This window comes from Podarcis liolepis (assembly GCF_965112155.1).
Source record: "Podarcis liolepis genome assembly, chromosome: 12".
Classification (NCBI taxonomy): Eukaryota; Metazoa; Chordata; class Lepidosauria; order Squamata; family Lacertidae; genus Podarcis; species Podarcis liolepis.
Window position 1 is genome coordinate 29,575,990 of NC_139563.1, and position 56,688 is coordinate 29,632,677.

Consider the following 56,688-nt stretch of genomic DNA (forward strand, 5'->3'; position numbering starts at 1 on the left):
ACGCATAGCACAAAAAGAAAATGGCTGTGAAGGTTTCAGTCATGTGAAGATTTAATTTCAAGAAGAGCTAAAAGGCCTGGTATTCACAGCTTATTACAGCATCTGGAGATGTGGGCGGTAGCTAAGAGAGAGAGGCTCAGATATCATCCTAGATGTAGGCAGCAGCTGCAGTACAGATGAAAAAGAGGACTTGGTTCAGCCACCAACTCCATTTAGTTTTATTTGTTACAGAGATAAAATAAATGCTTGAGATCAAAGATCCCATTTAGAAGCCTGTCTTCCTAAGTCACTCACCACATACACACAACTCATAGGACATTAAAAAGCTATTTACATGCAAACAGCAAAAACATGTGAGAAAAAATCTCACCAGAGAACATTCGCAGATTTCTTTCATAATAGTTTTCCTGTAAAGTATTCCATGCATTTGATTGTATATATAAGCCAAAATTGAACTTTAAAAAGATGCCTGAATGGTGTAACATCAAATCTGTCTTTGCTGAAAGCTATGTGTCCCCCTCCTTTCCTGCCTAGTTGTCCCCCAACCAGATTCAAGAAATAAATAAACTGAAGGACGGAGAAGTTAAAAGTAGGATGAGCAAGAGTGTGAGGGAATTCTACTTTTAAGAAGTGTGCAGCTCAAAGAAGACAGGGTTTCCCCCCTTACAATTGCCCCACACGAAATCATAGCAATTTGGCCACCTGGTTCATACAGGAAGTTGTTTATTGTAATGATAGTCTGGTGCAGCAATATTAATTCCTCTTTCTCAAAGATCTGTGAGATGGATTTGACATTATCAGTTCATTCCTTCCATCCATCATACTACTTGTTACGGATAGTTCTAAAACTTCGTAGGGAAGCCTTTTGTTAAACTCTGCCCCAATTCTTTGTTCGGTTAGCTTATTTTATTTTATCTCCTTAGTCATTTTTAGAAAATATTAAGCTCTTTTTTGTTGTTGGTTTTTAATCTTGATTAAATTGTGGAGCTTGGTACTTTCCAACAGAGTTGTATTGCAGATTTAAAATATGCCATCAGAAGAAAAATGCTGGATTTTTAATGCACCATGAATTTTCAGAAGAATTTGTGTATATTTTGCCAAAACCTGATGTCAGATACAGCCACATAATTAGGTCTAAAATCTTGGCAACTGTATTTAAACCTCCTGAAAGTTAAGACTGTCCTGCTGCTCACCAAGTTAATTTAGTATTATAATATTTAACTGGGAAGTGCCTGACTTTGCTTTTATGCATATGATTACAAGCTTTGCAACAATGATATTAGAAAATATTCTCCCAAGCACCAGAAGATTGAAAGGAAAATAAAGCAAGCAGAACAACAGTCTTGCTCAGAGGTTAAAAAGAGAATATTTAAATATCTTGCAATCATCTATATTTTAATGTGAGATGAATATATTGTTCTCTTGAAATCCTGTTTTTCCATTCTAAGTACAGATGCTGAATATGTTTTATACAGCACAATCAATACAACGTTATTAGAGCTGAGATTTTTCCATAAAAAACTCTACAAAATTAAGATGAGGCTGAATTTTAAATCTTTTTCTACCTTCACATATTTGATTAAAATATTCCATTAACTGAGCAAAGGCAGTCAGTTAATGGAATAGCAGGAGGTTGTTTTTGCTTTTTTTAATTTCCTTGGATATTCCATCTCACTATTTTCCTTTGATTAAATATGTGTTCCTACAGAACACCTTTTGATTCCACATTATTTTTACTTGCATTTCACATGTAAGGGGCATCTATTTGTGATTTGCAGCTTATGTCCTTACACATCATGCAGTACAATGGGACTTACTCTCTAGTAGGTATGGTTAGGATTGAACCCATTCTCATTCATCAAATTCACTCAGATCCTGTACAATGGTTTAGTCGTTTATTTTCCAAGCAAGGTCAAGATCCTTACTGTGTCTTGGTCAAGAAACTGAGATGAGGTGCTCTGCTGTGACATAATTTCTGAGTTATCTCTTGGTTTGTTTTCAAAGGCAAGGAGAAAAAGAAGGTGAGAAACAGGAGAGTGGGGAACGGAGGGGGTGGGAACAGAAGAAAGATAAGAGATGGAGGTTTGGACCAACCCAAAGTCTACTTCCAAGACTACTGATCTAAAGCTGGTTGTTAGGCTGGGTTTCATTTTGGTGCCTGTTAACCCAGTAATTATTCCTGCTGGACCAAACATGCCAGTAAAATGGCAAGGTATGAAACCAGGGGATGGAATGTTGTGTGGGATCTGTTCCCTTGGGCTTTCACTGACGGAACAGGCTTGCCTGCCCTGCCCAGATCTCCAGCAGCAACGAGAAAGGCGCCATTCAAACAGGTGAGTGCTCTCACAATGCCCTTGGGAACGTGTGTTCTCTGCGGTTCAGTAAAACGTTTGTGTCCGGCATTCAAAGACATCATAAAAGAATGGGAGTATTTTAGGTGTAGAATGCCCTGCGGGCTTTTTGGTATATTTAAATGGTTGCTAAAGAACAGAGAGGGTTTTATTCAGCCAAAGATAGATGAATTAATGGTTAACAGCCCAACTTGAAACATTGGAAGTGGTGGAACTGTCTTTGATTATTATCACATTTTTTTACTGGTGGGTATTTTATCATTATTACTACCCTGTGAGAGAAGTCTAAATCAAGGATGGGAAATCTCTGTTCTTCCTGAGACGTTGGACTCCAACTCCCATCAGCCCCGGCTACCATGACCAGTGGTCAGAAAAGATGGGAATTGTAGTCCCTGGAGTGCACCAATTTCCCACTCCAAGGGCTAAGTGGCAGGGTCTGATTGAAGCTTTGTGGCAAAATTTGATCCTGGGTTTCTCTGGTATTAGTCCAGTAGGTAACCACCACACCACACTCTGGACAGATCCACACTATATATTTACAGCTCATCTGGCGCACAATTAAAGCACATGACTTCCCCCAAAGAATCCCAGGAACTGTGGTTTGTTAAAGGTGCTGGAAATTGTACCACTGTGAGGGGGAAATTGCAGAATTCTTTCTTTTGAAATGTTTCTTGGGTGTACTTTAAATATATGGTGTGGATTTGCCTTGGCTTGCAAGGTTTATTCTGGCAGCCTTTGGAAGAAAGTCGCTTTTTACAATACAAAACCTGCAGGTAGGATGCAAAGAACTTTGGACAGTATTTCGAGGGAAATATTATGACCTCCAGGCTCTATTTTTCAAGTCTCTGCTTCTGACCTGCAGTATCTTTACTGGGATTATAATACTGGCCCACTTCACATGGTTGTTGTAATGATAATTGAACGAGGTACATGAAATTCTGTGAACACTTGAATGCACTTTATAAATCCTAAGGTTGTCAAGGCCAAGGGAGAGATGTTTTTGCTCGTCACAGCACTGTGCTCCATCTGAACTTTGATTTACAACAGAGGTTCTTGAACTGTCAGCCACGGAAAGGCTGTGGAATAGTTAAGCATATCTGTACTTGGCCCTCTGTTTTATTTGTTTGTTTGTTTGTTTGTTTGTTTATCTATCTATCTATCTATCTATCTATCTATCTATCTATCTATCTATCTATCCTGGCAAGAATGATCAGTTTTGCAGAACTTGGCTCCCCAAATCAGCACATTCACCGCATGAGAAAGCAAATGCTAAGGTTATTAAAATTTTGAATGAGTTGCTATAGATTTTTTTTTAAAAAAAAGAAGTTTGAGTGGTCCATCAAGTGGTCCCACCCCCAAGCAATGTTCAAATGATCCACAAAAAAGACAAATTTGAGAACCACAAATGTATAGCATTTTTACCTTACCCCTTTCTCCAAGATCTTCAGAGAGCCATACTTGATTTCCTTCCTATTCCCCATTTATTTTTTTATTTTTTGTTACCTAGGTAGACTTGCTTAAGGCCACCCAGTGAATTTGAGCCCCAGTCCTGGACTAAAACTGCAGACGTATGTGAGTTTCATAGGCAGATCAAACTGTTTCTGCGTTTTCCTTTGTCCTCTGCTGCCTGGATACCACAAGTGCTATTTGTACAGCAATTTTAAGTGTGTCACACCTTTGTTAATGAAAGTGTGTCTGTTCTCACTTGTTCTGCGTCAGGTGGACCAGAGCTTAGGTTCCAGCCCTCTGCAGAGAGTTTTCTGACATCTGATTTAAAGGAATGTGTAAATTGCCTCATGTGGTTAAGTCAGTAGGTAATCTATTTTATTGTACCTAGTTAATGCCTAATTCCAAACTGTAAAGGCAAAATGAAGTGTTTGAGGGAGAGAAATACTATAAAAGGAAATAGAAAACTTTAGAACCTTCTAGGCTTTAGTGTGCCAGCTAATGCATCCATCCACCTTGAGTGATTTTCCTGGCTGTTATGTGTCCTTGAACTGAAATAGCACTTACTGCCTTCCCTAAAGGAGGATGGAGTTGTGGGTAGCTAGATACCACTGTCCTTTGCATGGCTGGAATGTAGCCTACTGTGCACTGATAAGAGTCACATTCGTTGCTCCGCCCAGTTTTGCTTCTGGGCCCACCCACTGTTTTACATATGTCCCCACCCACCACTGGCTTGTAGCCCCCAGAGTTTTGCCCATAAGGCAATGTGGCCATACAGCTGGAAAATGGTATCCTACCCCTTTTTAAATATAAATCATAGGTGCAGCAATTATAGTTTCCGGATCCAAATGTTTGTTCATTTCAAATCTCTCAAAAACTTTAAGAACCTAAATTGCAGTTCCACAGCACTATCCCTGTTCAAAGTGCTTAATAACCACCTTTGCTATTGATCAACACCAGAGAAAAGATGCACTGGATTCAGAAGACTGGATGGCAGGATTCTACATTGTAGGACCATGGATTCTACATGCATAGAACTGTTTCCCGTGATTAAAGAGTTTAAATTAACATTTCCAGTCAAAATTAATTTATTTTAACTGCCGTTCTCTGGAATTTCTGACTTTTAAAGTGGGCGGTATTGATTATGCATTATTGCAACAAAGAACACTGAGCTCATTGAAGTGCATCAAAAAAGGAGGATGTTTTATGTAATGGTCAAGGATCTTGTTCCAAGCAAGAGACATAACTCATTTCAAGGCCAGTGTCTGCTTCTCTTTAAATACCATGACTAAGGCCAATGAACATCATGTAAATAACACCATCACTGCAAACTGGATCAGGTAATTACCTTGCTTTTCCACCATCAAGTATTTTTTTAAGATTTAAGGGTGTTTTGTTCTGTTTTTACAAAGTAGCCCTCAAAGAAGGGCGTTCAAATTTTCCGCATCTGTATCATGACATAATATTGGCTTGTATCTGCTCTTCCATTATTTTAAGATTTGTGTAGAAGAACATACAAGAAGCAGAGGGTCAAAAGATGGAAATCATCTAAGGACTGTAGGCAAGCAAAGGGGAAGCAACATGATAGAGGTGTATGACATAATGCATACTGTGGAGGAAAGGAAGTTTTCCTCCTTTTCTCATAATATTAGAACTTGGGGTCATCCAATGAAGCCGAGCGTGGGAAAATTCAGGGCAGACAAAAGAACTTCTTCACACTTTGCATAGTTGAACTTCAGTCTGCTGCCACAAGATGTAGTGATGGCCAACGTGGATGGTTTTAAAAGGCAAATTCATGGAGGATTCGACTATGAGCAGCTGTAAATCATGATGGCTGAATTACAGTATGCTTCTGTGCATCAGTTCCTGGAGATACGAGTGGGAGAGTACTGTTTGCTCAATGTCCTCCTTGCGGCCTTTTTCATTAGGCATCTGGTCTGCCACTGTGAAGACTGAATACTGTATTAGATAGACCTCTGGCACAGCTCTTGTTATGATCACATCTGATGCATATGTTCCCCTTATGTACTCTATGCAGCTGCACTATTATGCTTGGGCAGTCAGAACTTTCTTCTTAGAACAGGGATAGCCACTGTGGTGTCCTTCAGATGTTGGGAGCTACAACTCCTCCATCCTTGACTATTAGCCATGCTGCCTGGGGCTTATGGGAATTGTAGTCCCAAACACTTTGAGAGCAACATGTTGTCTCTAGGACTGACAAAATGGGAAGGGCTACCAGTCTTAACCCTTCAGGTCCTTGAAGAAGATGCTTCTAACATAAGCTACTGTTCAATAGCAAATGACACTTTATTATAGTGGAGTACGTATGATTAAAATGTGACTGCAATTTTTAAAATCTATAACTAGACAATAAAGAACTTGCAAACATGCATAACTTGAAAACTCCAGTTGGCAGATGTGTGCTATCTATGTGTGATTGTACAAAGGGTGCTCAAAGAACAGTTGCAGGTTAATTATGTGCATTGGCCTGCAGAAATTTATTAAATTAAACATATTCAAGGAAGATGGGTTTGGCAATGGCTAACAGCCATTAGCTAAATTTCATGTTGGCAATATAAATTCACCTTTAAATATTCCTTATGTATCTGCCAATCCATTGTAGTGTTAATCCATGTAATGTAATCAATCAAACTCTTTAAATTCTGATTCCCGATTACACTAGGCCTTAGTCCAAATGATGTTTCAAGGAACTGATGTGCTTCAGTGTGTTGCACATGAGAGAAGTGACATGGATCTATTAACTGAGATCACAACGAGGAAGTGATTTGGAAGGAAGGTTCCATAATGCCTTTTCTTACAAAGGATGCAGTTGAAAGAAGTGCCAAGATTCCTTAACCTGGTTCACTACCTCAGAACAAGTCTCCTCAGTGTAGTTCTAATATTTCCACACCAAATTTAGCTGCAAAAGCCTCACTTCAAGGGCTCTAGAGAAGGTGAAGCAAACTCTGAGGGGATGACATATATTAATTTTATGTAGAGATAGACAAACCTACTTGTTAAGATCAACTGATTCGTTTCCCCTGGGTCTAGAAGAGCAAATACTACTGAGAAGTGGCAGTCTAATCCTGTTAGTACTGTTCTATTTTAGGAGGCTCTCTGATGTATCCCGGGAACTTTGGAGTCTACTAGGCTCTTTATATAATTCTGTTTGATTAGAGCAAGAGAAGTAGTCCAAAAACGGAACCTGAAACAGTTCACTTACTCCCCGAGTGCTTATACTTCTACTCTAAAAATAAATAAATATTTTTTTTTGCCGTTTCTGTTCAAGTAGCCTTGTAATTCAGATGAATCCTGTTTGAGCTTTTATTGAGAGTTGGGTTGTTTATTTATAAGCATACATGGGAGGCAGGGTCTCCCCAGGGTGCCCTGTGATAGTCAGAACACTCTTAAGTGTGATTTTAATTTGCATGTCCACATATCCTGCATTCCCCTAGGCCTGCAGACAGGAAAATGCAAACACAACTCAGTGGTGGGGAGTGCGGTTTCAGCTTGTGACAATGAGCCCTGCGTCTCTATTGCCAACTTCACAATAATAATGGCAATCATGGCGGGGATCGTATACCATGACTGCAGAGTCTGGTTGTTAGGACAAGTTGTGAAGCTTTCTGACTATACACACAGAGGGAGGAATCATATTTCTGATTCCTACCCTATTTACTCCAAGTAAGTGTGAACTTGCAGACATCAGTCAAGGTGGCTTCAATTATATATAACTGTGTCACTTTGCAGCAATTGCACGTCAATAGATCTGCATGTACTTCCTCTACACAGGAATGCAAATAACTCTGAGCCTGAGGGTGTCAGCATGTTGCAGGCACTGGCGGAGGAAGAGGAGTGCGGGGAGAGCGCCCCGCCCCTGGCAGCGTGATCCCCAGGGTGCCATCGCAGCTGCCCCCCCCCCCGCCCGTGCTGGGCGCCCCACCCCCGCAGGCGCATGAAGCTCCGCCACTGGTTGCAGGGGTAGCCAATGTGGTACTCTCCCAGTTATACTGAACCACAGCTCCCCTCCTCCCTGACCTGTGGCTATGCTGGCTTGGGCTGTTGGAAGTCAAATGCCACCATTAAGTATGTGAAATGCTCAGCTGGGCAAGGTGGTAGTAGTGGGTGAAAAAACCCGTTCATGTTTCAGTTTGCAATCTTTCCAGAAAAGAGAAGTGGAAGAGCAGTTTGCGAGAGGAGTATACTGTATTATATTATTTTCTCATTTTCTTTGTGAGTTACTAATTGCTGCATTAAATGCACACAGTTGCTTCTGCCATTGAAAGCCCCATGATGTGAACATTATAAGCATCTTCCTTCCTGGGAGTGTTTGTACAATACCCATGCCACTTTTTTAAAAAAAAGAAATCAAGAACCTGTTTTCTGCACAGCTTTTACAAATAAAATGAAATGTTGAGTGCAACAATGCCTGAAGAAAAAGAAATATGCCTTTTCTCAGAGTTATTTCTATATGCACAGGTGTGTAGAGTGGTTATGAAAAGGAAGTGGGTGGTTTGATGACAAGTGCAATACAACAGCCTGTTCCGTATTTTGAATTCCCTTATGTAGCTTTTTTTGTTTGTTTAAATGCTGTTGAATTTCAGTCTTGTGTCATTTTGACTCTCCCCCATGATATTTGGAAATGTTACCAAGTAACAGAAGCTGTTATGCACAAGAGTGACGCTCTTGACATCCGTGGGGTTAGCAACAAAAGAACCTCTTATGATGTAAATAGGCTGGAGAAGGTCAGCCTTATAATGTTTCTCATGGAGACAGGTACTTTCAGCCAAACGGGAGGTAGTGAGATATAAGCCTCATCTGCTGGAGGTCTTGGAAACCAGCATAGATCTATTGTCAAGCCAAAATCACCATGGGAAATGGTTCTAGAATGTTTGGAGGGGTGGTTTTCTTTTTGTATGACAAAAGGGAGAAGTGACAGAGAGTGACAATACTAAGCAAGTTGTGGAGATCAATAGAAGGTCCCCCATATAATTCCCAGTAACTTGGGATCATACAGTGAAATAAACTGGCAAGAGATATAAGACAGGCAAAAGGGATGTGGGTGGCACTGTGGTCTAAACCACAGAGCCTAGGGCTTGCCGATCAGAAGGTCGGCAGTTCAAATCCCCGCGACGGGGTGAGCTCCCGTTGCTCAGTCCCAGCTCCTGCCAACCTAGCAGTTCGAAAGCACGTCAAAGTGCAAGTAGATAAATAGGTACCGCTCCAGCGGGAAGGTAAACGGCGTTTCCGTGCACTGCTCTGGTTTCACACAGAAGCGGCTTAGTCATGCCGGCCACATGACCTGGAAGCTGTACACTGGCTCCCTCGGCCAGTAAAGCGAGATGAGCGCCGCAACCCCAGAGTCGTTCGCAACTGGACTTAACTGCCAGGGGTCCTTTACCTTTATAAGATAGGCAAAGAACTTTACATTGTGCATAATTAATTTATGGAATCCACTGCCACAAGATGTGGTGAAGGCCATTATCTTAAAGCAGGATTAGGCCAGTGTTATTGGACCCCCAGATATTTTCCCATCATCCTTGACCACTGACTAAGATGGCTAGGGATGATGGCAATTGTAGTCCAACCAATTCTGGAGATTCTGAACTGTGGATTCACAGAGGAAAACTGTTCTATCAGTGATTGCCAGTCACAATGCAACCACTAGTTTCAGCAACAGCAAACAGAACAGGAGTATTCCCTTCATGTCCTAATGAGCTTTCCAGAGGCATTTGGTGGGCCATTATGAAGAACAAGTCATTGGTTAAGAATATACCGCTAAGTCTTCTCCAGTGTGGCTTCTCTTGTGTTTTCATGCATGCATGAGGCACACACATGGGGGCGCCATAGTGTTTAAAGAACTAGTTATTTCTCTTTGAGGGTCACCTTCAGATTCCACTTTTATGACCTAGAGAGCTCTTAGTCCCCACTTGGACTTGGCAAGCTATACTATTGCTGCTGCTGACATTCCTAAAAGAGAGACTGTCAAAAAAGGTAACAGTAGTTTAAGGGAAATATTATTGGAACATGTATAACACCCTCCAAAACACATCACTGGCCATATCAGGTAATTGCCTTGATCAAATGCTGAGGATCACAGTCTGGCCATGAAGAAGAAGTCTATTCTAATGAGTACTTTAGCCAAGGGTTAGAGGCTTTCCCATCATTCAGGAAATGTCTGTGAGGAAAAAAATGTGGGATGCAGGGGTAGCTAACTTTATTTAGTTAGCCTCCAGAGGCTGTATGCCAGTGGTGTTGGGTGCAATGTTCTCGACTTTTGCATGCTATTAGCAAAGAGGCAAAATGCCTAGATTGCTATATAGCAACATAAGCAGCTTGTCTTGTTTGTTAATAGGATATACAAGTGGAAAATGCACAGGATGGCTGTAGGACTCGTTAATAGCAATGTAAATGAGATAAATTAAAATGCAGGTATTGTGAAAAGTAACTGGCTAGGAATAAACAAACAAACTGGGTAACATGTTAATGGCTTTCCTGTAAAATTTCTATTGATAGGTGTTTGTCATAGTGACATTCTGTTTCTCACAATAAATAGTGTGGAAATAGATGAACATCTCACCAGAATTAAACTTGCATACTTTCAGCAAAAGCTTTGAACTCTGGAATAACTCTCACATTTATTCTTATAAGAAATTGTCTTCTAGCCTTCCTCTAAACACACGTATAAGTAAGATGAAAGAACGCCCCAACCCACAACTTTTTGATAGCTGCCTCCATATTAATCAGCTCCCACACAAATGCTGGGGAACACTTAAGTAAGCATCATGCCACTGCTCATATAGCTCAGAAGATTTCCTAATGACTAATCACTCCACCATCATTTTAAAAGATGGGGCAAGTTGAAAAGCTTTGTTCTGCTGTGATTCTATGATAGAGCCAAATAATTAATCTTACTGCTAACATCCAAATCTTCTCACAAGCAGAAAATCCCACCCTTAGAAAGGTGCATGCAGTCATTTTTGCAAATCTGTCTCCCTTCCTTGCATAAAAGAAAATGAGAGTCTGTTTGTTTTTCATTTTGGAAATTCCTTGTCCTACCACAGCTTCCTTTGTCAGATCTCTTATGATTTACCTTTGGCAACTTCTGAATTTTCAAAGCCAGACAGAATGTTTCTGTTCCATTCTGAGCTTTCTGTGTCCCTAATATTTAAGTTTATTAAATATTATATAGCTTTATCTGGAGGTTTTTATGGGGATAGTGGGAAGCTAGTGTTAAAGCTCAATCCTATACATGTTTACTTTGAGCTACACCCCGCTGTATCCATTCTGAAGGAAATCAGCCCTGAGTGCTCACTGGAAGGACAGATCGTGAAGCTGAGGCTCCAATACTTTGGCCACCTCATGAGAAGAGAAGACTCCTTGGAAAAGACCCTGATGCTGGGAAAGATGGAGGGCACAAGGAGAAGGGGACGACAGAGGACGAGATGGTTGGACAGTGTTCTTGAAGCTATAAACATGAGTCTGACCAAACTGCGGGAGGCAGTGGAAGACAGGAGAGCCTGGCGTGCTCTGGTCCATGGGGTCACGAAGAGTCGGACACGACTAAATGACTAAACAACACCCCCCGCTGTGTTCAATGGAGTTTGCTCCCGTGTAAGGATTGCAGCCTGTGTCACATACTGAAATCCAAATTTTAACATACTGAAGCCAACCCCATCACTACCTGCAAAATGTTATTGATAGATGAAGATGCAACATGGATCATTCTTACTTAATAGTGTTAGTTAGGCACCTCTTGATTGACCTGTCATATACATGCTGGTGCCCATAGTGACTTTCCGCTTGGGCAACAGTGTCATCAGCTAGTGTGTTTTCTTTCGCTGTTAGGTTCCTCTTCCTGCCTTATCTTCGTTCCTTCTGCAGTGTGTCATGGGTCTTCACTAGTTATTATTTAATTACAATGGTACCTCGGGTTAAGTACTTGATTCGTTCCGGAGGTCCATTCTTAACCTGAAACTGTTCTTAACCTGAAGCACCACTTTAGCTAATGGGGCCTCCTGCTGCTGCAGTGCCGCCGGACCACGATTTCTGTTCTCATCCTGAAGCAAAGTTCTTAACCCAAGGTAATATTTCTGGATTAGCGGAGTCTGTAACCTGAAGCGTATGTAACCCGAGGTACCACTGTATTTTATTTTATTCATAATAGTGATACACTGGCTTTCCTCATACAAGTTCCAGGCAACTCCCTGCAAACAACATAACACACAGTAAAACTAGAAATCGCAAAACTATAGGAGCATAGGAAGCTGCCTTATAATGAGTGAGACCATTGTATTCAGGAATGACTGGCAGTGGATCACCAGTATTTCAGGCAGAGTTCTCTTCTAGCCCTGCTTGAAAATGCTAGGGATTGAACCTGGGATGTTCTGCATGCAAAGTACAATGGCAGATCAGGAGGCAGAGGCAGGTTTTGGGGTTTTTTAAAGCAGCAATAAAATATCAAAAGCAGAGCAATGAAGACTAGTTGGTAAAGTCAAGCTTTTAAAAGCCTATTTAAACAGAACAAAAAAAAAAGTTTTAACACTAATTCAAGGGCAGTAAATGCCTTGGAATCATCAGCCTTGCAACAATTTTGTAAAATAAGTAATTATTCCTTTTTTCTTTTCTTTTTTTACAGATGATATACCTGAAAGACAGTTCTGTAGACAAGGCTGCTCAGTGGGCCTTGAATTAAAAGACACTGGTCTTCTATGTCTAAGTCTAGTACTTTATCTATGAAACAATACTCATTTTTTACATATTGGTCTTCTTGTTGTTGTTGGATATGATATGGGGACATAACCTTTGCAAACACAACTCACGTTATGCAACAAGAGATCAGATATATCACTCACTCTCTTTATATCCTTGCCCGTTGCACTGGGTGGCCAGATACTGAACAAGAACACAAGTCAGTGAAGGAGAAACATTTGTGGAAAAACAGCACGCATCATATAAACAACTTACCTTAAGGGTAGGATTAATTATATAACAGAGATCCATTACATTCTGTTGATGCAATTATAAACTATTATAGCTAATTAGTGATTATACTAAATCTGTAAAGAGGAATGTATGCAACACACAGTCAACAGTCATTATCACTTCCGCTTCTATACCACCTGTCATTTTGAATTTTTAGCAATTTTGAATATTCCTAAAGTGGTTTGCAAGCTATGCTGTGAAAGCCTTGGATTTTTGGCTCCATATAAAGGCGGAACGATCAGAAATGGGGATCATGTAGGATTTTCTTACCCCACTCCAATGAAATAAAAATACTAATTAAATGTTAAATGAAATGAACTTTCTATTTTCCTCTCCTCACACACTTGCTTGCAGTTGCCAACAAGTAAACTTCCTGCCTGTATTTAACAGTGTTTCAGATCAATGGGTTCCTCCCCCATCAAAGGATCTCAGCTAAGCTATGACTTTTTAGATTGAGCTATATATGCTACAGTATTGTTATTACCACCAAGAATGCAGTGCTTTTTGGTGTGCTTAAACATACTGATGCCAATGGCATCTTTGTAGGATAAGGCTTCTAAATTTCTGGTGTACAGCCATATATGCAGGATACATATCATACCAGTTTAATCTGCTGCATTTTCGTGATATTTTCGCAAGATCCTTCAATTTTAATAATGTTTTGTATATTTTTGACAACAGCCCTTTTACCTGCACTATCAAATCAATTCCACTATTCACATTTGATTAGTTCTCTATCAGAGGTAATCTGGCTTCTGAGCAAAATTAGCAGCCCAAATGGAAGTATGGAAACAAGACTGGAGTGTTAAGTGTGTGTGGAGGGGGGTTAAAACCGTGCATTTTACCAGTTGGTTCCACAAAAGGGAAGATTGCTGTGCACACTTAACCCAGGCACTGTTAAGTCTGCAACAAAATCTTGGTTTCTTTCCAAACCGTTCATGTCTCAGTTATGAAATCTCATTCTGCTACCCTTAAATGTTGATTCAGAGTTCCTAAATCTTGCAGTTCAGCATGATTTATTCTAATGTCTTCCGGCTTATAGCTAAACATTTAAAAGTTAAGAGTTAGGATAAAGAGAAGAACCATTTCCACAGAGGTAAAGCAGCAGGTAGAAACAGGGTTGCCAGAAAAAATACAAATGAAAGACGTTTTGTTGTGTTCGAAATAAGAAATACTACAATGTTCTATGGAGGTGTGAACTGTGAAGATAAGGGAACATCCATTCATTTCATGAGACTGTGGTTTTCTAGAATAATGGACAACCTTTAGACAAAGAATGCCATGGTACCCTAGCATCTGATAAAGAAGGCTATGAAAGCTCTTGCAACCATTACGCAATTTGTCCCTATGTCACAGTGTGCCCTGTGCCTATGTCACCTTCAGGTTTTCTACCAATACAGAACTTGTTCTCCAGGGGTCCTGCCAAGACATCCCCACCATTAGCAGTAGTTGTGAAAAGCAATATAGCTGGGCCAATATAACCAGCTGCTGACCAGTAAGAAGTTGGTGCGGGAAGTTAGTCCTTTTCTTAGCTAATGCAATTTGGTGGGGCTTGGGCTGGGGAAGAGCCCAGTATGATTAGAAGAAGTCCAGAAACTCAGCTATAAGGTAAGGCACTTAAGCATCTGAAATTTAGACAGAAAGCTCCCCTGCCTGAGAATCCATCTGCTCTTGTTTCATAAGCCCTTGAGCATGCCTCGTTTTACTCTGTGCCTTTTTCTAACTTATAGGGCTCAGGCACAGCAAAAAGGGTGGACTGACAGCTAGCTCCCTATTGGCCAGATGAGCAGATGAAGTGGTTAAGATCTTTCTTAAATGGGTAAAAAGAAGAAGAATAAATAAATATAAATCTGTAACTGCAACATGAGGGAATTGCATGATTGAATGGACCTCCATATAAAAGCTCTCAACAAAGGGCCTTTAGGTGGGACCCTCCTACATCAGTAGATCCCACCCTAAGGTGAGTGAGCCTTTGTGGGCTTACCTTGCAGCAGCAGTGCTCTGGTCATGCTAGGGGACTAGGAGAGCAATATAAATATTTCACAATGTACCCAGCATAGTGCTGCTGTAGGGCATCATGGGAAATTAAAAGGCATGCCTGATGCTGATCAGAGTGCTTTGTGTGTTGGGGGGGGGTGAATTTAAGGGGACCGTGGGACAGGCATCTGTGTAATGTCAGAGCTCTGGCAGCTGTCTGATGATGGGAAAGGACTGCAGCCCAGTGACAGGGCAGATGCCTTGCATGCAAAAGGTCTCAGGTTCTGTCTCCAGCTTCTCCAGATAGGGCTCAGAAAGACTCCTCTCTGAAACTGCAGAAAACCACGGCCAGTCCATGTTGTTACTGCTGAGCTAGATGGACCAATGGCCTTACTTAATATAGGGCAGCTTCCTACATGCTGCCATACAAAGTTTTTACAAATAGGCAGTGCTTTATTCTGGGGGTACGCAGGGCTACGCATACCCCAAGCTGTTATCTGGCTCTGCTCGATGACCCACCCCTGCATCATGGTGTTCACCTTCTGGTGCCGAATATATCGGTCTTTATGCCTCTGTGCTTTTATGTTTGTACATACTTTATGGGCTAATAGCCGTAAATAAATAAATAATACCCCTAAACATTTTGTGAATCTAAGTTTGGCCTCATTGAGGGGCAGTATTTCAATATGAGTAGGAAAACAAGAGTACCCCTAAACATTTTTTTTAGAAAAAGCACTGCATATAGATATATTAAACTTTTTTTTAAAAAAAACCCTGGCTGTACCTTTTTAGACAAAACTTTTTAAAAACGTTTTTGCAACTATGTTTAGCATGAAGATCTAATCTTTAATAAATATCCTATAGTGAGAGTCTGGGTGAGTTGGGTGGTGGGCTTCTGTGCAGCTAAGTTAGGCAAACTGGGATATACTCTACAAGAAAGATCAGTCCTTTTAATTCTCTGGCTATTATGCTGCACAGTTTTCTAGTTTAAACGTTGGATCCTGCTAATTTCTACTTGGGAGGAGACAGATGGAAATTAACAAGGCTAAATGAGTCACGTCCATTAATTTCAATGGGTCAACTCAAGAGTGTTGGATAGAGTACTAAACATCTGGACTGCTCCCATTTTAAGCATCACTGATGGGTTGATACAAATTAAGAGAAATTGTGTTCTGACTCAGGCACCTCCTGTACTCAGGTTGCCCCTCTTTGAAAAGTTATATACACATTTTCCTAAAGATCACGCTGCCTGGGATTGGCACTGGTATCTGCTTGCAATCTGCCAGTTCCGAATAAAAGCGGATGTAAATCAAAGAGAGAGAAAGCAAAGCCCAACAGGTATCAGAGCAATCCATTGTCACGTGTTCCCTGTAATATCAGCTTGGTCTTTGGACAGAGGGCCACCCATCCCAAAAGGATAACTTCCACTTTCCCACCTCGGACTCCCCCCCGCCCCCCACCACCTACAAACCTCCCTCCTCCGCACAAAGCGGCTCCGAACTACCAACCCCTTCCTTTTTCTTGCCCTTCCCCTCCTCCAGGTAGAGTAGAGGCCGGCGATTGGGCAGACGCGCCGCCCGTTCCCGGTCCGCGTCCAATCCGGCTCGAGCTAACGGAGGCACGGCGCCCAATGGGCGCGAGGCCTGACGCCCCTCGCCCGCCACAGACGGGGCGGCGGAGCCTGCGGAGTGCCATTCGGAGGGAGGGCGGCGGAGCAGGAGGGTAGGTTGGCAGGACTGGCTGGCTGCAGGTGCGGTAGCGCCGCCTCCCCCCCCCCGAAGCTCGCGGCTAGGTAGGAGCGCGAGCCTTAAGCAACCCCCCCGCTCCCACCACCGCCACCCCAGCTGTGCCTCCTCAGCGGCCGGCGCCGTGTGGACAATGTGAGCCGCGAGGAGCCGAGCTGCCGACGAGGGCAGCCATGGTCACAGCTGGGCGGTAGAACTTGCCTCACTCGGGATCCCCGGTCGCCTTCCCATCCCCCCTTTTTTTCCTTCCCAGGGGAAAGAGGCTCAAGGGGGAAAAAAAACCCGCCTCGTTCCTGTGGCCCTCGGAGCCTCCGCCATGTCCAGCTCCTCCTCGCAGACCCCTCCTCACCACCCGCCCGCGCAGAGGATGCGCCGCGGGGCCGCCGGGTCCCCCACCAGCGGCGGCGCCGGAGCCTCCTCAGTCGGTAGTAGCGGGGCCGGAGCAGCAGCAGGAGGAGGAAGCGGCGGTAGCGGCGCCCCCGGTGGCAGCTCGGGGACTAGCCGGCTGCTCCAACCTATCCGCGCCACCGTCCCTTACCAGCTCCTCAGGGGCAACCAGCACAGCCCCACTCGCTCTCCCTCAGCCTCGGTGGGGAGCAACACCGGCCCCGGGGGGCCTCGCGGAGCAGCAGGAGGAGGAGGCGGCAACAACGGCGGCGGCAGCAGCCCGCCCCCGCCCAGCTCGACCCCTCCGTTGTCCCTCGCGGCTGCCGCCTCCCCGCCAGGAGCAGGCGGCGCGGCGGAGCCCGGGAGGGTGAAGGTGAGGCAGAGGCGCTCGCCCGACAGCAGCGGCAGGCGGAGAAGCATCTCACCTGAGAGGAGGAGCCCCAGTTCGCCCATCTACAGAGGTAAGGGCACCTGTGGGGCTCTCACCTGGAATCCGTCTCTCTCCGCCCCCCCAAATCCCCATTTTCCACCTCAAACTCGCCACGCAGCACTGTGGAGAAGACCCTCCTTGAGCCACCCCTCTAAAAAATAAACGACCCCGCGGTTCATGTTTCGGATTATGGCACCACCTCCCCGATCTAGCAGCGCATTTCTGTCAAGGGTTTTCTCGGAAGTATCTTCCCGTCTTTTCGGTGGGGGCCTCATGCCCAGGTAAGTGTGAATACGATCGCCAGCCCTAAAGAAGGCGAAGTGACTCAGCCCTTAAAAAAAACAAAACACAAACACCCAACAATACACCACCCTAAATGTTAAGACTCAGGGTCTTAATTCAACTCGAGCTTGAAACAGGGCAGTCTTGCTTAGTGACCCTTTTTAACACCCTGCATCTACCATACTCTGCTATACTCCTCGAAGTTTAGGCTGCTGAAGGGCTATTAAATTCTACCTTGCAATCCTTTATCTATTGGTAAAGGGAACCTTGTTGCATATACTTAAAGGAGAGAGTGGAACTCCCAAGCTCTATTAATGCAGAGCTACTAAACTAGAAAGTAAGCTGCTGCGTTTTATGTGTGTGAATAGAATGCTTGGACTGGCTTGTGCCCTGAAGCAGAATTCTCAGTTTAATAAAGTATATTTTATCCACCTTTTTTAAAAGGGGTTAGAAGAGTGTTTTTCAACGCTTGCGTTGCAGCATGCTGTATCCATGCCTTGTATGGAAATTTTCATCTGGTTTAGTGCCTAAAGGCTGGGCTAATGTCTGATGGTTCCATATTGGCCAACTTACATTTAAATACTTCAGTAGGTTATTGAAGCGTAAGTTCTGAGATGTCTGCCTTCAGGGAAGCCGAAGCACAAAGATACTAGCATTCTTTACCAAGACCATAAGATTTGCAAAACAGCAGTGTTTGTAAAAGTATTCCTGTACCCTTTTACCAGGAAGGTATAAAAAACACCTGACCTAATGCTAGCAAAACTGCAGGTTCTAAATAGAATACAACAGCCATGCCGCTCCTGCAACATTTCCAAGATATAAGATGCACAAATCTATCCACAAAGCTTTCGAAAATCCCTCTCCCTCAAATGCATCCCTTTGTAGAGCTAAAATTAAACCTTGTTGAACCCCTGGAGGCAAGTAGAATGCACATTCTGTGGTATTCTTGTTAAAGAATATAATGTACTAGGAAAAGTTCCCTCCAAACATATTTGAAAAGGTTTCTTTAAAAGGTGGCTCTGTCCCCTCCCCTTAAGCAGTTGAATGAATCATATGAAATATACTGCTTATCCTTCTATAGATATTGGGTAACCTGTATCTTTAAGCACTTATTTAATCATGCCAAGACTGTGTTTTGTTTCAGAAGCAAATTAGATATCCCTCTTGATAATAGTATTGAATGCAGCAAGTTGGATGCATTATTGCCATGAATCCTTGCAACTTAGTTGTGCAGTTATGGTTATTTGGATTGTACTAAATTCGCTCCTCCAAAATGTTGCTTGTATTATATCAGCCTTAAAAACATTTACATCTAGATGAAATTTAATTCCCCCCCTTGCATTTCAAATTACATGTAAGTTATGCAACAGGCCTATGATATTGATTCATCCTTATGGAAACCCTTACGGAATTAGTGTTTCTAAACCAAGTATTTTGTAAAAATGGAGTTTAATCCATGTTATTGGGTCTAGAAAATGTAAGCTTTCTCCTTTTATGGGGACAAGACAAGTGCATACAATTCTAATTAAGCTAACTCAAACATTTCTGTTTGCTTGCTAAAATAAAACAAAATGGAAAACTGCTAACAAATACTGCATGTTTGAATCTGTATTTAAATGTGTTGTGTTTGTGAACAAATACTAAAAAGCTTATCATTCATTTGTCAAAGTATTTTAAAATAATACAATCTCTTTTAATAGATGAATTATGTTGCTGCCTTACTTTCAATGATTCAGTCCTCTTAAATTATAACTGAATGACTTCATTAAACTTGTTTGAGCCTGCCTTAAGCCATCATAGCAGCATCCACGGTTTAATAGAGGTGTGAGAATACAATATATAACTATGGATTGACCGCAGTAAACTGTTAACCTGCATGTACCATAAGGAAATCCTCATTAGTTGAGCTGGCATTTCAAAGCACCCTCCAGTAAATCCCGAACAAATGAAAATATGTGCCCACGTACTGAATATTTGAATTCATTCATTTCATAATATAATTTCTAGAAGGACAGCTATGTTAGCCTGTTGTGGCAAAAAACAAACAAACAAACCAAGCTATTGAGGCATCTAACTTTACTATGACGTAAGCTTTTATGGACCATAACCCACATTCGTATCTGATGTAGCAGGCAGTAGTCCACAAAAGATTTATGCCATGATCAGTTTCTTAGCCGTTAAAGTTCCACTAGATTTTGTTGCCTTTTAGGGTCTATGGCATCACTCATCTTAGATAGCAGAACAAGCCTTATTTAATTCTGCAAGCTAATAAATAAAATATTTAGTTTTACTTTCAAATTCTTAGCCTGCAGAATCTGCCCCGTGGACTAGTTTCACCAGTTCTTGTGACTCTGGCCCTTGTAGTATATTTAGCATGGCAACCTGCAGTATGGAATAACTTCAGAGAACTCGGTTGCTTTGTAAAAACTCCTTTGTAGCAGAATAAATCAATCTAGCTTCAATCATTAATTACTCTAATTATTCAGTTACTTATTTTAACTGTTTTCAAAGAGCATGAAAGAATAATAAATATGTTTCATAGATACCATACTTCAGAATGTTTTAAGTCACACATAAATGTATCTTGTTTTCTCTTTGCATTAGTGTTTGTACTGCAATGCATGGCTCTGGCTTTGCAAATGAGGTGCATTATTCAGTTTGTACTGGAGCCATTCTAGGATATATATATAAAGCAAATATATATATATATGTATACATAGGTATGTCTTTCACTTTCTTACAGTGTAGATGTTTAAAAGACATTGCTCAGATTTAAGTTCTTTAGTAAAAATGGAGCTGCCAGAGGTTCTTAAAAGAAATCTGCAAAAGTGCTCTGGGTTGGAAGCTTGTACAGGTCAGGCAGCTGCCACTGCAGACGCTGACATCACTACTGCATGAATGAAAACAGCTTCCTCTGGGTTTTTCCCCCTTCCATCATCCTTCCCCCTTTTGCAGCTTAAGGATGATCTAAAATGTTGGTTTTAAAAAACAAAACATTAATTCTGGTTTAAAATAGAATCAAGCCAGGCCAATCTTTAGAGCTTAAATTTGTAGAACAGGGTTGTTGTTTTTCTACAAAAATGCATTTTCTTTCTTTCTACATATTTATGATCTTCAGCAACCTACATTTTAAAACGTAATAGTCATTGCATGCTTTGGGTTTTGTGCATATTTATTTGGAGTACTACAGCATCTGATGTTTTACTAAAACTGACATTTTGCAGTTTTTCCCCTTTCTATTCCCTTTTCCCCCTTTTTTCCCTTTCCCTTTCTATTACATTTTAAAAAACTGTTTCCTTGTTGCATTTTTGAAGATAAAAACAGATGTCTTACAACCAACCTGGGATATATTTGCATGAAGAGTGGTTTATAAATACGCTAAATAAGCAAGCATTTGTTTTACTGAGTGCCATGGTTATACGAAAAATGAATAGTAATACATATGTGAATTCACCCAGTGCAAAAAGTTGTCCTGGAAAATAGTGGTGACTGAACAGCATTTGGTTACTTGAATGCCACTGTGTTAAGATATTAGCTAACCAAATAAAACAGTCATAGTGTTTTATTTGGGAGAAATGCTTGCTGCTTTGTAATAAAACTAATGCATTTCAATTACATAATCCACATTTTACATTCTAATCCGGCCCTTTTTAAACTAATATAAATGTGAATTCACTTGTTTAAAAAAATATTTAAGCTGTCCTTCTGTGAATGCATGACTTCTAAATTTACTCCTGGAGGTTTCCTTTTACCAAATCAAGATAAAAATACGATAAATTAAGCATAGAGAGTACAATTTAAAATGTATCATCTCTGGCAAATTATTTGGATGAGACATGGCTATTGTCTGTAATTTAAAATGGATGCAGATGTTTTCTTACAAGCCTCTAAAGGGTTATGGACAGTGAATTTAATCTTTAAATGCTTTTGTTAACAAGTTCAAGTAGCCTTTGAATATATTCTGAGGCCTAGAGCTTGCTCCTTCCTCCCCCTACTGCTGAGAATAAATTATCTTGGGCTACATTGGCATAAATACAAGATAAAGTTAACTAGACCTGTTTTCTTAAAGGTGAAGGGCAGTTGACCTATGTGATAAATCATTGTGAAAACATAGCTCAAGTTCATGGCTTTCATGTTTGGTTTGATTTATTTACTGGTTATACATATACAGTTGTTTCAAATAAGAGTACTAATGCATCAGGTGCTCCTGTTGGCATGCTCAGTGTACTTGTGCCTTGTACCATCACATACAAAGTTGTGTTTTTCTTCTATAGTGTGTAGAAAAATGTCATATGAGATCTCACTGCTCCCTAGAACTCCCCTTGGTGATGCCCTGGACACTTAGCTGAAAAGCTAACTATTTATGACTGCATTGTGATGGTGCACTAAACTAATATTGAGAATGAGATCTCACATGTTCAGAATGGTTCAGTGTGAAACAGGTTGCTTCTGGCCCAACCGTACGCATGTCCCCCCCAAAACATTTGCTCTCTGGCTCATCTTTGGTGGAAATTAGATACAAGAATCAGGACCTTCTTGATGGTGGCACTGCAATTACAGGACACTTTCTCAAAAGTTCAACAAGCTTCCTGTTTTAGACAGATATTGAAAAACCTTATTTAGGAAGACATTTTATTCTTGTGTTTTCACTACTGTTGTTGTGGATAATGTGCTCGTTTATCATCTTCTTTCTGAATGATATTGTTTGTATTTCATAAGTAACAATAGTATGTAGTTGCTTAGCAGATTGTAGCTCTCAGAATCCTGGCTTCTGTGAAAGCGTGGAACCAAAACAGACATTATGGTGGCTATGAGTAAAGTACTTTGTGAAAATTCCATGCGTCCACCAGCATATGTTACATGCTTCATGTCAACACATTTACATGTAGAATTTGTGCCTGTTCTGACATCAGATAGACAACATGTTGATGTATGCAAATGAACACTCCACATGTCGCATAAATGCTTATACAAATAAGCATTTTATCTGTGGCTAAAAGATGTCCTTTTCAGCATCTTAGTAAATTGTTAGAGTTGTCATCGTTCATTTAAGCTGTATCTTCTTTATGTAGAGCAACCTTTCTGAATTATTTTGGTCATGTTATTGGGTGTGTATGAAAGCAGAGATTAGCGCCACACCTCATAGTCAAATTTGACTGGACATAACTGTCCAGAGGTCCTTTACCTTTTTTACCTTTATGCTAAAAATATTTTGGATAAAAACTTTTAAAAGCTTATGTCTGAATTAGAATAATAAACTAAAAACCCTAAAGAGGACACAAAGCATGCTGAGCATATTCGATGTTCTCTAGGAGGTGGTGAATACAAGAAGCATCAAGGAAATGAGAAACTGGGACCTACTCAGACCAAAAGGCTTAAGCTCTCATAATTTATGTCCTCCCCTCTCTCCTCTCCACCCTGCCTCACTCCACCCAGAGCACTGCAAGTGTCAGCAAAATTTTTCAGTAGGGGGCCGGTCCACTGTCTCTCAGACCTTGCGGGGGGCTGGACTATATTTTGAAGAGAAAAAAAGTGAATGAATTCCTATGCCCCACAAATAACCCAGAGATGCATTTTAAATAAAAGCACACATTCTACTCATGTAAAAACACGCTGATTCCCTGACTGTCCGTGGGCCGGATTTAGAAGGCGATTGGGCTGGATCTGGCCCTCGGATCTTAGTTTGCCTACCCATAGCTTAAGGGATTTCTCTCCAATTATTCAGTGTGCCATGAGGTTCCTACCCTTGAGGCCAAATCTTCCCACACCCAGACTCTATATGTTAAGGCAGGGAGATGCAAACATTCTATCTATGCTATTATATAGCTCATGTTCAGGGATAGATTAGCAGTTTAAGTTCAGCTATTACTATTTCCTTGTATCAGAGTTATCAAGGCAGTTTTCTGTTCACTTCCCCCTCCTCAGGACAATTGCTAAACAGCTGAGGTTCAGCTTCAGTGACCAAGAAGCTACCATAAAGTACCAGGGTTTAGAAATCTTGTGCTGTTGCTGTTGTGGTGGAATTTCCCAGTTGCTTATTCCATCCCTTTAATTCATTGAAGGTCTTCAACTGGTATTCTGATTTGCCAGTGTGCAAAATAAAATAAAATGTGCGATTGCTACTTAGGGTGCGGCTTAAATCTTTATTTGTAATTTATCTAGATAAACACCTATATAAAACATTTATTTCATAAGTAACAATGATATGTAGTTGCTTAGCAGAGTGGACAAAATACTTTCCATCTTCTTAAAATGACAGGCAAGTTTAGTCATAACTCACTTTTGCAAATAATTTAACTTGGATTTTTGAAGTTTAAAACTTTCAAGTTGTTACATATCTGTGTACAACTGTAAAATACTGTCAGGAACCCAGACTAGTACAGTTTACTAAGTTCCTCCTATAACTGAGATGAAGCTTACTTTTCTTTTTTAACTTCAGATGAGTGGTTTTAAGCTATTAAGGTTCTGAAGTCTATTTTAGCTCCAGAGAGAAAATACATTAAATAAGAGTTGAACTTAACTGTGTATTCTACAAAAAGTGTAATGTTCTTGAATATGATCTGGTTTGGGCTGTAATCCAAGCATTCATTAGCAGTCATGGGGTCATGTAATCTTATCTTCACCAATAGTTGCTCAGTAGTCGAAATCTTTCCTAGTTTTGTTTGCTCTTTTTTTAAAAAAAGGCAAGAGTGCCAGCTACATGACCCCAGTAAAGTCTGGAAAACTCATGTGTTCAGTACTTTAGCTGTATATGGGAATTCTGGTTTCAAGAGTCAGTAGCAAACATGACAATGTTCTGTAAATATCACTTATAGCTTAGTACATAAACATACAAAAAAGTACAAAAAAATTAAATGGAAATCAGTTGAAAATAGTGTTAGAGATAAAGCTGCAAGCTACTGCATCTAAAGATCTCGAACATGTATTTGTTCTTGCCCTTTGGGAAAATATTGTGGGGGGTGGAGGAGGAGGAAGAATTTAAAAAAGAAAATCCAACATTGTAGTATACAAAGGAAGGTTTTATTTTTTGGACTTAAAATTATATGTAGACGCTTGAAGAAACTTGTCTTTTTGAGCTTGGGAAATAAATCCTGCCAGAATGTAAATGAAGGAGCAGTAATACATTTGGATGTTACATATATCACAGCTGGAGATCTGCAACAAAATGGTGCAGCGTATCCATGACTTCTTAAAAAGAGCACTGCTGTTCAGGTTTCAGCTATCCTAGAACAGAGTTCACAAGGGAGATTTCAGGAGCAGCCTCCAAGCCTCCTGAAACCTTTGCTGGCTGTATTATATGGCACCAAAGGACATTGTGTGTACGTGCACACTAATAAGGGGTGCAGAGTAGAGGGAGGGAAAAGACTAGTGGAAAAGGGAGGTGTGCTTTGCTTCTTTACTCCCTCGAAAGCTCAACATATACTGTATTTTACTCATCATGGCATATCTGTCTTATCGAGGAGCTCAAACTATAGTTTGCCTTTCTGTGATGTGCAATCTAGGGCAGTAAACTTTGCTTTTTATTTATGTGCCACTTTATATTAAAAATCTAAAGCAGCATACAACATAAAATTATAAAAAACAGGAAATTGTTTATATTGAACCATATTTATTTTATGTCCTGTTCCATATCTGTAAATAATATATATTCAAAAATAGTAATGTTACTGGAATTTATGTCCGAAAGAACCATAGCTTCTTATTTTGAACTTTTGTTTTAGCTTCATAATAGCATTACAGAAGACACTTGAAAGCATGGCAGCAGAATAGGTATTAACTGGCCCCTAAGGGGAAATGAGGAAACAGTTTGATTTTCACAGTTTTGTTGCCCCCTTTGAAAAGCCTTTCTTTCCAGTGGCCATTCAAATAACATTCATATTTGTTTGTATTGTCTTTAAACATTCATCAGTTTTCACTTGATGCAGAAAATGAAGGAATTTGTGGCAAGAGACAAGCAGGAGGTATTTTGATTGCTTGTCTAAAAGCCTTGCAACTTCACTGCAGGAGTAATATGTGTCACACTAATGATTTGAACCAAATACAATAAAGTGGCTGTATATTCTGTAACTTCTGAAAGCACTTTTACCAACATTGAATCATAATAGTGTAGCTTGAATACCTTATTTAGTAATCTAGAAACAATGCTACCATTGCTAACATTAATACTTTGAATCTTGAGTTTAGAAATCCTGCTGTAGTATATTTGACTTTAAAAAAATACTTAAGATAGGTTATCATGCTCTTTCATTTTGGAAAATATATATATATATCATTGAAATCACCATATTGATTCTTGTCCACCTTGGTTCATAAAAGCTAGTAGAGGAGGTATGAGTGGTTGGGTGCAGTTTATTTGCCTGGCTGAAAGTGTCCTCTTCTAAAGAAACCCATGCTGGACCCATTGGCTTTTAATGATTATCATGTAGTCAAAAATACCCTCTCTAGGGCAAAGGAGTTGAGAGAAGGTGTTGGCACAAGTGTAGGTACTCTTGGAGGAGACTGATTATCTAGGCCCAGTTTTGGAACAGAATTGAGTTTGACCTTGGATTCCCTAGTGGATTCCCTTTCTTGGGACAGAGGAGTGCAACCTTGTAACTACTTCTTGATCTCTTAGCAGCTTCTGATGGCATCAACTAGGTGTCCTTCTGGACTGCCTCCAAGGAAAGGATATTGGGGGCCATTGTTTTACAGTGGTTCCAATCTTACCTACCAGGTTGGTTATGAAGGATAGCATTAGGGGAGTGCCTTTCAGCTCTCTGGCACTTGTTTTATAGGGTGCCACGGGGCGCTATATTATCCCTGATAAACATACGAAACTGTTGGGAGTAGTTGTTAAGAGGTTGGGAGCCGGGTGTCACCTATATGCCATTAACAACCATCTTGTGTTTCTCTATAACATCTGAGTCAGGTGAGGTTGTGCAAAGCATGGACTGGTACCTGAATGCTGTGGTGGGCTAGATGAGGGCCAGTAAATTGAGTTGAAATCCTGCCCAGGTGGAAACATGGCTGATGAGTGGTTTCTGTGTCTGAGATATAGACCATTTGCCTGTTCTTGCACTCCCTCTGAGCAGGCATGCAGTCTGGAGGTACTCCTGGACCCAGCTTTGTCCCTTGAGATTCAGGTTGCCTCAGTAACTAGGAATGCCAATCACCAGCTTCAGCATGTGCATTAGCTGTGACTGTTCCTGAATCAGGATAGCTTGGTTATGGTGGTTCAAGCATTGATAACTGAGGACAGACTACTATAATACACTCTATGTGGGGCTGCCCTTGGAGTAGGTTTGGAAGCAGTAGCTGACACAGAATTCTGCAGCCGGGTTGTTATTGGGCATGCTACCCTGCACCTATGTGGGAGCTTCACTGGCAGTCACTATGCCTACCAAGTTATTTTTAGTATCCCATTATTATATACAGCTCTAAGCAATCTTGGGCGTTGTGTTTAAAATATGGCCTTATTCCTTACTCCCCTGCCTGATCTTTGTAATTTGCCACAGAGGTATGTCTGACGGTGCCTGGCAGTGCTAGACTGTCCTCGGCAAGAAATTGTACATTATGTTTGAGTTAAGGAATTCTGTACCTAATGAAATCAAGTTGGTGTTGTCTGTAATGAGCTTCAAGTGCCAACTTAAAGACTTTGTTATTTTAGCAAGTGTTAGGGAAATAATTTATTGTTTTCGTTATCTCATTAGAACATCTATTTTTTGTATTTCAGATTCTTTTATATATGTTGATTTTTATTGATGTTTTGGTTTTAATTCTGTATACCACGTGGGTATCTTTTTATGAATTTGCAGTATAGAAATGAATTATTAATAACTTTGGAGGTAGAAAGTTGCAGGTTCTCCAAATGATCTAGCTTCCCCTCCCTTCCTGCTATTTGATAGTACGTAGTTCAGGACATGGAGATGGGACTTCATGGGATACATTGTCCCCATAATTGGATGTTATATTCAAGTCGTCATTGTCACATGAGGCTCAGAATCTGTTAATAAAATGCAAGGTAAAACAATGAGAAGTGATCCAACTGGAATAGTGTAGCTTCCACAGCTCTAATATTAGTTGTATTTTCTTAATATAATAACTCTTTGTCTGCACTCTGTGTCTGCACATACAATGAAATAAACTCTTACAGTGCTGCCCTAACCATGTCTGCTCAGAAGTCCTATTCAGTGGGGCTTAACTTCTAAGAAGGTGAAATTAGGTTTTCAGCCTTACCTATTACAAATTGTATCATAAAAAATATTAGTCTTAAAGACAGCGTGTGGCCTTCTGGTGTATCCCCCCCCCTCAGGAAACTGTATCTTGCCATCAGTTTTCAAAATGCAGAATATCAAGACTTGGATTTATATATGGTGGGATTGAAAGATGGAAGAGTAAGTGAGAGAAAAACTTACAAAAATACTCTTTCCTGAGTTTACCTTCAGTGTAGTCTGGTTGTAACAGTTGTGCATATTCCCTCTAGTTACAGAATACTTGGCATTGATCACATGTACCTCAACTGTTGAGAGGGTTTTATTGTACTTAAGGCAAATATTTTCAGTTTTAAAAGGCCTTTTGTGCAAGCTGCCACACTAAAAACAGATGTGAATAGCTAAAAACACCATATTAACTGTTGCATATAACATATTTCTGTTTCAGTGGACAGGCCAAAAGCCCAGCAAATTAGAACTTCTAGCACCATAAGACGTACCTCTTCTTTGGACACAATAACGGGACCTTACCTCACAGGACAGTGGCCACGAGATCCCCACATACACTATCCTTCATGCATGAAGGATAAATCCACTCAGGTATGTTTGAGAAGCCAATCATTGCTATTTACTTAACTGTTGTGTGTCATTCATTCAAAATAATATGTGCAATATATAGCAGTTCTGGTACCTGAAAACACTGTGGATGAGTTGGTTGAGGATAGGTAAGAGAAGAAGCAGAATAGAAGCTGAGGGAACATACTCTCCTTCATATTGTAATATTCCCTAATAGAAACATCTCTCTAGTTCATCCTTGCCTCCACTTCACACACCCCTGCCATGTTCAACTTCTCTTTTCCTTATTACCCAACAGTCCAGGCTTAGGTTGGGAGTTCCTCAAGGCAGGGATCTGTTATTTTAGAGTCCATTTGGAAAGGTCATAAGGTTCTGAGCAGCCATGTGCAAGATGGTATTTTTCCCCTACTGGAGCAAAGCTAGGGCATTTGGCCTTTTTAGCTTATAAATCACTGGTGAGCTCTGATATACAGAATACCATCTGCATGTTATTTGCGAGGGGTTGTGGCTTCTGAAATAATTTCAGGTTTGCCTTATGGCCATGGGGTCTTCTTGCTTGGAGCAGGACAGCTTTATTAATGAAGTTTTTTAAATTTGAGACATGAGTAGGTTGGGTATACAGGAGGGATTCAGAACCTTATATTTAGTCTTCTTTTTTAAATACTATGGAAATGTGAAAGTCCAAAAAGCAGCTGTCACTAATGTGTATCCATTCTAGAGGCCCACCTATACATTTCCTGTCTCCTGTTCCAGTTTGATTTTTATTTTCTTTTTTGTTCTTATGCTGCTTTTTATGGGCTTGCAGTACCTCTAGAAATCGGCACTGGGACAAGATAGGTGCTTCAGCCTGCTCTTTCAGGAAATGAGCTTTGTTCCCTAGCATTGACTCTTCCTTGCTTCAGATGTTGAGTCTAATATCTGGACAGGCTGGCTCTTTTAGTGTGGCTTTGAACTGGGGTGTTTAATTGAAGATAAACCCCAGGACCAAGTAAGTCCCAGGGAAAGGAACAGTTGCTGGTTATCATTTTGACAAGATGGAGGCACCATAGGTGAGAAGTTCCCATGTTCAGGTTAGTTTCCTGATCTAGATAGAGTTGCACGCATTTAGAAGGAGGAGCTCTGTAATCTGAGAGTACTCCTGGATACATCCTTGTCACTAGAGGCCCAGATGTTATCAGTAGCCAATGTCGAGAACCAGCTCGCCAAGAGTGCCTTTTTCCAGCTAGGGCCACAGTTGTTAATGAATCGGTAACCTTTAGGCTTGATTACTTTATTATTATTATTATTATTATTATTATTATTATTATTATTATTATGTATTAATGTAGTGCATCTACACTACTAACTGTTGTGATTCCTTCTCCATGATTACAGTCATGGGATTGTTGTCTTTCACATGACGGTGTATGTTTTGACTCCACAGAGTGGGAAGTGACGGAGACAAGATGTTTGTGTTACTGTGTTCTGTGAAGTGGGACTATTGTCCTTTGTTCTTTTTCTCTTTGCTGTCTGATGCTAGAGAGAGAGGAAGCCATGTTGCAGTTCTCCATGTGTGTTCTTATGTAAATAATGTAGATTAGCCAAAATGCTGAGTTGCCGAGGTCTGTCACACAAGGTGTGAAGACTCTGCGGATACCCAAGTGTGTCGATGTCTGTTGGCATCGGTCGCTGTGCTGTTCGGGCAGAAGAAATCTTTTGAAGTTCCTGAACGATCGACCAGGAAGGAGGGAACATGCCAGTCGGGCATGTGTCTCTGCCAGGGTCCTACTCGAGTGTAGGACAAGCTCCTGACACTATCAGCACTGACTGCCAACATGCTACTGGGTCAGATTTAAGGTTTTCATATTGGTCTTTAAAAGAATTTGGCATCAGAGTACCTGAGAGAGTTTCTTACCTTCCTACATACTGGTACAGCCATGGGGTATGCACTTCTTGCAGTGCTTCATGCCCCTGAGGTCTGCCACATGGTGACAAACAACTGGGGGAAACCCCGCCAAAAGGGCAGTGTATATAACAACAACAACAACAACAACTGTTGTAGGAATTCCCTTCCAGTGGATATCAGACAGGCATTGGCTATCTTGGCATTTCAGTGCCTTTTAATGGCATTTTTATTCCAACATGCCTTCCCAGAAGGATTTTCTTGGCCTGGTCCCTGTTGATTTTTGACAGTATAATTCTATTTTATTCTGTCTTGTACTTTGCTTTAAGGTTCTTTTGAATATAAAGCAATTAAGATAATGCTTTTTTCTCTTCCCTCAGATCTGTAGTCAGCTTTCCATATCCTGTAGCAGTGTATATGATTCTTCTGTACTTTTCCTGTGTGTTATGAATGGGAAAAATAGAGTACAGGGTTATGATAACTTAGCTAAGATGGGAAGTAGCTAAGCCCTTTTTACCACCCTGCTTAATGCCTTGCTGGAAAGCTGGAATTTCCCCTTAAATACAGGAAAGTTAAAGGCAGCCTGATCTTCTAAGCTGGTGTTGGGTTGTTCTTGAATCCCCATATTAAACACATATATTTGGCAGCGCCTGGTGGTTAAATAACTGCAGCTTTAGTGTGCTAACTAGGATAATGAGACACCCAAGTTTGAAACTCCCTTCCAGGGAGTGTTCAATCTGCCATTAGAGTAGAAATTGTCACTGAATATATTTTTATTTGTCCAGTCATTCAGATAATTAGATGTGGTCCCCTTGCTGCAGATTTTACTGTTTTATATTGAGATTTTATGGTTTTGATTATTTTATCACTGTATGGTTTAATTTTTAGTGTTAGCTGCTCTGTGCTCCTGATTGGAGTAAAGGTGGAATATAAAAATAGTGAGTGGTATTCAACTCAATTGCTCCATCAGTGCAAGGACATTTAGCTGTGCAATGGAACTTCCTCTCCCACTCTCAGGTGCCCCGCCCCCTAAATCAGTTTTGGGAGTTGCCTCAACTCTTCAAAGCTGACTTGGGAAGGGCGCACATAGGGTGGGGAACTTGAACTGCGTATATCTTGGGCTTACAGAAAGAGTGCATTGGGTACCACATAATGAATGAATGATAATAATAAAAATACCTTGCTGAGTGTGATACTTCAGGTGAACAGTACTGTTAGTTTGTAGAAGGTGAATAATTTTTTTTATTTCTATGATTATTCCAAATTAATCAGAGGTACAGATGCCCTCCTTTGGTTTGCATAGAACAGATTTGAAGAAAGATGTGAAAGGATTTTTGGAGTTGAGATTTAAATTTTCAACTTCAGTTCTGTCACTGGTAAATTGTCATAGTAATTCTAATATTGTAATTGCATAGTATCTGTTTTGCAAACTGGAGGTACTGTTGTTCTTTGTCTGTTAAATGGCCTAGCAAGACCTCAACATGTACAGTTGATTACCTCAAATTCTATTGATTTAACTTGGAGCTTTAGGGAACATGGTCACTTTGACCCATTTTTCATTTTGTTGGAGTGTTTCATGCTGTCCTTATTAATGCATTGGTCTGACTCTACATGAAGATCTGGCTATTGATTGACATAATAGTAGCTGGGAGTATTGGAAATACTGAGCGCCATTCAGCAGTAATGGAATGGTTAGACTTGCTGGATGTATGGTTTTAGGCACTATTATGTAAGAGGAATACAATCAATTATTACCTACTTGGGGTGAAACCATGTTTTCCTTTAACTACTGGTTAGCTTAGTTTAAAAGTATATCTGGGTTATAATTACTGCATTACTACTGAAAAACATGGTGAACTGGTGCAGTTTCTGAGTTTCAGTTCAGAGAATGGAGGAAGGTCATATCCCAAGAAGTGGAACACATGCTCTGAATGCAAAAAGTTCTAAGTTTAGTTTATTGACGTCTCTAGTTAAAAGGATTGAGTAGAAAGGGATAGAAAAACCTTTGTCAGAGACCCTAGAGCAGGAATGACGAATGTGGCGCCTTCCAGATGATGTTGGACTGTAGCTCTCATCATTGAACATTGGCTGTGTTGGCTGAGGCTAATGGGAGTTGGTCCATGTCATGAGACCACTACATTGGCTACCTGTATCCTAGAGCTAGAGCATGGTGCCCTCCAGACATTGTTGGACTCACAATGCAATCACCCCCAGCAAGCATGTCCAGTGGTTGGGGATGATGGGAATTGTAGTCCAGCAACATCTGGTAAGTGTCACATTAGCTACATACATCTGTTCCAGAGGGCTGCTGTGAATCAGAGTATACAATTCTGGGATAGAGGGGCAAACGGTCTGACCTGGTTTTTATTAATTTTTATTCTTAAAAAGTTTGCAAGTTGCTTGTAAGGTAAAAATAAAATCCTCTCAAGGTGGCTCAAAACATTAATAAAAGGCGGCGGCAGGAACAGCACCCATCCATGGGCAGCTCCCTATGTAGCAGAATAATTTTCATTTTTAAAAAATACTGGGCATGGAACCCCTTAAGGTCTTAGTCTCAGCACTTTCTGTTTAAATCGCACACAAAAATCTTCATGGGCTCTTGTGTTCTGTTGGTGATTCACAATTTTTATATTCTCTAAAAATTGGATTCTCAATTTTGGATTCTCAACCAGGAACTATCCTAGCAGTAAGCAAAAGAGTATAGGCTGCTGCCTCAGGGGCCACATGCTAGTTTGTGTGGGGCACAGAGTGGCAGCTCCCCAGGTATATTCCTCTGTGTGTAACACAGTTTACTAGCCTGCTGCCCTTAAGGGCAGTGGAGGACACTGTCCTCTCATCAATGTTAAGTGAGATTAAATGGCTAGTTCAGTTGATTTCTGTATATTCTTCCCCTGCCTGTCTTGTCCTTCATTTCTGGTAGTAACATGTATTGGGCCCAGCCGCTTCTCAACACTTTTGTTAGGGATGGATAAACTGTATTAGACCAAAATCAGTTTATCTCAAGACCATAATTCTGTATGCAAGAAACCCATCCACTCTTCAAAATGATCATGATTGGTCTTATGCCTTCCAGCCACCTAATTAATGGCCAGTCCCAGCTAATCCATGTGTTAAAAATAGACAGAATATCATATATTTGGCCTGAATTGAGTGAACTATGCAAGTTACTGTTTGATAAACCTTTGAGCAAGGACATAAAACTACTAATCTGATGTTTTACCACGATTATGGACATCACTTTAGTACTACAACACTAAAATAACATGACGGAGACCAAATTAAAACTAAATGCTGTGGTATTTAATCTGTTTTAATGGACAAAATAAGCTCACAAGACTTAGAAAAATTAAGCTGCAGTTCAAAATTGTCTGTTTTCAAAGCAGTTAAATCATTTTGTTCTCAAATGACCAAAGTGTAGAATTTGGCACCTCTTAGCAATTTCTTATTTTGAAAGCAAATAAAGTGCTTTCCATTCTTCAGACTTTATATCCAGATGGTAACCTGCAACCCAGATATGACTTGCAGCGTGATCTTATCTAGTGCCTTAAGGTTGTCACAAATTTTAATTAAGGTGTACCAAAAATATTGCCTACAGAGTCACTTTCAGGGAAAAGAACATTTGTTTCCAAAAGTTGTATGCAAGTGAGATTTCATGCTTCATGTTGAGTTTTGGATGTAATTATATCTTACCACTAACTGCTTGGAGAAGCATTGGGAAAATATAATACTTAAAATTTTTATTGCTGTCATAAAACAATATAAAATCAAATAAGAGTTCATAAAGTAAAAAAAAGTCAGCCAATTAAATTAAAAAACATTAGAAAAGAGGAAATCCACAAATGCTTATTGAGTACAGATTTTGGCTGTACTGCTGATCAGGTTGTACGGCGTGACAACATGCATGTCTCACCTTTGGAAGTCCGACTGGCAAATAGTCTTGCAAGAGATAATTAGCCCTCAAAAAAATTTTGTTCCATCTGATGTCATATCTGTGTTTTAATACTTTATGACACAAATAGCATTATGAATGTGTTGGGAAAGCCATCTCCCTTTTGAGTGGACAAAACTTTTCTTCATCATTCACCTAGAGGCAACATTTAGTACTCCACAGGTGAGTGACTGAAGTAGCTTCTAAGAAAATGGAATGTGGACATTTATTCAGTACTGTTTATATTGTCGGTTTCCTCTATCATGGAACTCAGGGTGGTGCATCTGGGATTCCCAGGCAGCCTTCCATCCAGGCACTTTCCAGATCCAGGCCTGCTTAGCTTCAGCAGCGTGGTTTCATCATGTGTCTTCATAACATGTCATTCAAACCTTCCATGTGTACAGTTTCTCTCCAAGTGGTGCAAGTAAAGACATGGGCTTTTTAAGTTTGTCCATATGCACAAGTTACAGAGTTTTTAAGACTGTTACAATTCCTCTACAGTTGCAGATTTTTTACTACTTTGGAGATCGAAATCTTCAAAATTCTGTAGCCTTGACACGTGTATCGGGTAGCAGTCAATATGAATATATTGCAGAACCAGCATCTTAAATTATAATAATTGTTATTTTGGTTCTTAACAAAAAAAGTGGATTTAAAAAAAATAGTTTTCAGCTCACTTGCACCTTATTTTATAAGAGAGAATGTTTAAAAAGCTACATTTCAGGACTATCAGTTATCGTGCATAGTGAAGGAGAACCCGAGAAACTGTGGTAGAAGATAAAAGGACATCATGCATAAATTAGCTATTAATATTTTGTAAAAAAATACTTGCTTTTGACATGTAACAAAACCATGGCTTAGTGCAGGGTAGACTTTCACACGGAGAAGGGCTGAAGTCCTAGTTGCTCCTAATCATACAGTTGCAGGTTTATGTGCATGTACCTGCAATCTTCTGTGCACAAGTTGCTATCCATGAAACACTTATGTGGGCTTATGCACAATCATCAGCTACATTCCACTGTTTTCCGGACTGTGTATAAAGTGTGGGGCTAGAAGGTTGGAGTGATGGAACAGATCTGCGCCCATAGTACAGGTTGCTGCTTGAACAAAAGTCCACACTGATGAAAGGGATGGCATAGAAGGGCTTTCTGGCAGTTGTGCTGCCTTTGAAAGGTGCACAGTTAGTGCTTTGAAAATCAGAGAAGCCCGGTGAACAGTCATGGAATACTGGGGGCTGTACACCTTACCCAAACAGCTGCTGGTGCTCATTTTAATAGTTGCGTGTTTCTTTCATATGTAGCTTTAAAAATAAAGTATGTGGGTAGCATTTTTCCTCCTCATAATAGGTGTTGAGAAAATAGAATTTGGAGTTATTTATATGGCAAATGAGTAGAAGAATGAGATAATACTTGAGGTGGGGACGGAGATCTTCAAAGCTCTCAAGTTTCAACCTTACTATAACACAGTCATAATTTGCTAAAATCAAATGAGTTGGTGCAAATTTTTTTTTCTAGTTCATCTTTGTGTCCATTGAAAAGCCAGCCAGCAACTTGAGCTATGGCATTCCTAAATCTGAAAATTCAAATTTTCCACCTGCTTGTTAAAACAAATTTGGGTTATGGTCCTTTTGACATGGTTGCTTTTAAAGGGCCTTATTGGCAATACTTTTCAACCTCTGACACTTAAATGGGAAGACACTATAGCTCATTGAAAAAGCACATCCTTTGCATGTTCAGTCCCTATCATCACCAGCTAAAAAAGATCAGATAGTGCTGTGGAATGTGAGCTCCCTTTAACAGGAGAGTGAGTAAGCAAGCTCATGCAACATATTGCATGTTTTGCCAGCTGGGGCAATGGGCTGAGCTGCCTTTGTCTTGGTGTTTCTTTCACTGTCTGAAGGAAGCCAGATACTGCAGTGGCCATGCTGCTGCTGTGTTTCCTTCTACTACTGCCAGTCTGGGTGGAGTCTCTCTCATATGCACCACAACCACAGCTGAGGTCTGTGAATGTGCATCTGTCAGAAGAAAAGAGGAAGCTCAGAGGTGGTGGTGATAAGAACCTTGCCCGGAGGCAACTTTTATGCCCCATTTTCAAGCAGGGCAAGTGTTTTATTACAAGCTTGCTCTGTGCATAGTCAAAAATTTCCACGCACTTTCTGAATATTAAATACAAGTAAGGGTGAGAGAAGCCACTCTGCTGCGAAAGGAATTACTGTGCCTGCAGATGAACATATTAGTCCATTGTTGGGTCTGTGAAACCACTGAAATGTTAGAATCTCTTATATGTGTCTTTAGAAATGTCTCCAATTCTTCTGCATGATTAACATTTTAAATATATTACCCATTTACCATTTAACACAAATGATAAATGGTGTAACCCATAGTATTACAGTATAGATAATCAGGTGTTAGTTTGATATCAAAAAGCTCAATGTAATCTGATGAGTGGTACTGAGTGAATAGGTTTTGCTTTAGGGATAGCTCTGAATAAGATATCTTACTTCCAGTTCTCCATTTTCTAAGTCAAAACTGCAAATCTGACTTCTCATTCCCACAGGCTGACGTTTTGGCAAGTTTTACTACAATATCTACTCCTTGTCCTTTTTCTTGAGCTAAATATTTATTTTCTTTATTTGTCTGGGAATCTGTATTTTGCAGTTGCACTAAAGCACTTCACTTGTGCACTTCTAAACAAGTGCTTCCTTTGTTTTGAAGCTTTTCACATCTGCTTCTGTTCATGTGGTTCAACTTGCCTTTGCAAGCCACTTTTTCAATATAGCAGATGCAGTGTAAAGAAAAGTGGGGGATGTGGCAGGAGCACAGCTTGCAAGTTGCCAATATTACATGGTCTGTGTTATTGCTGTTTATAAGTTTTTAATTTAGTTCATGTTCTAAGCATGCATTTGTGACTTCAGTATGCAGCAGTGAAATGTGCACTTATCTAAAACAGTGCTCCATGGTGAAAATGTTATTAGCAACATATGAAGGAAATTCTCTTGCATGTTGTTTGTAGAGAGGTATTGTCGTGCCTAGAAATGACTAGTTGTCTGAGCTGTGAACCAGGAAGTCTTCTGGTTCAAATGTTACCTCTGCCACAAACTCACTTCGGCAAACTAAACCCCTTCTCCCCCAGTAACAGCATCCATCAGTAATAAAGGATATTAATCCTCTTTTAGGGCTGATCTAAGGCAGAGGCCCCCAATCTTTTACCCTGATGAGCACATTTGGATTTTTGAGCAAGGATGGTGAGGCACCACCCGCTCTGGTCACTTCTCACCCCCACCTCCAAGAGTGAGAAAACTATAAAGTGCATGTACACAGACTTCGCTTTTCCAAGGGATCTGAGCAAAAACCGGATCCAGTAGCATTAATCTGAGCCTTAAAAAGCACATAGACTTGAAAGAGGATGTGGGAAAGAGCATTACTCTTCTAGCTTCCTTCTTCAGCTCTGTCTACTGTTCAGGGTAGAAAAAGCTAATCACCCTCACCACCTGATGTTGAAGGGGGAAGTGGGGGGGGCAGAGCACAGAGGCTTTGGGTGTGCCAGGGGCAGACCTCAAGGGCACCATTGCACTCATGGGTGCCACATTGGCGACCCTGCTCTAAAAAGATACATATGTGAAATATACATATATGCAATATAAGTGTTAAATGGTGTTCTAACATTATAAGATCAAAACAAGAGCAAGTAATGGTGCCATATCATACTTGTTGGTTTTCATTCGTTTAGACACCTAGCTGTTGGGCAGAAGAGGTATTAGAAAAGAGATCGCATCAGCGTTCAGCTTCATGGGGGAGCGCTGATCAACTAAAAGAAGTAAGTGTTTATAACAGTTTGACAAACAGGAGGCCCTCAAGTCTCACAGGTTCACTGGATGTAGTTTGTCCATGGTAGCACATTCATGTTCTTCTCCCTTTTACAGACTCCCGATTTAAGGGTTTCTTTAATGTGCATGAATGGGAAGAATGCATTGGGAAGTCAGTAGAGTACTCTCTGATAATATTGACATAAAGCTGTACTGCACTGTTTTACGTTATTGTGTGCATTGTTCCAAAGGTAGATAGATGCGTGATAAGAATCAAATCTGTCCCAGATTCAAAAATGTCCCTGCAGTGATGCTTGAAATATAACTTAGTATCCGTGACTCACATATTCTTGTCATTATTTGGCCACAATTAACATGAAAGCCAATTAATATATTTGGGTATTATATGTTAAAATTGAAATAATCATATACTGTCTGTAACAGTAATTCTTATATGCTCAGTTGACACCATAGAAATGGCATACTGCATATTACTGTAGATATTGTTGCTTGTATACAATGCAGCACTAAGTAAATGCCTCGTCAGTGCAAGTATTCCAGCTTGCTCAGTTGGACCCCCCTCCCCCACAAGTCTCTGCTGAAATATTTTAAGAGGAGTAAAACGAACAAAATTAACACGGTGAAGAGCAAGAATAGGACGGTGTTAAACACCTATGCACTGGGAACAATGCTAACATTCTTGATGGGTTTAAGGTTCAAACTGAAAATATATTCAAAAGGTGCTAAAAGTGTGATTATTGCTTATAGGAGCAAGATCTTCCTAGATATAATGTCACACATTCTTTACATGGCGAAATAAAATGGTGCAGTTTATTTATTTATTTTTTGTACGATGCCTTTTTGTGGCATCAAAGCCTAGTTGATTTTTTTTGGTTAGCTAACATTGCCACCTGGCTGTTTGTTTTAAGAGTAACTTTAGAAAGCTATTTTAATTTACATATGCAAAAGAGCAGCAGCCAGCCTTTTTTTCTGAGAAAGGTTGCATTCTAATCAATCCCATCATTATTAGGCTTTTGCATTGGAGGACAGCCCTCAATTGTATTTGAGAGTTCATCATAGACTCTATTAAAATCCACTGTTGTAAGTACAGTACACCATTCTGTCTTAGGAGGCATGTTCAGAGCTCTGTAAACAGGTCAGAATGAGTGTATCTTCTTTCCAAGGCAGATGTGTGAATTACAACATTATGTTTTATGAACATTTAGATATGGTTGTGATTCTCAAATATACCTCTATATCTTCTCAGAACAATCATAGAAAGCAACTCTTCATGTTAAGCTAATGGTTAGTATTTGGAAGAGAGCATTCATATCAGGACAACTAAATTCCATGCAAGAAGCAGTAATCGTAACCCATGTTTATCTCTGAAGTGTGATATTGTAGTTTTGTAGTTAGTCTTATTTGTATGGCAGGTGCCTTTCCTCCCCCTTTCAGCTAGACTCAAGATGTGCGCATTGTCAGTTACACGCCTTCTTTTATTTGATTTTGTCTCCTCTTCCTGCTAGATTGCCAAATTGAGACAGCAGCTCCAGCGCAGTAAACAGAGTAGTCGTCACAATAAAGAAAAAGAACGTCAGTCGCCTCTCCATGGCAACCATATAGCAATCAATCAGACTCAGGTAAGCAGACAACTGAGCTTGTTCAGGCAGCCTTCAGAACTAACAGTGATCATGCTTTTCCACTTCTGAATTTCTGTCTACAGTTTAAAATGGATTTCATAGTTATGAATTATAAGGACGATTTTATACCAGTTTTAATTCATGCAGGAAAAATTAGTGACAGGTTGTTTAACAAGCCTGGAAAAGTTGGGGAGAAATCTCCTGTTTAAAAATAATAAATTCGCAGCATTGAGTTGACCAGAAACAAGGGTTAGCAGTCCACTTCAGTATTTCTCTTCAGCACAGGCCCTAGGGCCTTGTTAACCAGTTCAGTAATCTGGTGCTGGTCAGAATGCCCGTATTTTCCATTGTCTGGGGGTGGGGGGTAGTAATTAACTGCAGGGTCAAGTACAGATAGTCTTGACTGGTTCACAACCATTCTGCAGACCACCTGAATGGAGCTCACAGACCACCAGTAATCAGTGAACCACAGTTTGAGAACCTCTGCTCTAACAAAGACTCCTGATAAGTACCATGTAACTCGTTAGAGGTCTGTGTTTATTCAGCCCTTTCAGATGTGGGGTGAAAAATACCCATTACTACCATACACTCCGATACCTTTGGTGCGGTGGCTGCACATTTGGCTGTTAGCATATACCTCTGGATTTGTTTAATGTGTTTGGTTTTCTGATGTCATGGATGTCACAGTGTTCCTTGCAAGTATTATGTCCTTTTTCTTGATCCAGTACACTGATCACTTTGATAAGCATAGTACTGAGCAGGTAAAGCTCTATAAGAGTAGGGATGTAAACTTTTCTTCCTTTTCATCAGAAATCTAAGATGCATAGCTCTTTAATATTTCTCTACCTTCAGATGAGTGCACAGCTCAAACTTTCACATAATAAATTATCCTGCTATAAGTTTAAAGCTAAATTTGACATATCTTTTGTCTTTAAAGGCTTCTATATCGAGATCAGTCCCTATGCCGCTCTCAAACATTTCAGTGCCAAAATCAGCTGTTTCGCGTGTGCCGTGCAATGTAGAAGGAATAAGTCCAGAACTAGAAAAGGTGTTCATCAAAGACAACAGTGGAAAGGAAGAAATGTCCAAGGTAAGCTGATGCTAAGCATGGTTACTTTAAGCTGCATAATATAGAAATTGAATGTAGAAATGTGTGAATCTGTGCAAAATGACTGAACTAATCTCTGAGAGCATAAATACTCTGCATGTATTCATATAAGCAACTAATATAGTTAGTTTCAGTTTTACAAAGAACCTGGTAGTGTAGGGTGGCAAAAAACCCCTAAATATATACTACTGCATTTAACTACAATGATGGTGGTGGCAAAGTAATCCAGGCATCTTGTGTGATCGGTATTTTTAGAGGTTAGTAATTTGAATAAAACAGTGCAAGAACTGATCTTAAAACACTCAGAGTGGTTACAATTTTAACAGCTGAAATCTCCTAAATACTGCTTTTTACACCATTTCCCCACAATTTATATTACAGTGTCATTGTCACTGTGACAATAATACCTCCCAAAATTAAAGTGAAAAATAAAATGGACATACTTGTCCTCTTAAACATTTATTGCTGGCTGTTCAAGGTTTAGGTCTCTGAGCCCTTATGCTCTGATCAAGCAGTACAATGAGGAGGAACTATGTTGATTTCATTAGGACTCCTCAAAGTTTTAAGTGATTTGCTGGATTTTTGCCAGGGCTTCTGATGAGAGGCAATACTGAGCTGAAAAGAATCCCCTTTCCAAAGTTACAACTAGATCCAATATTTCTCTTGTTATCTCCAGAATTACAGCAGAGAAGTCACAACTGAAGAAACTATATTTTAGAAAAGTATGCACATTTACAGGTGTGTGGGGGGGTGTAGGCGAGAGTTCATATGTCAATATATTCAGTACTCCATATATGCAAATAATTTCTGTGTTGAAGGCTACTGCCAAGACAGGGCTTACATGTACTATATTGCTTTATATTTCTTCATCAACTACTACATTTCATAATGTGCTTTTTAGACGCTTGAAAATATGCCTGCTGAATAATTGGCACTTAGTATAATTTGATCTGCCCAATAACAGCAATTCATGCCTCATTTTAGGTCATAGGCTTTAATAAGCTCAAAGCTTCGTGTCCCATGCTCTCATGAGAGTTACTGAGAGATCATTAGCTATTGCTGACATCACAGTATGCTCTCTTCACAGGCATAATTGTTATTCCATTATAAGCATCCAGCAGAATGCAGAAAAGAATGCAGAAAATGCTGAATGGCACAGGTGCTTTTATATAAGTTTCTGGGATTTTGTTACCCTAAATTGAAAGGAGGTTCTGAAGTAACTTATATTTTAAGTAGGACAGCAAGCCACATAACTGCAAAGTAGTTAGTTTCATAGGCTTACAGTTTTTTAAAATTTTGGTTCTGTTGCTTTTGTTACGCATTATGATTGAGACAAAGATAGGCATATATGTACAAATATATAAATGTCTGATGGAGACACAAACACAGCAAACCATAACATTAGTTAACTCAGACCTTTTCTTCTAGCATGCTCTCATAGGTGGCTTGGCTTTGTGTCAGTTTGCCAGCTTGGGAGAAGATATCAACGCTACCTCTCTGGGGTGTACACTGGTATAGCACACTGGTGCCAGCTGGTGCTGATGGAGGAAATGAAAATGAGAGAGCTGCTGCAGCTCCTTTATGTTTCAGTTTTTTAATATATTTTTTTAAAAAATAATTATTTATTAAATTTGTATACTGCCCTTCATCAGTAGATCACAGGGTGGTTCACAGCATAAAAATGTAAGATAAGATACAAAATACATAATAAAAACCAAACCAAACCATTGACCTCCCCCCCCCCCAACACATTTAAAAGGACATAGACTGTTAATAAGCCAAAGGCTTTGTCGAAGAGGAACTTTTTCGTCTGGCACCTACAGGTGTATAATGAAGGCGCCAGGCAAACCTCCCTGGAGAGAGCATTCCATAAGCAGGGAGCCACTGCAGAAAAGGCCCATTCTTGTGTTATTACCCTCCAAACCTCTCATAGAGGAGACGCATGGTTCTAAAAGTACCTTTAGATTGGAAAGACTCCTGAAACAAATGGTTTGGGGTGGCACGTTGCTGTCACCCTGCAGAGCCCCTTCTGGCATGTCTGCTGCTGCAGTTCATGTGCGCTCAGAGGATCAGGCTTTAAGTGTTACAAATGGAAAGCCTTCTTGAAACATTGCTTATTTGACAGCAAGACAAAGCTATTTTTATACATTTGTTGATGCCATTTAAAAGCTTTTGAGGGAAAAGTACTTAGTGGAAAAACTTCAGTCTTTGTTTCTAAATCAGCCAAAAATGAAATGCCTTGAAGAATTGGAAAGCCCAGATAAAAAATGAAGTGAAAATAGTGTTCTGTAACGCTAGAGTAATTTCTCAAACACTTACAGGATGTTGAACAAGAAGGCATTACCTAAGCTAAATCTTACTTTCTGGAACTTAAGCCTTTTGTGTTTCTCTCAAAGGGAGTGCACATCAGTGTATTAGAATTTTCTTCATTACAGCTTTCCAGGAAAGCAAAAATTGCTGTGATCTTAAAGCAAAGTCGGTATTTTTGCATCACTCTTCTCTTTTGTCAGTATTTTCTTTGAAGTGTGATGCCTCTAACTTTGGAAATCACAATTTAATCTGTGTACTTCTTTTTTAACAACTTATTTACTGTGTTTGAAAGAATTACTTGCTATGTTAATCAAGGCTGATGAGATGGTAGATGAACAGTGGGATGAATAGGCTGTCAGTAATTCACTTCTAATGAATGACATGTCTACGGTGAGACCATCATAAAGTTTGATATTTCTTTTTAGAAAGATTCCCAGTGAAAATGTAAGTTATAAGGGGAAAAAAGACTGCAAAACTGTTTTGTAGAAAACATGGAAGAGCTTCACTGCTTTCTTTCAACTCTTTCTACCCTGAAAGCAATAATAAACTCTCCTTAAGAAAAGAGAAACTAGTTCATGGAAAAAATGAAGTCTGAGTTGACCCCTTAAATTACTGTTGCCTGCCCTTTATGACAAGATCCCAGGGGACTGTGCTTTAAAATTAGTGTTTGTGGGGTTTTTCCTCTCTTGATGTTGTTGAGGGGGGGGATTTTAATTGTCTTTAATTGTAATAGGGATAGTCCTAAGCTGTGTGACATTTCCTGTCTCTTTTGAAATTGCAAAATGTCTTGTTCTTGTTTCCTTTAATATAAAAATGTAAAGGGACCCCTGGCCATTACGTCCAGTCACGTTCCTATTTATCTACTTGCACTTTGATGTGCTTTCGAACTGCTAGGTTGGCAGGAGCAGGGACTGAGCAACAGGGATTCGAACCGCTGACCTTCTGATCGGCAAGCCCTAGGCTCCGTGGTTTAGACGACAGCGCCACCCGCGTCCCTTTAATATAGTTACTATTAAATAATGCCGAACCATTTGTTTAGTAAGCATAAATATCAGCATGTGGCCTAATGGCTGAAGTGTATCTAGCCTTGATGTTTATTTAAGGATATAGCTGCACGTTCAAGTGACTAGAATTTTCATGCAGTCTCTTGCACTAAATGAGGTGATGAACAGCATGCCATTGTGTCACTTGCCTCCTTTTGTAAGAAGCTGACTTCCCTCCCTCTCCCAAGGTCATTTCTGGCTTGAAAGAAATTAGCACAGGTCAAAGTGCCCTCCGGGTCCCAGACTTCACTCTGGGGCAGGAGTTTTCACTGTGCCTTTTAAGATTGTTGTTTTTGCTGCAGCCCTTGGATATTCCTGATGGCCGACGAGCTCCCTTACCTGCTCACTATCGTAGCAGCAGCACGCGTAGCATCGATACACAAACACCTTCTGTGCAAGAGCGCAGCAGCAGCTGCAGCAGCCATTCCCCCTGCATTTCTCCTTTTTGTCCTCCTGAGTCTCAGGATGGGAGTCCTTGCTCCACAGAAGACATGCTGTATGACCGTGACAAAGGTGAGAGTCTATTTGAATAATTGGTTCATGGCTTGCTTTTGTTCTGCCGTACTGTCATTGTGCTTAAATCAGATTTTTGATTTCATTTTATTTTGTCGTGTTGGTGTGAACTGAAGACTGCTCATAATTGTTTTTGCTTGTTTACATTTGTTTTCCCTTTTGTTTGTGCAGTTTCACAAACATCTTCCATAAATGTCAGAAGGACACAGCAAATGAGCTTAACTCTTTATGAAAGCTATAGTATGAAAAGTTAAGGAAAAGCATGAAGTGAATATTTTATAAAATAGTGTGAGAATTATTGGTGAAATAAGTGAATCCAGAGTTTGTGGTTGCGGTCTCACTTTTATTGGTCATTTAAAGGGTAAATTAGGAAGACAATGATATATTTGAGTCTAGTGTACAAAATACTATGGCAACAGAATGACTTGTGGGAATGAAATCAATGCTGGTCATGTTTCACTGTATGTATTTAACAGAGTAATCCTATGCATGTCTACTCAAAGTAAGCCCCACTGAGTCCAATAGTAATTGATTCCTAGAAAAGTGAATATAGGTTTTTGTAGCCTTAAAAGTCTGGCAGCGTTCTCAGATTTTGGCAAAGTCAATGGTTTTTTGAATTTTGCAATTCTACTCAAGCATAAGGGTTGGTGGTGAACCCAGAATTCAGAATGATTAGATTCTTGGTTTTCGGTCTCCTTTTTTTAGATCTACAGTTATAGCCCTTAATGGCTGCAAACAGAAGCTTAGAAGCATATGGCCGATGCTTGGTGACAGTGCAGAAACCACAAGGAGTGGGGAGTGGTTTCAGTTTTCTGCAAAGCTGCTTGATTCACTTTATAACTATCAGGAGTAGAACAGATTATGCACAATCTGCAAATACATGTGTCTGTTTCTCTTATATACCCCTTTTCCTCCATGGAGCTGAAGGACACGTGGGACATTTCCAGCTGGTTTTCCATCTGCACACTGACCAGGCTCCTGGCTGCTTCGTCTCAGAAAAGTTGATGTACCATGCTTTGGGATCATTATTTTGCTTGGTTTGTGGAATGAATGTAGGTTGTAGGATTGAATACGTGCATGTTTTTAACACTAGTTGTAGGCCTCCTGGTCAAAGTGAGCTGTTTTAAATTAAGAATAAAATAATGAAGTCTCCCGGTATACAGATTTTAAAAACAGCAGAAGGGGAGTTCTCCATTTAAGTATTGTAAAAAAACAAAAAACGCCTTGTATTTTCCATCTTTCCCCCAATTATTTTTAGAGTGCTCCAGCTCTTTCCTCTTTTGTTTTCCATCTTCCATGCTAATTTCTGTTTCTGTTTTCTGGCCACATCCTGCCTTTATTTTTTCATATTCGTGCACATCATTTACAATTAAAGCATTTCCTCACATGCCTCATGTTTTTCTTTCCTTCACTTTCTTTCCCATTTGTAGCCCTGCCATTTTCTCTCTTTCATGAGGATTACAATGCATGGACACTTCCTCAACCCCAACATGTGATTTTGCTGTCTTGGGTCTAGTTTCTTTACTCAGTTGAAGCCAGACACAGAATATTTTTCCACAAAAAGGCAAGACATTCTTGAAATGCCAAAAAACCAAAAAAAGGTCTAGGGATTGTGACTTACACAAGGTGTCCTCCAGATCTTGGGACTACAATTCCCATTATCCATGACCATTGACTGTTAGTTGGAGCTGATGGGAATTGAAGTCCAAAAACTTCTGGAGGAGAGATTTATAACCTGGCCTGCCTTTTGGATATATGCTTCATGGTAAACTAAGTAAAGATCATGATCTCACTTTGAATTTTAATTAAAATAAAATAAAAATATTCTATCCCACCCTTCATCATGAACAATCAATGCTAGGTGCAATAAAATAATGTAAAACTACCAGACATTCACAAATACTCATACAATAAAACAAGGACAGATAAAAAACAAATCAATAGATTGTTGTTTTTGTCGTTGTTTAGTCGTGTCCGACTCTTCGTGACCCCATGGACCAGAGCACGCCAGGCAATAGATAAACAGTCTATAATATATAAGCTATCTACATCTAAGCACCCAGTCTAGACACTAACAACCAGTAAATTTTTGGATGGTCAACCATCCTTTCAACTGGTATTCAAAGGAAACAAACAAACAAAAAGTCCATTATTGTCACTTTCACATACTAGAAATTGGGTTAGCCAACGAGATATCCTCTCTGTGTTTTGGACTACAGCTCCCATCAGCCCCAGCCAGCATGGCCAATGATCAGGGATGACGGCAATTGTAATAAAAAGAAATGTGGAGGGCACCATGCTGGCTACCACTATATTAGCGCTTTGCCACCACAGATCTTACATACCCCAGCCCTTTTTCCAAATTCGATGTTGCCTTTTATATAGCTAAAACTCAAGTATTCAGCCCACCAAACCCAGAGGTACTAGGCTAAATCACCTCTAGAAAATTCCAGGTTTCCTTAGTTTCATGCTCACAGACCTCATTCAAATGCTTGTTGAATGATTAACATTTGTTAGTTGGGGGGGGGGGATAATATTCTGCAGAACTGTAAGTCCATGTCTGTGCATTTTGCCTGTAGCCATTAAGATATGTTTCAGCAATGTCAGCACTTGGTTTTACAGAGAGGGCTTCTCTTAATGGCGTCTGAAATGGTGAACACAGATAAGAGTTCTTTTGGAGTTGATGTGATAAGTGCATTTGATTGAAGGTCACGGTTCTTCATGGTATCTACACCTGCACAGATCCAGCTTTGGGAATGCACTAGAGCAGAATGCCCGAAAAGTAGCATTCACATCTCCTCTTCCTAAAAGAGAGAGAGAGAGAAGTCTTGAAGGATTCACAAAACTCTCTTTTCGGTAGGCAGAGCTGCCACAATTATCATTATCTTGGGTTATCTGATAATGGCTGATTGCATCAACAGTTTTAAGAACAGTTTTAAGAGCATATGAAGAGCAGTGTTGGATCAGAACAGAAGCCTGTCTAGTCCAGTCTGCTATGGTATTCAGAGGCATGGTGTTTCTGTTCTTGGAGGTAGCATATAGTCATCATAACTAGTGGCCATCACCTTACCCTCCATGCATTTGTCTCATCCCCTTTTAAAGCTGCATGTTGGTGGCTATCTCCACAACTTGCAGTAGCAAATTCCATGGTTCAACTGTTAGGTGAAAAAGTACTTCTCTTTGTCCTGATAACGGAAAAGCTGTAACATTTCCTCGTATAGAACTGACAATTTTGGTTACCCTTTGCCTCTCTCTCCAATGTCCTTTCTGAAGTGTGATGACCAGAATTGTGTAATAATAATAAATAAAAATACACCATGAACTCAAGATCCTTTTCCTGGCCAGTCACCATCAGCTCAAACTGCATCAGGATGTATGTGAAATTAGGATGTTTTATCCGGATGTGTTTCATTTTACGCTAACATTCAACTCCATTCATCATTTTTATGCCCAATCAGCGAGTTTGGAGAGTTCATTTTTGAGCTTTCGGCACCCCTCTTTTGTTCTCCCCACCTTGAATAATTGGTTATTGCCCACTAACTGAGCTTCCTCCTTCCTCACCTCTCACTCCAGATGATTTGCACTGGTCCCAGTTTAGATCATTGGGGATCTGTATTTTTGGGTTAGCCAGTTTCTGATGTGGTTACAACTTTAATTGCTGTACATGCTACCTTAGGATGAATCTGATACTTATTTTCACAGATGGTTACCTGTTAACAGGTACCTCTGGAACAAGGCACAGTTTGATAAAAGGCTGTGCAGATTGCTCACTAGTTCAGTGGTCCCTTAAAATGTACATTTGCCCCATCAATTGTGTTGTGTGCTTAATTGAGTACAGAAAAATAACGGAGCATTGAATAAAATAATTATTTTGGTTTGTATGCTAGACCATGTGTGATTTCCCCCCCATGCATTGTGATATTGCTAAATGTAGATAAGGTACTGCAGAACACTACGTTTTCCAGTTAACTTAAACAGATAATCTATTTTTTCAGAAAAGAAGGCTTGTTGATATCAACCCAGACAGTATGCACTAGCTCCAGGAAGATTTCTGGATGAAGTGTTCTTAAATCTCTGAACAATAGTTAAAGAAGTATGGCCAACTGTACTTTCTGCTTTGTTTCAACTGTTGAAAATCACTGGCTCTGTTTTAATTAAGGTGGTGGGAGGGTGTCAATTGTTACACCTTTCCTACCTAACCTATTCTATCAGGCCAAACACTGATTCTATCAGGCCAACACTGGCAATCTTTCAGTTGTGGAAAACAGTTGCCAAGTTTGTTTATTCAGTCATAGGTATTTGTACCACATATGCAGAATTCGCAACTTTATAGAAACATGGGGAAATTACTAAAGTAGATTGATCTAGGTTGGCATTGTACTGTCTGTTATGAAGCTACAGAAATGTGTATTGGAGTACACAATCACAATATAATATTGATTATCAGAAATGTGTGTTTTAAAATACTTTTTTATTAGGAAGAAAGCCAGACTAATCATTGTTAGTGATTATAATTTGATCCTGGCCTACTGTACTGGAAAAGCATCTTTGGTACCACATTTAGTGGTAGTTCACAACTTGTTTGCATAACAGAGCTGGCAATTCCTTTTATTGTTGAATATTTCCCCCACTTCGCGTTCTAGAGTTGAAGTTCCCAAACTTCTGATGTGAATCCCACCTTTGGCGGTTTAATCTCTGTTCAAGCCATCTGCCACCTCTTATTTTAGGGCTCTTCTGTGATGGTTCAACCTAAGCAGTTGATTAATGTACTGTATCAGTGTTTTGGAAGGAGACCATTTCAAGTTTGAATGTCTTATGCTAAAAAGGCATTTAAAATAATGCCCAAAGGTTCCGTGCTCTGTTGTTCCCTGTCATAGGGCTTGTTTTCTTCTCCAGCTAAATTTCCATTATACTTTTCAGTCGTAAATCAGCTTTAAGCTGGACCTGACTGTGTTTCTGAATAAAAAATGGAAGTTAATAATTGATCAAGCATGGGGAGAGCTAACCTGCTGGCCAGACACAGACCTGCTTTACATTTCTAAAGCATCTTTTCTTTTCTGTCTAAGTCTGCGCTTTGACCACAGGCTCCACTGCCGCTCTTTGGATCAGATCAGCTGTTTACTTTACATTTCTATAAAGAGCTGCTTAAATAGGTTGAAATTTTCAAAAGAAAATGAACATAAAGTCTGCAAAGGGAACCCATGGTCTGCTTTGGGATGGGAGAGTGATCTTGCACAGCAGGGGGTGGAGAAAATGTTAATGGCACCTGTTGTGTGTGTGGAGAAGGGGAGGTGAGGAAGGGCCCAGCCCGCCGTGTGATTAGAAGCAGTTTTATTGCATTAGAAGTGCCAGCTCCACAGGGTGCCAGTGATTAGAATTCAGTTTGGTGACCCCATGTGCTATTTACAGCTGGAGGGTTCAGTTTTGAGACCTTGCTCCACAAAGAAAGATACTGGTTTTCAGCCTTTACTTTCTGAATTTTTAAATTAAATTTCACTTCTGATAAGTAAAAATTAAAAAAACAACCAGCCTTTGACACTGTTTGCTAGCCATCTGTTGAGCACAGCGCCTCTCAAGTTACTGAAGACTTTGCTCACTACTCTGTGGTTCCTCCAGGGTTAGTTTTTTAGGACTAGCTTTATGTGAAAAATTAAATTTTGAATACTTCAAGGGGGGCTCAGGGAACATACAGGGTTGAATACACACAGGAAAGAAAGGAGGGAAGTTTGTGTGTTATATATGCTTAGGGAACGGAAGGATATAGAAATGAGCCCGTAGGCATTTCATAGTCTTTACCCAGTGTAATTGGTCACTGGATTATGTTAGAATGATTTAATTGAGCTGTATAGGTAAAAAGTTATTACCAGCAAATTCCAGTGAACCATCCAATTCTGGTATTTTTGTGGGTCTATTCAGAGCAAACTTTGATTTCGAAACCACAGAGGAAGACATTTAAGGGGGAAAAGGAAAACAGCAAAAGAAATGAGACTCAACTTTTCAAAAAACAACAATGGTTAGAACTTGTGTTTATCCTTTTATGGCTTTTACTACTAGCTCTCAGAGAACTTTAGAAAGTTGTTGTTGGCAGTTCCTCACACTCCTACTTGTTTTAGAATACTAATAGTTCCATAGAGGGAATGCAGTATCACCCTAGATAGTATTAATGTTGTTTACGTGGCCATGTATCCTAGGATGAGAAAGCGATCAATCTCTACGGCCCTTTCTCACCTAGCAGCCATCAGGATATCTGGAAAGTCCCCACCCCAAGTATTATTTATTTAAGAAATTTTATATACCGCTTATCTGTAGGAAAAAAAGAAACACTCCCAAAGCGGTTTACAACTAGTCATAAGAACTGTAACCCCCTCCCTCTTGCCTTGTGTGTCTCTTTAGATTGTAAGCCTTAGGGCAGGGATTGTCTTAGCTGTGGGTTGTTGCAAGCCTCTCTGAGAGTTTTGTTGACTTAATGAGGGGGTTACAGATTGTGTTTTAAATAATAAATCATGAGTCCCCAGCTTTATAATAATTTTATATATAATAATTTATATATAATAGTAGGCTAAGTGTTGCCTACTCCTTCGCAACTCCTTTTTTTAATTTAAAAAAAAGCCCTATTCCATTACTACAGTGTATGAACAAATTTGAGCTTTTGGTGAGTTCAGGACTTACAACCACAAGATACGGAAAAAAGTAAAAAGGCTCTGAGAGGTGCCTGTTTCAGCCTTTTGATCTTAAAAAGTGTAAATGTTTTAGGCCATTGTCTGAAGAAGAAACATATGCAGGACAGCTAGGAATGTAGGGGTGCTGTCCAGCTTGTCTCATGTAAGTCCACTGGTGAATTTTAGGAGGTAGAATGGCGCCCGAGCTCTTTGTAGGTTTCTGCTGTTGTGATAAATGGTATTCCAAGGTGAAAGAAGGGTTACCAGGAACAGCTGTACCAATGTGTCAGCCATGAAAAGCAGGGATGCAGAGAATGAATAGCCCTTTCCTGAGTTCCAAAGCTCACATACACAGCAGATTGAAGATCAGCATCTGCATTATATATGCCTTTGGTTTTGTTTCTTTTTTGGTCTTTTCTGTGGGTGACATTACTGTGGACAATATTTCTAATGGCTTCATATTTCAAAAGCTGCTTACGAGCACTTTCCAATTATTGTGTTTATGCTTTGACAAGACACAACGGAACTTTACGTTATCATTAACCACTTGCCCTTCTTTGCATATGCTGTACATGTTGCCCTGATCATTTACATTTTTGAAATGCATAATAAAGAACTTATTTGTTTCCAGGATTACAGCTCTGCTTTATTCAGTCTGTAACATTCTGGATAAAAATATCCTCCCATTATGTGCTGCTGTATGGTAGATTACTGCTCCTCTAAAGCTTTTATTCAGGAGAAATGTGCTCTACCAGAGTGTTGGATATAGCCTGCAATAAAAGAAGCTTTGTGACTTGAAACAAACTGGCATTAGCAGTGAAGTTGTGCAAAAGCCATCGTGTTTGGAAATCAAATTTAATTAAAAAGCACTCTCAATCCCTAGTAATACAACTGCTTTAAATTTTCAGACAGTGGGAGTAGCTCACCGTTGCCCAAGTATGCCTCCTCTCCTAAACCCAACAACAGCTACATGTTCAAACGAGAGCCCCCAGAGGGATGTGAGCGAGTGAAGGTCTTTGAGGAAATGTCGTAAGTAATGCCTTTTATATCAGCTGGATCTGCAAATGCAGGAAACCTTTTTACTGGACCTTTTCAACTGCAGATGAATAAACTACTCCAGCTGATGAGGTTTCTCCCCCCTTCTTCTTCTTTCAGGAGCAAACCACTCTTGCCAATTTTGCACAGGCAAGAAGTTGAAGTGTTCCTGTCAGCTTGCGGGGGGCGGGGCGGGAATGCAACCTATTTGTTCTTGACCACATGACCCAGATGTATAAAAGCACAACTGAGGAGGAAATGCAAGCAGAGCTATGGCTTCTTCAGGGTTCTAAAAAGTATTTTCCAGCATGAGTAAAGCTGTCTTTATAATGATACCAGTTCAGCTTTATTTTTTTAGCCTCTGAAGCTGTGAATAACAGCCGTGACCAGATTATTTTGGTAGCATTTGAGTTTTGGTGTTGTTTTTTTTAATTGAGCTATGTGTTTTGGGGAGTGGGGGAGAGAACACAGTATGTAAGTACATACATGCAGAAATATCTTAAAGTTTGGCCAGTTTTCTCTCCTGCTTTGCTGTACAAGGAAATAGCATGGGACTAATTTAGACTAGGACGGCATAGACATATTGCTTGGGAAAATAGCTGAAGCCAGATGCTGGTAAAAAATGCTTCCGGATCATTAATAGAAGATTCTAAAGTGAATGTAGATGCTTTGCTGGACAAAATAGAGATAAAGAAAAAAGGACATTGTGCTATCATTTCATGTGTGTTTGCTACAGTGAGTTTTCTATTGATAAACAGCACATTGATGGATTTCTGATATGGTTTGTGCATCTGAATCCTTTAGGGAAGGGAATTGTGGAAAAGTCTTACCTCTCTGGTTGCTTTTTGCATGTATATTGTTTGTTGCTGTGGATCAGTCAGCTGACTACCAATATGGAAGATGTTTGCCCATTTGTCAAATAATCCCATTTCTTGTCACTCACATTCTAGCAACATACAAAACTGCCAACCCATACTAAGTTATCTGCAAATGTTCAAGTATGTAACTTTAATTTCTTTTTCAACCCCTTTGTTTTTAGGACTCGTCAGCCTGTCTCAGCCCCTCTCTTTTCATGTCCTGACAAAAACAAAGTTAATTTCATCCCAACCGGATCAGCTTTCTGTCCTGTAAAACTTCTGGGCCCTTTACTACCTGCTTCTGACCTGATGCTCAAAAGCTCTCCAAACTCTGGTCAAAGCACAGCTTTGAGTACTCTGACTGTTGAGCAGCTTTCATCTCGGGTCTCTTTCTCCTCTCTGTCAGACGACACCAGCACAATGGACTCTACAGAGGTTTTAGTACAACAGCCATCCCAGCAGCAGCCACCACAGCTTTTGCAAGAACTGCAGTCCGAAGAACACTCCTCTCCTCAAAATTACGTGATAATCTAGATGATAATCTAGATGAGCAAAGGCAGAGGGACGGTCTAAAACTCAACTGCATGAGTGGCACTTTTCTGGAACAAAACAAAGCTACTTATCAGCATCTTTCTGCATTTCAGCACTGTTCTTGGCAGGGACAAAAATGCATTCAGCATTTTTGTGTTTGTGTGTGAGTTTGCAGGGGGGGGCGCAGAATGCTTGCAGAATCTGTGTATCATTAAGCATTTTAAGTGGAGACTATGCATTTCATAGAATGTTTGACCAGATTAGTACTTTGTCCTGTGTTCTGTTTCAAATTCTACAGTATAAATAAGCTCTATATCAAACAAAGGTTGCCTGTCTAAATAGAAAATGTCTTGCTGTGTTGTATTCTATGGAAAATACTGTACTTCAGGATTATGTTTACAATTTATCCAGGTATTTATGTTTTGAACTTCTGTAATACATACAATGCAAAAAAAAAAAATATGGCCACAACAGTTGCACAGTGTCCCCACCCTATATGGCCTAGCTTCAGGTACTTCTCACGAAGTCTAAACTCAGGTAACTTGGAATGTATATCATATTGGGATATAAAATATTTTACAGCTAAAAAGCTAAAGAGGGATCATCACTCTTCTGCCTTTCCTTATTTTATGCATTAATATTTCCTCATTACATTCCACTTTCTTGGAAAAAGTGCATTCAGATCTAGGGGGATATGAACCCTGGACATGGGTGAACATGAGGAGAACCAGCAAATCTGTGGTGTGCTGCATCACATTGTCATGTGGTTACAAGTAAAACAAAAAACTGTTGCATTTGCCATCGTTTCAGCGTGTAAATTGTGGCATTTTAAAGTTTCAGGTGTTTGCACAGTTAATGACTGTTAAGCTGTTGTGAATAAAGTGTTCAGTTTTAGGCTGCACATAAGAAACATTCCATGACGTGTGTGTGAGAGAGAGGCTCTAAGGCAAGAATGTTTTCGTTTAATTTCAGCAAATTCATTCCCCCCTCCCGGCAGGTTTCAGAGGGGGTGGGTGGGAATTTCCTCACGCGTTTGCATTGGCAAGTTATAAGGACGTGAAATGCTACTGTTACCATTTTAGGAGTCTTAATTAATGTTTAGTTTCTCTTTTGGAGGAAATGTTCCATTCACATGCTGGTTGCAAAAAAAAATAATTATCTCGGGTTTTTGACAAGCAATGATCGGTGAACTTTGTTTTATTTGTACAGTGGGTATTTTGCATCTGAACTTTAAAAAAAAATCTCTTAAAGCGGCTATGAGGTTTTGTAGAAAAAAACAAAAACAAAAAAAGAAAGAAAGAAAAAGAAAGAAAGAAAGAAAGAAAGAAAGAAAGAGAAAGAAAGAAAGAAGCAATAGTTTTTAAGTCATGTATCTAATTGAAGCCTTTCTTAGTACCCTCTGGTTTAGGCCCATTGGCAGGTAAATTTATTGCAGTTTGAAGGTGGGCAGGCAGTGCAGTCGCTTGTCTTTCCAGATGCTGCATAGCTTAGAAGCCTCCAGTAGTGTTACATTACAGTAGCCCTGGAACTGTGCGACTGCTGCTTTCAGAGAGAATGAACCTGCAATACAAAGAGGGACCCCAAAGGCAAGAGACCCACTCAATATTCTTAGCTCTGTGCTTTCAGTTCAGTGGAAGTACCTTTATGCAAGCCTGTTCCTAAGAAAGCCTACTTTGCCCCTCTTCAGGAACTGAAAAGATTAAGACTGCAGCTGCTGCAGCATTTATACTCTCTCCGCTGCTTCTTTTGTGGAAGAAATTTGGGAAATAATAATAAAGGCCTCAGTGAAAAGTACCTAAGAAAAGCAATGAAATATACAGCACATGTATGTTGTTGCAAGATGAAGCCCAGTTTCCTTCCTATCATCACCAAAGAGTTTGGTAATAACCTGTTAGGAAGTTAGACTGACAGCCTCTTTTTCAGTTGCTGTGTGACTGACTGTAGGAGCAGGCGGAGAGTGGAAAGCTTAAAAGATCTGTTTGTCTTTTGTTTTCACAGTAATTTTTTTTTTAATACAGCAACAGGCATCTTTAATCTTGCTAATCTCAGGCCTTGGTGGAAGCACTATATAGTTTGTATGTTAATAAAGGGTAAGGGAAAAAGCATCCAGTTTCTTGTGACCTAAATGTGTGTTCTTTGAAGTTTTACATTAAAGTTGAATATGACAGTACATCTACCTTCTCACCCTCTCTCTTTTTTCCAAATATAACTACATTGTCACGGTTCTTGATGTTATAGGGTTTTATGAGAAACTATCAGGTGACTTTTTAGATCAAGAATGAACTCTGGTGAACAATATTTACAGTGATATTATTTGTTCTGTTTTCTCACGAGAAACTAAATATTAATTGTCACACACATTTGCCCTTGGCATATTGGAAGGTTCTGAATCAAATGTGTTTAAAACCTAATGCTTTGCTATGTAAATTTCCCAGCAGTTGTTGATCTCCAATATATCCTACATTCAGCTGTAGAAATTTGTCAAATATTGTTTCAAGAGTTTTGTACATAGTTGTACTGTTATTTCTAGCCACTGTGCTGAACAGTATTTGAATTACCACACAATATTGCTTTACACAAGGAAATGTGTGGCTTTTGTTTTGTATTTTTTCAGTATAGACGTCCCTGTGTCTTATTTAAATAAAATTATTAGAAAAAAACACCCTACAACCTGTAAAATGTAGTGTGTTGTCTGTCTTTTGAAAGCTGTCTAGAAGCTGAACATTCAGAAAAAGCACCAGCTGTAGTCTTGAACTTTTCCAGAACCGAGGGTTGAGGGATCACAAAAAGTGCTGCCCTGTGTTAAAACTCCCCTTTCCATAAGGAAACTGCAGCAGGAAGAAGAGAAACTAGTTGAGAGGTGGGATTCTCTGCTTGCATATATCTGCAGAAAAGGTGGTTGTAAAGTGCAATATTAATCAATCGTTGAATTGAAATGGTAGCTTTTTGTAGCTGAACTATTGCTATGTTGCACGCTTAATCATTTATTTCCACTGTAACATGGTGCA

At 40.0% G+C, this 56,688-nt stretch overlaps 1 protein-coding gene across 4 annotated transcripts; it reads left to right on the plus strand.

Annotated features, from left to right (window-relative positions):
* The first annotated feature begins 16,384 nt into the window (after positions 1-16,384).
* GLCCI1 (glucocorticoid induced 1) lies at positions 16,385-55,852 on the plus strand. 4 transcript variants are annotated; one of them, XM_083468242.1, is made up of 9 exons: positions 16,385-16,481; positions 16,758-17,352; positions 28,242-28,393; positions 37,909-37,995; positions 39,511-39,624; positions 40,562-40,714; positions 44,388-44,598; positions 52,166-52,286; positions 53,332-55,852. In XM_083468242.1, exons 2-9 carry the CDS (start codon positions 16,821-16,823, stop codon positions 53,681-53,683), a joined length of 1,722 nt encoding a protein of 573 aa, XP_083324368.1. In that variant the 5' UTR covers positions 16,385-16,481; positions 16,758-16,820; the 3' UTR covers positions 53,684-55,852. The 4 variants fall into 4 exon arrangements, 3 of the variants coding, with proteins under 3 accessions (XP_083324368.1, XP_083324369.1, XP_083324370.1); XR_014517681.1 differs by having other exon boundaries at positions 16,443-17,352; positions 53,332-54,946; positions 54,977-55,852; XM_083468243.1 differs by lacking the exon at positions 37,909-37,995 and having other exon boundaries at positions 16,426-16,481.
* The last annotated feature ends 836 nt before the right edge of the window (positions 55,853-56,688 follow it).

Bases quoted from the DNA above. Each gene is read 5' to 3' on its own strand.
- GLCCI1 (XM_083468242.1), top strand. From the start codon at position 16,821: ATGTCCAGCTCCTCCTCGCAGACCCCTCCTCACCACCCGCCCGCGCAG. The intron at 37,996-39,510 runs GTAAGTGTTTAT...TCTTCCTGCTAG, and splicing joins GCGCTGATCAACTAAAAGAA to ATTGCCAAATTGAGACAGCA. The intron at 52,287-53,331 runs GTAAGTAATGCC...CTTTGTTTTTAG, and splicing joins AAGGTCTTTGAGGAAATGTC to GACTCGTCAGCCTGTCTCAG.